The sequence below is a fragment of the Tamandua tetradactyla genome, chromosome 8, assembly GCF_023851605.1.
Source record: "Tamandua tetradactyla isolate mTamTet1 chromosome 8, mTamTet1.pri, whole genome shotgun sequence".
Classification (NCBI taxonomy): Eukaryota; Metazoa; Chordata; class Mammalia; order Pilosa; family Myrmecophagidae; genus Tamandua; species Tamandua tetradactyla.
Window position 1 is genome coordinate 24,572,396 of NC_135334.1, and position 72,089 is coordinate 24,644,484.

Genomic DNA, 72,089 nt, shown 5'->3' on the forward strand with positions numbered 1-72,089 from the left:
GATATGGAGCCATACAGAAGGCTCAGTGCTGGTCTCTGTTTCTAGCAGGTGAGTCAGTCAACAGCAGTAATAGGCAAGTCAGCCTTGGTGAGGAGAAGTTTATCTTGTTAGTGCCAAGAATAACTTCCACCCATGCCACCATGACCACAGTATTCACAGACCCATTGAGCAAGTACAAGCAGCATGCCTCTAAGCCCCCGGGTATCAGACATCCTCCCCCTTATTCTCCTTGTGCAGCTCTAACTCGTCATGGTAATCAGAGTGTGCTTCCCCTGCTGTGAAATGGATGCCTCTCTCTTAGTAGCAGGTGATATGAAGTACAACAACTTGTCCTTTGTCATAGAGAGCATATCTCAGCCTGCCCCAAACCACCTGCATTCTAAAAACTTCACCCATGTGGCAGAACCCTGAATTGTCATGGAGTTTTTTTCTTTTTTATTACATCTTATTTATTAAAACACTGATGCTGACTTGTGAGCCATTTGTTACTGCTCTGTGATGAGATAAATGTAGAAATTGAAAGATAAGTCTTTAGAAACTTTTATAGCAATTTGACATTGCTGTGACATCTAAGTCTATGATTAGTGTATTTATCCTATTTAACAAGTTTAGACCAGTTTAGGTGTGGCTGTGCTCACCTAATGAGTTGCATGTAGTGTAAGCTGCGTATTAGACATATGTTATACCATGTGATATTTTAACATCGGTTTATTATTAAAGTGAATAGCCTGAGGTTGCTTGAAATAGCTCTAAAATCCCTTCTTCCATTCCTGACCACATACTTCTGTAAGATTGGTTTCTCTACTATGAGTGTTGTGTAATTAAAATAAATCATGGAAATGGTTGAGCTGTCTATTATTCATTGTAGGTGGGGTTATCATTAATGCAACCTAATCTAGATAATTTTACAATACAGTGTGTTTAAAGGTATTTAATATGGGAGAATCAACATCTCACTCACAACTTTTTACTTAGTTACAAATGAAGAATGACAAAACTTATGAGTGTATAATAGTGATTTTTATATTAATCTTATGCATACCTTTAATAAACAGTCTAACAGTTTATGTAATTCCCTTTTCCATTTACATTTGTTCTAATTACATTGAAATGTAATTTTATCTGTTGAGTCTAGTAATTTATATTGTTTTGTATGTTTTTGTTTTTAATTTCAGTTTTCTAATAATTCATCTTTACTGAATTTTACAAAAGAATCAGCTTGTGATGGACTGAAAAAAAAAAAAAACCTTGGTCCTTTACAGATTGTTTGAAAATCACTCATTAAAGTACTTGCCATTTCAACTCACCAGTCCAGTTAGCATATATCATCAACATAGTGGAGACCACACAACACTCTGCAGATGGACAAGGTTCTTTGGGTTCGTATTATGACAAGGAGGTAACATACCCCCTGGGATAGATGGTACCTGTGTACTGTTGTCCTCACCATGTAAATGTAAACTCAAACAAATCTTTTCCACTGATGGGGATCAAGAATATCTTTGCAACATCACTAGCTATAGCCCTGTATAGATACCACATCTACCACATCTGCTGCAATTGCTTCTACCACCTGATTCAGTTTGCATTAGTATAGCATCAACTGCTATAATCAATCAGGTGTTTGCAGGGCCCAGAAAGGTCAATTGAAAAGGGAAATGATATGAATTTTCAACCCTGTTCCTTATACATTCTGGATGTTGATAAAGCAACTTCTACAAGTGTAGCATTGTTTCTGATATACTATCATGCCCAGCACTGAGGGTGGGGAGTATCAGGGGCTTCCAAGTGACCTTTTTGCCTCCCTTTATCCCACAGGCCAGGATATCAACATAAGAGTTCTGCAGGTTGTTAAAAATAACCATAAGATGGCTCAACAGTCTCAATGGACTCACTGTGGAGGGGCTTGGGCCCAAACTCCATTTATCATTTGGCCTCCACAAACTCCTACTCTGTCTAGAGGATCATGATGGTTTTTTGAGTTCCCTAGTATCAGAGTCAACTCAGCTTCTGTATCTAATAGTCCTTGAAAAGTCTGGATATTTTCTTTTGACCAGCGCACAGTAATCATGGCAAATGTTCTCATGTCCCTTTGGGGAATGATCAGAGTAGTATATATATCTGCAGTGATATTGTAGGGTCTTTCCACACAGTGGTCTTGTTTCCACTTTACCCTTGGGTTCTGGTTCTGCTTTAGATATGAAAACTGGGATAGGCCATGTAAAATTTTATAGTAGCAGATAATGACAGCCTTCTGCTTATCACCTCTTGATTTAAAAAAAAAAAACTACACAAATTGCACAACACTATACTTAGCTTTCTATTTCTACATGATCAATTACCCATTACCTCAGATCCCTGAAGGTCAAGCCCCCTGATTGCCACTCAGACCTTGAAACTATTATGGTAATTACAACCCATTTTGCATTGATGGTTAAGTGCTACCACCTGGCCTCTGCCATTTAAAATCTCATAATCCCCAATTATATCAGTCAGTGTTCAACCAGAGAAACAGAACTAGTAAGAGATATATGCTAAAATATTTACACAAGGAATTGACTTATGTGAATGTGAGGACTGGTTAGGTTAACCCAAAATCCATGCGGGAGGGAGGGCATCTTTAAGGGCAGGTTGGAACTCTCAAGCATGGGTAGAATTTATTCTGCTCTCAGGAAAGCCTTAATACTGCTTTTAAGGCCTTTCGATTGATTGAATCAAGGTTACCCATGTTTCCTAGGATAATCTCCCTTACTTAAAGTCAATTGTTTATGAACTTTAATTACCTCTACAAAATGCCTTCACAGTAATACCGATATTAGTTTTTGATTGGATAGCTAGGGACTGTATCCTAGCCAAGACAGCACATCCAAAATACCAGCCAGTCCACTCCTTGTCAACTTGGCACCCTATACATCTCCTGAAAGCATATTTAATCTCCAAATAAAGACAATAGCAAAATTATATTTTTTTCCTAACATGATATAACTATTCTGAGTACCACCCAAAACTCTTCATCTCTTTCTCCAGAAAAGTATGCAATCTTCTCCTTTGGTATTCTGAACTTTAATACTTAGATATAGTTAATTATTTTAATACATTTTATGTTTGATGATAAGAGAATAAGAGAATGGAAAAACTAAAATATTTGGCATATATATGTGAAATATATTAAAATATTCATAACAAAATAAGAAAGAAATATTCAAAACTATTACAGTTTTTTATTTCTACCACTTGCTATGTGATGTGGTCATAGCTCGTATTTATAACTATCTTCTTAATACTACCCGTTACATATTCCCTTTGCCTTCAGCAAGCACCTCAGCTGGTTGTAATTTTTTTTTTGTGAGGTGACCTAAACTTTCATTCCCGAAGGGTAGGGCCTCTTAGAAGTCCTGACTAAATTGGTGGTTATGGTTTTCCATTGACTTTCCATAGAACATGGGAGCACTTGGAGACACCCTAAGGAATCTCCTAGATCCCAGACACACTTTTACTTATTTACATTGTGTAGTAGTAACCCACTTTCTCCTAGTTAATCAGGATCCACCACCCCAGCCAGTACAGTAGACCCTTCTTTGCCTGTTGATTCAGAGTCATGAGGAACCCAGAGAGAGAGTAGCAGTCTTAACTTCTAATTCCATGGGACCATTGTTGTGTTTCCTGGTGGAAGCATTCCCCCATTTGTAACTAAGACCTCCAGACCAGCAGAGTTCGAATAAAAGGAATACAAACCCACTATTTACTAGTGGATCACTAGGAGTAATAATGGAGCCACACCAATTTCCACCCTTTGATTCCCGGGCCCATTAATCCTGGTTATGGAAGAAGCAGAACCATTTATTGGATGTTGGTTTAGATCATATACCACACTCTGGGGACACCTCAGGGTATTGCCACCTGGCTGGCACCAAAATTGAGTCTTCAAAGACAATTCCACTGTACTCTCAAGCCAGCTGCATCAGGATGATGGCGAACATAGTGGGAACAGTGAATTCCATGAGAATGGGCTCATTTCTGTACTTCTTTGATGTAAAATGAGTTCGTTGATCTGAAGCAATGCTGTATGGAATACCATGATGGTAGATAAGACATTTTGTAAATGAACAGATGGTATTTTTAGCAGAAGCATCTTGGGCAGGGAAAACAAATTTATATCCAGAGTAAGTGTCTATTTCAATAAGAACAAAGTGCTGCCTCTTCTATGATGGAAATAATCCTGTGTAATCAACTTGTCACCAGGTAGCTGGTTCATCATCCTCATGGATGGTGCCATATTAGGGACTCAGTGTTAGTCTCTGCTACTGGTGGACTTGGCATTTACAGCAGCTGCTCTTGGGTTGGCCTTGGTGGATGGGAGTCCATGTTGCTGAGCCCATATGTCCTCCATCCCTGTCACCATGGCCACTTCTGTTTATGAGCCCATTGGGCAATGACAAGAGTGCTATGGAAAGAAGCTGACTGGTATTTATGGAACAGAGTATCTTATCTACTTGATTATTAAAATCTTCCTCTATTGAAGTCACCATTTGGTGAGCATTTACATAGGACACAAATATCTTCACATTCCTTGCCCACTCATAGAAGTTTAGAAGCAAAGAGGGTTGATAGGGGGAAGTCATGAGAAGAAACAGTGGTGCTTTATAAGGCCATTACAGCTTCTTCCACCAAAGGAGGACTAAACTCCTCTAGTAGGGGTGGAATAATTGCTTCGACAGGCAAAGAAGACTTGGCAGAATTTAGGGGTTCTCACCTTCACTGGGATCTGCTCATAAGATTCCATTCCAATTTTGGAATGCCATTCTTCCCAACCAATGCGCTAACTATAACAGAAGACACGCTATGAGGTTGGGAATTCAATTTGTGTTGTGATTCATTCACTCATAGGAATTTTAGCCCTATAACTACAAGAGATAAGGGTTTCTTTCAGGGAAGATATGGAAGTTTTTAGGGTTTTGTGCTAAGCTCAGTGAGAACCGTGGAGAGTTTCAGGCAGGGTGGTGTCATGTAATGATTTACAAATAAAGAATATTTCTTTATCCCCTGTGTTAAGAATGACTTTTAGGGGAAAGTTAAAATGTTGTTGTTGTCTCCCCACGAAATGATAGTGGCTGGGACCAGGGTGGTAGAAGTAGAAATGAAAAGCAATGGACTGATGTAGAATATACTTTGATTGTAAAGTCTACAGGAATTGCTTATAGATACCTATAGGGGTACCAGAAAGAGAGAAATCAAGGGCATCTTCTAAGTGTTTCATTTGAGCAATTGAGTAGTTGGTGATGACACTGACTCACATGGGAAATGTTATGATGTTTACAAGTTTGTGGGTGGGAAGAATCTAGAATTAAGTATGACAAGTCTTTTAAACGTCCTCTCATTCACTCATCTACCCACTTCAAACAGGCTTCTGCTCTTATACAATCATATTCCAGTTTCACCAAATTATCCCCAAAATCTCCTTTACAGCCATTTTTTCTAATATAGGATCAAATCCTATAACACACATTACATTCAATTGTCATATCTCTTTAGCGTCCTTTAATCTGAAACATTTCCTCAGCTTTTCTTTATCTTTCATGTCACTGATAACTTTAGAGAGTACAGGTCAGTCGTTATGTAGAATATCTCCCAGTCTGGATACCTGTGATGGTTTCCTCATGATCAGTTACAGATTAAGTATCTTTGGCAGGATTACCGCATAAATCCTTTTCCATGTACCACATCAGGAAGCACATGGTATTGACTTGGCTCACTTTCAGTCTTGTTTGCTTTGATCACTTGATTAAATGTTATCTTCCAAGTTGTGAGTTTACCACTTTTCCCTTTGTAGTTAATAATGAAGTAATAATTATGATTACTTAAGTAATAAGTAATCTACGGAGGGACACTCTGAGACTGTAAGTAACCTAGCCCTCATCAAGTTTTCCCTCAATGGTTTGGGCTTCCATTGATAATCCTGGCCTGAATCAATCACTATTTTGATATTTGCAAAATTATGATTTTCTAACTTCTACACTTATTCATTGGCATTGTACTTAAGGAAGAGCCACTATGCAATATTGAAATGATAGATACCATCTTTCTCATCAGACTATGAACTCCTCTGAGAGCAGAGGCTGTGCTTTAACACTGAGGCTATGTGCAAAGTAGATGTTCAATTGATATGTGTTGAAATGAATTAACTAAATAAATCCTTCAAATGGGGAGGTCGTTATTTGCATTCAAAGGTTTCTGTGAGCCTAAACAAGATCCTGTACCTGAGGAAGCACCATAACCTGTAACAGGCTTTACAGATGTGAGCTGTGATCCTTGTTAGGGACCCAAAACCCCATCAAAGTACCCGCAACAGACCGTAACTCCCTGGTGCAGGAGGAGGAGGGAAGTCAGTGGAAATGACTATGAAAATCATCGTGTAAGAAAATGGAGACAGCTGCAGGAGCTCCCTGCAGCCTTTCACCTCCTCTCTTTTTACTTCTTTAAGGAAGAACTGGGTGGGGGCTCAAGCTTTGCTGATTCCCTTTTCTCCTTTCTCTTCCTCCCCCTTCTGCCACACTCTGCCTATCTCTCCCACTCTTTCTCTCCTAAAAAGGCAGAAACTTTCCTGCAGCTGTCAGGCTTCTTTCCCCGAAGAATATCTCTAATTGCCCCGCCTGATTGGGTCTCGTTAGCGGGCTGGTGGCATTGATTGTCCTCAATCAGCATCCTCCTGCCCAGCTGGGAAAATGTCCCATTTGTTCCTCCATCCTATCTACTCTACCATCTACAACTATTTCACAGTTTTTGTAGGATTTTCAAAAGAAAACGCAAGCCCAAATCATAAAGACCAGAGTTAAGGGGGTTGGAAAAAAGCATTCCATCCTGGTGGAAGAGCGGAAAGGAAAAAGTTTAGATTCCAAGGGGATATTCCGCCAGGCGATGAGATCTGAGAGAGGCACAGGAGAACCCAGGAGTCCTTTCCTGCCGCCAGCATCTGGCACAGAAAGCAGCATAATATGATTGACAGGGCAACAGACTGACATCTCAAGACCTGGGTTCATCTTCCAGGATTTTTACACATGGCTCTGTCACAGTCTTCGCCTCAAATAAACGTGGTGTGATGACTGAGCCAAAGACCACCCTAATGTCTCAAAGAAAGATAAATACATAAATGTGAATGAGAAATGCAAAGGACAAGAGATTTAGTATGTGCACAGTGCATACTTCAGAGTTTTAAGTACTCTATGATAATGCAAAAAGCTGCAAAATTTCCATAAAGATTGAAAAGGGAAACTATGAGCACTTCGATATGATTCAACTACTCGTGTTTTAATCTAGGCATTTGTACTCTGATGGCAAACCTGGTTCGCCTTTGTTCGTGCTTACGGTATTTTGTACCACTGTTCGCTCCTTTCCCATTTTCCCAATTCTCCGATGTTTCGGTTGTATCTGATTTTGACTTCTTTCTTGGCCACTGCAATGATTTCAAAATAGTGCCAAAACATACCTTTTTTTCTTTTTCTCCCATTTATGTAAACTCTTTGTGCCTTGCAACTTGAACATCACAGAAAATAGGACTTGTTCTACTCGTGTTTTAATCTAGGCATTTGTACTCTGATGGCAAACCTGGTTCGCCTTTGTTCGTGCTTACGGTATTTTGTACCACTGTTCGCTCCTTTCCCATTTTCCCAATTCTCCGATGTTTCGGTTGTATCTGATTTTGACTTCTTTCTTGGCCACTGCAATGATTTCAAAATAGTGCCAAAACATACCTTTTTTTCTTTTTCTCCCATTTATGTAAACTCTTTGTGCCTTGCAACTTGAACATCACAGAAAATAGGACTTGTTCTACCTCCCACCAACTACAAGCATTTTAATAGTGCTACAAATACCTTGCCTCAGTTTCCTTAAAAGTAAAATAGGAGTGATGATATATTTTATGGGGTTATTACAAGAACTTCATGAGATACTGGGTGCAAAGGTGTTCTTTAAGAATAAAAAGCAGAAAGTTATTTGTTACTTCTATGCACCTTCCACATTTTGTGTTTCATAATTGTTTCTCCTATCACTCTCACCTAACTGAAGGCAACTGGAGGATAGAGGGCTGCCTTATTAATATCAATGTTCTCATGTATCAGATATTACCTGGAACAGAGAAGGTGCTTAATAAATATTGCAAGGATGGATGGATGAATGGATGGTTGAATAAAAGGGTGCTAGAGGATTGGCAGAGAAGATACTTGAGCTATAAAGGTATTACAGACTTTAACACAACGACTACAGGTATAATTTATTTAATCTAAACCTCACTACTATCTGTGAAAAAGGTATTATTATTTTCATTTCACAAATAAGAAATCTGCAGTTCAGAAAAGTTCACAGCTAATAAGTAAGAGAGCTGGAATTCAAGCCAGGTCTGTTTCCACAGCCCAGGCCCTTTTCACCATACCTGTATATCTCCATCATCCCACACATTCGTTCTGTCCTGAAGAATTTTGCTCCTGTTGAACCTGAGTGCTGCATTACCAGTTTCCTGCCATGATTTGATGATGTCCAGAGCTGAACTTATCTTGGGGTCTGAATTGTCTGTGCTCATGGGGCTTCAGGGAAAAAACATGTGGGAACCTGGGGTCCGTCATCCTGCTGGGCTTCCGCGTCTGCAATCCCAGTGGCAGCTGTTTCCCTTAGCTCTTCCTCAATGGATCCAGCATTCTAATCCACTCTGCGGTCAGGTGGGTCCTTAAAGGACCAGAGCCTTTATCCCCCACCCATCACAGCATCAAAACCTTTCGATTGCTGGATTTGCATGGGAAGCTGAGCCCTAGAGCTGCATACCTCTTTAAGTCTACGTTTCTCTCCACTGGACTTGGAGCTCCCTAAGGGCCATATCTTCTTCATTTCTACATTCCCAGTGGCAACCAGAAAAGGTCCTGTCACCTAGATGGCCCTCCGTAAATGTATGGATTCTTAAAACAATTGCAATATACAACTCATTTATACTTGGGGATTTGTCTTGATTTTTCCTGGTCCTTATCAAGTACCTTTTATGTGCCTAGAACTGCGCTGGGCGATCTCACAGAGATATCACACTCTCTTGGCTTTACCTCTCATAGCTCTCTTGGAACGGGCAATATTTCATCATCTGCCACTATAATTTCCTTTTTCCTCCTTTGGAAAGTACAGAGTGTCCCCCTCAAGCCACTCAGCAAACCCGTGGTCCAGATATGATGAATGATCTTTGAATCTTTGTTTTAAAACCTTGTTAAATTTTCTTTTTAAAAATGTTTTGTTCGTTTGGTGATAGGAAGGCTTTTAGAAATCAGTTCTGAGGCGCACTCTTCCCAAGGTGGCCTGTATTCAAAGTAGCTTGGGAAGAGAGCTGGTTGCTACGGGCAACCCTAACTTCTAAGGGGGGAATCTCTGCAAGTGGATAGAAAACAAATGCTCTGGGGACCCTGCAGGAGTGGGGTCCTCTCACTAAAGCTTAAATAGAATGGGGCATGGCTGAGAATCCCCAGACCTTGTGATTGCCCTCTTTGGGATACCACCAGGCTGTTTGAGTCACTCCAGGGAGCATGAGGCCAGGGCCCCTCCTATTCTTCAGACAAAGCTGCCCGGAAGGTCTCAGGTGGACTCCGTCACCTTCCCTGGGGGTCCCAGTCCATGGAGGCGTGTGGTCCAGATCGGACGGGTAGTGGTGGTCGCATCTCTTTGCATCTCTGGTTACTCATTATTGCAGCATTTATTATTTTATTTTTTAAATGATCATCCACTAAATAACAACTTTTCCTTTCAGCGCACATTTTATGAATTCTAACATGTGCAGACTTGTGTGAGTGCCACCACAATCGGGATATAGAACCCTTTCTTTCACCAAAGAATCCCTTGTGCTGTCCCTTTATTACAGTCACAACATCCCCCACTCCTATCCCCTGGCAACCACTGATCAATTTTCCATCACTGTAGTTTTGTGTTTTCAAGAATGTCAAATAAATGGAATTGTACGGTATGTAACCTTTGAGAATGGTTTCTTAAATCGGCGCAATGGCTTTGAGATTCATGTAGGTTGTGGCGTGTATCAATAGGTAGTTCCTTTCTCCTGCTGAGTTGTGCTCCACTGTGTGGATGTAATCCCAGCATGTGTTCAACTGAGCTCTGGGTGAATTACAGGGAGTCTCAAGCAGCTGCCCCTGACCGCACGGGGCTTCCCCGGAGGTTGTGTGCACGGCTCCTTCAGAGCTGTGTAGCTTGAGGGGAAGTGTATCTTCTTAGCTTTTTGAAGGAGAGATGTTGAGACCCCAGGGACCCTAGTATTGGAGAAACTGTTCTTTGCTGACAAGGGAAGAGTTAGCTTGGTTTTCAGAAGGAGGACAGAAGCAAAGGGCGAGAGAGAGCCAGTGAGAGCACAGAAGATTCTGCCAGCCACCATGAACCCTCTCCAGATATTGCACATTTCCAGGGACATTTCTAGACTGAAGCAATGCTTGGTGCCCACGTACCTTTTGTGGACTCTCCATGGAGGGCTTAAGCTTTGTGCCCTGGGGGATGCAGAGCAGAAGGCAAATAGCAGCAGATAAGGTGCCAGAGCAGAGGCAATGGACACCAAGAGACGACTAATGTGCGGAATGCATGGAAACTGGGGAAGGCTCTGGATATTCTCAGGCTAAAAATTGGCAATTTTTGGTCATTTACTTGCATTTACGGGAGGGAGACTTCAGCTGACATCTGGGCTGTACATAAAACAGTGGCCAACACTGGATGATCTGTATCATCAATCGCTAGATTGTGCAGAATGCTTGGGGGTTCTGAGTCACATGTTTGCTGGTAACCCTTTAATCCATCCAGGCCCAGCTCCAAAATAATGATGATAGTAGTAAATAGCTAACACACAAATATCACTTTTCAGTTTATGGGATATTTTGCATGTATCATTTCAATGATTCTTCACCTTTTCTTTCTAAGACATATGATTTAAACTTACATATGTTAATGAGCCACCCATATATAGTACATCGGGTGTCTTTAAACAGAAACACACATAAAGCAGGCCATGCATTGATGGGTTGACAAAAATGTAGGCAGGAATGCAACCCTGTATTTCCCCTAGAGCAATGGTCCAGCATTTGTTAATTCAGTGTTCATGGCCACTTTATATAGAACTCCCATGAATAATGAGAATCAACTGTGCGTATATAACCTTAAACTTTTGATTTTGCTACTAACAAATCTGCGACTGGTGATGAGATGAGGCCTCTACACTATTTCATGATTTTCATAGCTTTGTGATATAATTACCCACTCTAGGTTAGAGGTTGTCTGATGACCAGACCACTGAAGGGCTCATTATCTGCAGAGGACAGATGGCCCTGTCCTCTGACTCTCTGAGCAGTCTGGAGGTGCCCTGGGTTCTGGAGGAAGGGCTGAGCCCCATGAGAAGGGGGTCAAGTGGACAGTGCTATAGCCCTCCCCCCTCTGTTGGAGGGAACGCTTCTTTCACGTTCACTCCTGATACTTCCTCCCATGCGGAGGGAGCTCTGTTAGTGCATCTCCTGGCTTCTCTCTGTCTGTTTCCAACCTTGCTCCAGGAAGGGGAGCAGATTTGTCTGACTGGTGACCTGGGGAGAATGCACTGGGTGTGCTTAGCTCGGCTCCTCTAAGTTCCTTTCCTCAGTGGAAGATCAGGCTGCTGGCAGAGAGCCTGTGACCTTCTGCCCGAAGGTGACCCTGTCATGCCATGGCCTGCCCTCCACCACCACCATGACTGCAGGACCAGGGGAGCCTGACTCTGGGTTCAGTAGATCCTTTACTCTCACTCCCAGCCACACCCCCAACTTAGCCTTTGTTAATAGTAAAGACGCTATCTCTGGTTCTCATCTGTTACCGCTTGTCTTTGTGCTTAGTCGGTTCAGCACCTGGAGGGTAAGGAGGGACAAGTACTGGGCACTCCCTTGAGACCCCAGCACTTTCCTCAGATGGAGAGAACAAAGGACTCTTTTCTGCCTTTCCACCAACCAGGCCTGTTTCTCCTTTTCAAACCTGACTCTAAGCTTATCCATGCTAGGTAGTCTCTCTGAACTTGCTGCAAAAGTCTTAGCCATGGCTTCCTAGAATGGTAAAAATTAGTACTGAAAGGAACCTTAAGAGATGATTTGGTGCAACCTTGCACTAGAGAACTCCCCACTCTGGTAGAGCAGAAGTGTAGTTGGCTTCCAGTTAGAAGACCTGCTGTACGATTCTGAAAAGTGTCTTGACCTCTCTGAACATAAGTTTCCTCACTGATAAAATGGAGTTATACAATCTGCCTTCCGGGGTCATGTTGGGGATTGAATGGGATGAGACAGGATGATGCTTTGTTCATGTTAAAGTTCTAGGCACATGGAGTGGACTGTCAATAGTTGTGCAGTTGGGGAGAGAATTCAGGTTTTCCTGGAATAGGGGGAACCAGAGGGCTCAGCTCTGGGTAGACTGGGCCCAGAGGCATGCGGTTAGATAGTGGAAAGTCTCATACAGATGGCTGATGACATCCACACTGGGGTGACCGGCTGAGGTCTCTGGAGGCCACCGCTAGATGCTTGCCCTGGGGGACAGGCAGAGGAGGGTGTCCAGGGTAAGGAAGTTTCAGGCCTGGAGAAGGACGTCAGGGAAGGCTGTGGCCCCTGAGCCAGAGGACCTCAACACCCCATCCTCAGGGGTTCAGGGAAACCTTCACCTTCACCACTGGCAGAAGTCAGGGTAGGCTTGACCTCATAACCCCACCTTAGTCTCTCTTTGCACAGACTCATTCTCCCCACACCCCGGAATCTGCTGGAACTGATGTGAAGCCCGATACTCTCTCAATCCCTTTACCTAGCCAGTCATCCCTCCACCTTTCCTACTTCTCCACCATCTCCTCGTGACCCCAGAGCGCTGGACGTTCTCATCAAAGTCCCGAGATGATCTTCTCCACAGGCATGAATGACAGCAGTTTCCCCTCCTTCTAAGCGGAAACAACACTCACATATAATCCTTGCTACTTCAGTTCATCAGAAAGGTTTGTTAAGACTAATTTTGCCTGGCACCAAACCAGGCGTGGTGGCTTCCACTCTCCAAGAGCATGTGTGCCTGTGTGTGTGTGAACATGCGGGTTTTGCTCACATCCAAACAAACTTGTTATCTGTAAACCTGGGCTTACACTAATGATAAATTAGGGGGTGATTATTCACTTTATAAAAGGATTCATGTTAGGATTCCCCTAGTGTGTTTATAATGTGATTCAATTTACACCATATCCAACAACCGTCTATTGTGTGAGGGGAGGCCCTCCCTGCATAAACAAGAGCTTGTGTAGGCAGTATTTTGAGCGTTAGGGAAGGAGAGAATTAGAGATACTGAAGAGGTTTTCACTGCTGATGACAATGAGGAATGCTGGTGCCTGGGAACAAAGGTGACGGTGGATCGCAGTTTCTTCAGTCTCGGGAGTACTCCACGATGCTACCTGCAGCTGGGGACATCCAGCTCTCTGCTCCCATGTCTGACTTTGGTGCAGGGGCTGTATGTGGGGCTGGGAAAGCCAGGAGACCCAGAGACCAGGAGCTCTGGCTTTGGTGTCAGGTGTAACAAAGGAGAGATAAAGATGTGACTATCGGTTTATCTTCTTTTAGATCAACTAGGTTTGGAGTAGCTGAGGCCAATGGGGAGATTCTTAAGGAGGATGGGGTTCCCAAGATAGCTTGGGGTGCTGGCAAATTCCTGGCACATTACAGATATCCTTTCTCCAAACTCCCCCTGCCCCCCTCCCCCCATTCCTTTTCCCAGTGTCATGGACTTGGACTGGATTCTGAGTTTCTCTGATCAATTTCTTTGTCTCTTGCAGGATTTCCCTGGGCCACCTGAGCAGATGAGAATCTCCTGTTTTGAAAGGTCCCCCCAAAGGTGGGCTATACCCTCTCCCTCAAATATATTTTCCAGTTTCATAGTTTTCATTGTCAGTAGACGAAGACAACGAATTCCAGGTTACGGAGCCAGGTTTTCCTCGACAAGCAACGGAGGGGTGTTACAAGTTTGAAAGTAGGAGGGCGACATGATCAGAGCTGGGTTTTATAAAGATCATTTGGATGTGGTGGGGGGAATGGGGTGGGCTATTTCTGCGTGAGAGACATGGGATGGTTGGAGAACTACTGCAGCGGGCAGAGGTGCTGGGGAAGAGAAGACCATACAGGGCATGGCTGTGAGAACTTGTGCAGACACACCTGGCAGGTAACCGGAGCCTAACAAGGTGACGGGCCTTCAGTTACCTCAAGACTATACTTGACCCATTGTGTTGCCAAGAAAAGCTTCTCTCTTCCCTTTGCTTGGCTCCATAGGCAGCCAGCATCTTTCTTTCTCTGGCTTCTGGTCTTCCACATCGTGCCCCAGCAAGTTTTGATTTGCCACCATGAGATTATAACTCCCAATGATATGCCACTGCTTGGAGCAGAAAATGCCCACGTCCACCCTGGAGTTTGCTGGGGCAGCTGCTTCTCTGCCCTTGCCATGACTTCTGCCTGGCATCAAGGGTACTGTGAAGGGAGGGACAGCTGGCTCAGGACTGGAAACACCCACCACTGAGCGCCCCCATTGGGCATCTTCAAAGGAGTCTTTGGTGTCGCCTACCAAGTCAGCAGGGGCTGGGAGGGAGCCTGGAGCTTTATTAACTAATCTCTGGTACTTGAGTAATTTATTATGTTTAAGCTGGTGCCATCAAGTCTCTCAGCAGTGCCTGTGTGCGCTGGGAAATAAATTAAAGGCTGTCCAGAGATACTTGGATCATCTGTGTGATTGCTGGGCTGGTGAGATGGAGGTTTAAGCCTCTCTCTTCTTGCAAATTGGAAATTAGGAATTAATAAGATAGCGGGCCAAAGAGCTGCGGTGGTGGTGGTGGTGTCTTGGCTGCAAGGCCAGGCTGGGGCTTGGGGAGGGAAGTCGCTGCTGGGGAGGAAGGGGGAAGAGCGGATCCCAGCCAGGGCTTCCATTGTGCTGGACAACCTGAGAGAGTCTTATGGGGCTGGACGAGGGGCTTTTCCTTGCCTGTGCCATAGGTGACCCTGCAGGGATTTTTTATCTTTTGAAAAAAAGGTTAAATGGGAGCAATAGAAAGAGTCTTAGCCTTGGAGTCAGAAGATGCTATGGGATGTTGGGCAGGTCTCTTTCCCTTCCTGGGTCTCAGTTTCCACATCTGCAATATGAGGAGGCAGGACTTCGGGTCAGCTTATTCACCTGGCATGGTAGGAACACACAAAATTTTACTTTCTTTTGAAACCAGAAGGAAAAAAAATGAACATGTAAGTTGGAGAAAATGTTTTAGGATATTATACTAATATATTCATCTTTATACCAAGGCAGTCATAAAAAATATATTTTAATATATATTATTTTGCATGTGGAACCCATAAAGACAAACCTGCCTGAGGGTCCACAAAACTCATGATGCCACCTCTACTGGGCTGGGTGAACTCACAGGTCCTTCCTGCCCGAATGGCCTCTGATTTCGGAGCACACTTGTCAGCTCTTATCTCGGGGTCCGTCTCGGTTCCAGGCTGCAGCTTCTCATGAGCGGGGACCATTTCCTGCCCTATCTGCCTGTCCCTGCTCAGGCAGCAGGAGCTCTGTGCTGACGGAAGGAACCATCGCTGGCCCACGTGGTGGGGCCGGGGGTGGGATTCTGACCTTCAGCCTCTCCTCCGCCCCATCATCCTGCAGCCTCATCAACAGAAACATGAAATATCTTCTTTCAGAAGCTCCTCCCCTGCCCCCCCGCCCCCGGTTCAGGCCTTGCCCATGAGCCCTCTGAGTTAACCTTTGGACCTGATCCCATCTCTGTCTTCTGTTTTTCTGCTCCATCAACTCTCTCAAAGGGACCCAGGAGGACTCTGGGCCAGGTGCCCTGCAGCCTCAGCGCAGCCATGCTGCCTTCCAGGGCCAGCACGGGGGCAGCGCCGGACAGAGCCACCCTCAACAGCCCCAGCCTGTAGTTGGGTGGCCTTACCACCAGGTGGCAGGCGTGCTCTACCCAGATGCCTTGGCCAGAGCATTTACCTGGCAATGGCTGGAGGGGTCGTAGAAGCCAACTCAGCTCGTGGTGACGTTGAAGCTGGCATGTGTGGTTTCAGGAGTAGGGATGAGCCTCCCGCCTTGGTACTCAGCTCCTGCTGGAACTCTGTCCCCAAGGGCACCTTGGTCTCCTGGAAGTGTCTCCAGGCTGATGACGGGTATCAGGGCAGGCAGCGCCCCCTGGAGTAAGGAAGGCTGAGTTGCCTCCCTGGGGCTTTCTGTGTGTGTGTGTGTGTGTGTGTGTGTGTGTTTGTGAAGTGTGTATGTGGTGTGTGTGTATGGTGTTTGTGTGTGTGAGTGTGTGCGGGTGTTAGTTAGGTTGGGTGAAGGGCAGGGGCAACAGAAATGGACATTCCAAAGTCCTTAGCTCTGAGGAGAAAGGTCACCCCAGCCAGCTGGCCCTGGCCCCTGGCTTGGTGGGTGCTTGCTTGTGGAGTTGCCCGGCCCATCCCCTCCCACCAAGGACTCCCCTGCCCTGGGGAGGGGCTGCTGGGAGGCCCCCAACACCAGGCAGCTGAGGTTCGCCCACCCCTCTCACCAGCACCGGCCCACACACTGCTCTCCCCAGGGTGCCCCAGGAGGCGGGAGTCGGGCTCCACCTGAATGCAGGACCCCTGTGTTCTCCTGGAGGAGAGCAGGGGAAGACCCAAGTCCTGGTCAATCTGAGTGCCAAAGAGGGTAGAGGAAAGTGGGAAACAAAAGGACGAGGTGGCGCTGGAAGCAGGGGAAACTGTGCTCCCCGTCCCAATGGCAAGGACTTGGCAAGCTCATCTTTGCGCCCCACAGCAGACCTCGTTCTCGCCTGTCCCCTGGCCTCTCCTTGGGGCGGCAGGAAGCGAGCCAGAGAGAGGGCTCAAGGACACGGGTGAGGACGGGTGCACAGTGCTCCCTGTGGTTTTCTAGCCTTGTCATCCCTCAGGGACACATCTGAGCTAACATCTGAGAGAGACCCCGAGGAAGAAAAACAGAGAGGCAGAGGAAGGAGGGGGGCATGGGAAGACTATGACAGGGAAAAGGAAATTTGGGGGGATGTAGGGAAAGTGAAAAAAGACTGAGGCAGAAGAGGAGAGAGAGAGACAGAAAGAGAAGAGAATGGGGGAAAAGGCAATAGAAGAACAGAAAAAAAGAGGAAAGGATGGAAAAGGATAAACTGAAGATCTAGGAAGGAGGAAAACAAAAGGAAAAAAGGAGACAACCAAAAAGATAGGAAAGGAAAAGTGCATACACGCACAAGGATGGGCGTGCACGAGCGGCCACTTGCACCCGGGAGTTCTGGTCACTCTCCTGGCCCTTTGCTGCCCCTGCCTATCTGTATGACCCGCCTTGGATCCCTGAGAAGGGTGTGGCTTCCGGGGACTGTCTCTTCCGTGGTCACCTCCTACCCGCCCCCAAAGACTCCATCTTGGCCAAAATATTTATGCCTTACGTTTGTCACCCCAAATCAGATCTAGCTGCCTCCCTCCCTCGTAGTTTCCCTAGTAACTGAGAGTCCCCGGTGACTGCCAGACCCCGGGTGACAGCCTGCTGTCACTCTCCCAGAGCTTTCTCTCTCTTTCCTAAGTGCCCCCTCCAGCCCCCAACCCACCGAGACTCACGGACCGGGGCGGGTGGTGTGAGGACGCCTGGCTAGGCTCAGGGGTAATTAAAACATGTACCATTTACTCCATAACAGGGAGCAGAACTTTAATTATTCACTCCGAGGGTGAGGGCGTGAGTGAGGAAGTGGCGAAGGAGGGCTGGGGAGGGGGACTCGGAACGTGTCTGCTTTTCTCCTTTCCTTTCCATTTGCCCAACTTGGGTTGGAGGGCTGGGAGGCGGGTCTGAGGAAATGAGGGGGTGCTGAGTGTGTGGGTGTGCTGGCATTGGGGGGAGAAGCAGAGGGTGAAACCTGATTGTGTTCATTAAGGCAACACAAAACTGGGAGCCGTAATAATAATTAAATTAATTATAAAAGCAATTTGCTTTTGAAAATTTGATCTGACAGCTTACTAGAGGCTGCCCTGATCTAGCAGCTCTGGCTTAAAATAGTCAGAACAAAAACCAACTAGAAGAACCATCAGCTAATTTTAATTAGATGCCAGGACTGGTAAACAAAATTCCGCACCACCCTTTCATTGTGGCTGACTTCGATTTAAGGAGATGTCGGGATTGATTTTGGGAAAGGCAGGGGAAAGAAAGGTAGGTGCCTTTTGGAGAGGGATGGAGGCTGTGGCGGGTCCGAGCCACGACAGCTCCCCTGGGGAGGAGGCTTCTTCCTCTCCTCCCCCGCTGTCTTGGGAGAATCTGCTCAAAGAGCCTTAGCTGCTCGTCATTGACTCTGGAGAGCGACTTGCTGTGTGACCTTGGCAAAAATGACTGTGCCTTTCTGAGCTTGCTGCACTCAAGCTGTGTGACTGTGACCGAGCGTGTGTGCGTGTGCGTGTGTGTTCGAGAGGGGGTCATCTCACTGGAACCAGCATTCACTGAGCCAGGAGAAACTCCTCCAAGAAGGAAAAATGTTGGTGAAACTCTTTTTTTCTCCTGCCTGGGCATAGAAGGCCTAGAGACTTAAGAAGTGGACAATTCTGGAAGTTCTGATTGAAACTGAAGGAAGACTGGATCTAGGGGAGGCTACCGTATCCCTATGGTACCAAAGTCCATGTACCCTGAGCTCCTGGGGCCTGTCCTAACATCTATAGTCCCCTGTCTTGTCTCCCCAGAAGCACACACTCCCCTTATCTCAAATGCCTATTGTCAGCCCCTCCCATAGGCTTGGAAAGCCTTCCCCACCCACTGCCCAGGACAGTATCCAGCGGATGGCAGGCATTCAGTCAATGTTTGTTGAACGAAACAAAACACCATCCTTGACCTTTCTTACTACCTCTTCTAGCTAAGACTTGATTAACCACTGTCCCCCAACCCCCTCTCTTCCCTAAATCCAATATTGCCACTTTCCATCCATTCCCTTCCACCCCCTGCGCACTGAGCTCCTCCTCTTGGCTCCTTAGAACTTGCTCTCAAAGGTCACCCACCGTCTCCTCATCCCTCCGGGGTCTCCTCTTCCATGTTCATTCCCTTTGTTCTCTGCAACTGCCTGCGGGGCCCAGCCCAACCCTCCTGCCACATCCTTGGAGAATCCAACCACCCTGGGGGGTGCAGCAGCATCTTTGCACGGATAACTCTGAGGATCACATCACGTGCATTCACCCAACATGCTTTCAGGGAGGGCTGGGCAGGGAGCTGCAGCTGGGGAGAGAGCAGATGTGGCCCTGCCCCCCTGCAGCTTGGAGGTCAACCTTTTATATCCCCTGCCCTGCAATGCTTCCTCTCACCCTACCACGGACAGTTCCACTTGAAAATCTCTCTTATTTCCTAATCCGTGTTTGAAACGAGTTTTCACCCTCTCCTGCCCCCATCACACGAGCACACACACAGCCTTTTCTCTCAACAACTTCATTTTTATGAGCGTCACTGCCACCTTGTCCATTTGCCAAGTGTTCCCCAGTCCTTGGTGTCATCTCCTACTGCTCCCTCTTCTGGTCTTCCAGGTTATGATCCATCGGAAAGTCCTACAGCTTTTTCTTTTAAACCTCCGTCTCCTCTCCTTTCCCTTGCGTCTCTCTCCGCTCTTCCCTGGGGCAGACCTGCCCTGCCTGCCTTCCTCACCCCCAGCTATCCGGGTCCTGTTCTTTCCTGAACTCTGCCAACATTTTAAGTCCCTTGTTGTTGAGCCCATAGCTGGTACCTTCCTCTGTTTCTCTGTGATTGTTACACGTGCTGTTTGTTGTATGAGCTTCTCGGCAGTCCGTGGACCGGCCCCTCACTCAGGACCCTGCGCTGAGCCTGCTACTGGTCCCTGTAGTTGAGAAGATGCAGGGAAGGAGGGCGGCACCTCCCGGCAAGAAGGGAGGGCTATGAGCCTGGGGAGCCGAGGAAAAGCAATTGGGAAGGAATTGAAATCCCGGGTAGGGGGTGAGCTGAAGGAGACCACCGAGTGTGCAGGAAAGAGTGGAGTCCCCAGGAAAGGGGGATTCTGCTGGAGAGGAGTGAATGAGCAGAAATCTGGGAGAAGCTGAGGGTAGACTAGAGGTAAAAGGCAAGAAGGGAATGAATGAGAAAATTCGGAATTGGAAACATTTTTTCTGGGCCAGCAACTGGGACTTGCGATCTGAAGCTTTGAGCCTGGGAAGGTGCTAGAAAATCAGGGCTGCACTAACCTCAGCAGAGGGAGGAGGGGGCCAGGCTGAGCCTAGAGACTAAAGAGGTTGGGGAGGACTTAGTGCTCCCTGCAAGCATCCGCCACCTGGAGTGGCTGGACTTCGGGGCAGCATACCATGTGTGTGTTTGTGTGCATGCGTGTGTGTACATAGTGAGTGGGGTGGGGTGGGGGGAGGTGAGGGAGAGAAGCCAGGCAGTTCTAACATTCCTAATACAAACTCTTTGACCTCAGACAATTGTTTAATTCTCTGAGCCCCAGTTGCAACATTTATAAAATGAAGGTAATTATAGTATCTCAAAGATTGTTGTGAGGATCAGAAGAAAGAATATGTGTGAAGTCGCTAGCTGGGTTCCTAGAGTGCAGTAAGTATTTAAGGAATGTTACGTATTAGGACTGCTACTCAAGCCCACCTCTTCCTGGCTCTAAAGTTTTTATTCCTGTCATTCACTTCTTCCTAAAACTACAAAGCCTATCAGGGCAGAACTGGATGGGACCTCTGAGGTTATCTAGCCTGACCCCCTCATGGGCAGGCTCACAGATGCCCAGAGGTGCCTGGGGGTTGGTTCGGAGCTGAGGGTGCAACCCAGACCTCTGGACTCCCAATCCAGTGCTCTCTGAATGGATGTCTCAGAGTGTTGAGTTTAAGTGAATCATACGGTAGGAACCCAAGAAATAGAGGCTGCAATGGGGACCTCAAACTCCAGCCTAGCTTGTAGGGCAGAAGCCGTGGCATCTCTTCCTCCACCTAGCCCCTCACACCCTGCGTTTAGGGTAGGCTCTGCCCGGAGAGGGGGCGAGGTTCACCACCACGGAGCATTTTCAGGCACTCGCACAATCTTCTTCTTGCTGAAAATCCTTCACACATCTCTACTGATGCCTGTGAGAAAGAGAGAGAGGAGAGTGCAAAGTTGCCTCTCCCTCAGAAATCCTACCATATGCTCCAATCTGACTGGCAAGAAAATGCCATCCATCCTCCCCTGCCCTGGGCCCTGCTAGGAAAAAGGGGCAGGAATGGGCCTTGCCCTGCCAGGCATGAGCTCACGATCTAGGACCTGAATCCAGCTAGAGGGCGGGTTCTAGCCCATTCTTACTGTGTGACCTTGGACAAGTTACTTCACCCCTCTGATCCCACATCCTTTATGTGTAACATAAGAAGATAATACAGAAAAACTTTTCACCTTCTACAATTCTGAACCTTTGGGAAATCGAACTTCCTTTTCTAAAGGGTGTTTTGCAATGTTAGCCTTTCGGTAGCTATTCAGTGCTTTCAGTTGATGGTATAGATAAGTCTGGCAGGGTCCTGTGGTCTGGCTGCTGGTATCATGTGAGGCCAGGTCACGACTGGTGGAAAGAAGCTGGGGGTCAAGAGAGTTGGAGTTCTGGCTTTAGGTCTGCCCTGAGCCTTGTGTGACTGTGGCCCTTCATACCTTTGACCTCTTGTTCCTGTCTATAAAGTGGGAACTTTGTATCTATCTGCCCTAACCCACCATGAGAGCCAATGAAAACAGTGTTTGTGAAAAGCTGGAAATCATTTAAGTGATTTTATTCATAATGAGTGGAAGACACTGTTCCTTTGATTATAGGTGGAAAGGGGGAGCACAAGCAAAAAAGTGGGGTGGCCCAGGGTCCTGGATTTTCCCTGCTTGAGGAGGCCCTCCAGGGGATCTTGCCCTGTACCTAAGCCAGCATCTGCCACTTCTCACCCAAGCAAGGCCCTGCGGCCAGAGAGTAGTTGGGATCTGTCCAACATGATGCGTCCTGGGCACTGCCACCTTCCCACCCTCCGGGCACATTTCAATGGGCAGCCGGGAGCTCTCATTTATCCATCCCTTGGCTGACCTAGGGCTCAAGCGGCTCAATGCTCGGACATCATGGTCTCCACCTCCTCGTTCTCTCACCAGGGATTGGAGTTGGGCGGGGTGAGGGCCTGGCAAATCAGGAGATCCTTTCCTAGTAGCAGCCTCCCCCAGCCCACCCATTTCAAAGGGGAAGGAGGCTGGAGTGGGACTGGATTCTTACAACCGCTCCACCTTCCATCCCCTTCCCCTTCTCTACCACTATCAGCCCCTCTCCAGGTGCGGATGGGAGAGGACAGGGGCTGGGATGACTGTGGCCGTGGTCATTCATGGGCAGGGCAGCTGCTCAGAGGGTCTCTTTCCCTCAGAACCATGCAATCTTCTCCATCACCCTGGGGCATACCGATACCAAAGCTCTGCTTTCATTCCCCTGCAGAGTGCTTGGTTTAGAATGAGGCTGTAAGTGTCAGGAAGAAACTGAGAGCCAGAATCTAAAGGAAGAGAGGAAAGAAAAGTCAGGAAAACAGGCGTCCAAGTGAGTCCCCTTTAACCAAATGGAGTGCACAGTGATACGGCCTGAGGTGGGATGGACAGAGCCGCCCTGCCTTCCCTTAGGGCCCAGCTTCGGGATGGTGCAGTGTCCCAGCAAGGACAGGGCCTCGGGTCACTGAAGCTCTGCAGCATGGCGAGGGAATCTCGTCTCCTTTGTGGAGGACAGAAGCCAAGGCATGGGTACAGGAGAGACTCAGAGACAACACCAGAAGGAACTTTCTATGACAAACGGACATGGACCCAAGGAAAGCCCCTCCTCTTACAGTTTTTGAGAAAATAAAGTTAAATGTCCTCCTCCCCCCTCTTATATTTCAAAATCTGCAGACAGGATGCATGTCTGATGCAAACAATTCAAACAATAAAGACAATATCATGACTTGTGGGCCTCTACCATTGGAACCGACCCCATCCTCCCACCTCCAGAGGTCACCACTGTTGACACTTAGTGTGTCTCTACCCTCACCTTTAGAAAATAGGTTTAAAAATAATAGCAACACTTACATAGAATTTACCATATACCAGACACTGTGCTGAATCTTTACATAAATCATCCGACTTGGAATTGTCTACTGTTCCTACACCCGCATACAGGTTTTCAATTGTTTTTTATATAAGACTATACCAAGCCTCTTGTTTTGTGACTGGCTTCTTTACTGAACGTGTCCCGGAGGTCTTTTGTCAGTAGCTATTGGTCTACTTCTCTCTTTTGAACAGCCACACGATATTCCATGGTGTAGAAGCACCGTAGTGCAATTACAGGCTCCCTCACTCATAGGTATTCGTGAGATTTCATTTTTTGCTTTTTTAAACAATGCTGAGTTGAACATCCTTGTGCGTATGTGTCTGGGCAGATGGGCAAGGCTTTCATATATTAATTCCTTAAATGAAATCTCTGGATCAAAAAGCATGCACTGTTTTAGTTAGTGAGATCATTGGGTGTTTGCCCTAAGCTTGGAAGTTGGAACATTCTTTGTTTGGGGGTTTCCTTCTGCCTGAAATGGGAGAGGGAGAGTTTAGCCAAGCTCTGACCTTCCATTCTGCCCTTGCACTGGATGACCCATGGATACAAAGCAAAGGGGTGAAGCAGTCACGCAAGTCAAGGGTGCCTGTCACAGGGCTGGAGAAGGCACTGGGTCCTCTCACCCTGATGAGCTCCAGGGACCAGGGACAGGGAGCCATGGAAGCTCCTTTCATGGAAGAGCTGTTGACAAACGCATTTGGAGGGCAGGGGGACCTCAGGCCAAAGGATAATGCATACTTAATTTTTTCTTTGTTTGGAATTCATGAAACGATTAGATTCTCAAAAGAGATTGACCTATCCTTAGATGCTGGAATTTGACTGAGATTACAAAGGGTTTATTTGCATCCCCTGCATACATTCCTGAAGTAGCTGCACTCCGTAAAACAGGAGTGAGGTGTGGAAGGACCCCATATCACTGAGCCCTGTAGGTTCCGCCAAGGCAGAGTTGCATTTACTTGTTGGAGTTTGAGTTTATTCTGCATCTCCACGGCCTGGAACAGAGTCTGGCACCTACAGTGGGTGCGCAGCACATACTTGTTGAATGAATACAAAGGCTTTGGAGGCGAAATAAAGCCACTGAGAGCCTGAGCTCTTCATTCAGACACAGACTCCATGGATGGGCTGGTGATTCTGAGCTATTTACCCTCTTCAAGCCTCAGTTTCCTCCTCTCTAAAATGGAAATAGTAACAGTATCGCCAAAAACTACCACTCAACAATACCACCCTCGTATGATTGTTGTGAGGTCTACATAATAAAAACCATTAATACCGTTAATTATTTTCAAGACAGAAAGTAGCCCAAAGTCTCAGAATTTTCTCCTCAAGTTCTTTCTAATTTGTGTCCTGACCCATCTCATTTCCCTTGTACACTGTAGTGATCCTAGGAGGTTCTACAAGCTATTCTTTTTTTCTATCTGTTAGAAAGTTCACAGCATTGTGCCCTTTAGACAGTGGAGTCCAGAGACAGGGGCAGGGGTGGAGGGACGGGGTGGCCAAGCCACGGTCTGCCCTCTGCAGAGGGTCCCTTGAGCTGCCGCCCTTGCTTCCTGCTGCCCCCTGCCCTGCGGCTCTAACTGCGACTGCCTTGGCTCACGTGCCCTCTTTAGTTGACTCCTCACTTGGCTAGGCCCTGGGACCTAGAATGTTCTAGTATTCGCGCATTGGAGACCCCAGGTGGCGCTGATGGGGCTCCTGTGAGCAGGACAGGATGACCCCTCCCAACTTAGCTAGGGAAAAGGGAGGAAAGAGTGCCCATTGCTGAGCGCCTACTATGTGCAGGCACTGAACTAGGCCGTTTCCTTGTGACTGTTTCCTGACTCATCATCCCAGGTGTCAAGATGATGAGAAGTGGGAATCTCTGAGAATCTAGGGCGCTAGCCCAAGGTTACAGTCAGGAGGTGTCTGGGTGGGGCTTGAACTGGGGTTCAGGGAGTGACTTATTTAGAAAAGCAGAGTTTTGCTCCCTGGGCAAGGTACCTCCTCTTTTAACCACACACCTCCTCTTTCAGCCCTGGCAGTGTCTCTCTCTGGCAGCCTCATCTTCCAGGCTCTGCATGGCCCAGGAAGAACAGAGGCTGGAATCTTATATAATTACCCAAATCATGGCTCCTAAATGGCCTCTGATTACAGCACTAAAACCCATTTCTGCAGTGTAGCCCCGGCTCTCCTGAATAGAGCTATGGCTACTTTGTGCAGGATTTTTTTTTTAAAGCAAAGGAGATGGCTTATCCGCATGCAAAGTAGGTCAGAACCTTAGCAAAGATCTTTTCAAACACTTGGCTTTTTTGAAGTCCTGCTACGAAACTCCTTTTGTTTCTCCTGCCTTTGCCTCTTCCCTCCCGCCCTTCCCCTTTTTCCAAAGGCTCAACGACATCAAATGGCTGTAACCGACAGCGAAAGGAGAGCTGCACACGATAAGCTCAATTGCAAATGATGCCCGGCCAGCCCAGCTGGGTGAAGGCTACCTACACCTAACCCTTCCCAGCCCAAGCCACCCTTATAGCCCCTTGGGCACCTGCTCCAAAAATGTCCTTGGCCTTGGTCCTACCAGCCCAGCTGAAAGACGGGTGGACTGGAATGCACCCATGCTTGCAGGCATTGGCCTGGGTTTGTGGTGTTCATTATTAATTCAAACTTGCAAAAGGCAATTGCTCCAAAGGGAAATCAACCCAGCTGGAACTGTTTGGTGCCTAATGGCCTGTTATCTTGGGTACTATTTCTCTTCCTTTTGCTCTTGCTTCTCTATCTCCTGACCCCAGTCCCACCCTCACTAATGTAAGCAGAAATCAGCAAGATGTGTGTAAAGGCTTGAAGGATGCTTTTCAGTTAGATGAGATTCACAAAGGTGAAGTGTTCACATCCGATTCCCAGTGAGGTTCAGTCCAATTCTGAGAGCTAGCATAAGAAGGGACTTCTGTTCCCATTTTACAGATGAGGACACCAGCCCTAGTGAGCTGAGGTGATAACTGCTGGCACTGGGGACTGCAGGGCGGTGGCTCAGGGATTGGAACCCAGGCCTGCTGACTCCAGGACTTCTTCTGAAACCTTGGTGACTAGGGGAGAAAACCGATGGCTCTGTGCCTGTGTTTGTGTGTGTGTGTGTGTGTGTGTGTGTGGTCTCACAAGGGAGGAACAAGTAATCTAGATGCAGGTGCTCTTGGTGTATGGCGATGGTGCCATCCAGGACTTTGAATGTGGCAGGCGAAAACTCCTGTTCTCTTATGCCCAGTGGTCTTTTACCTGCTAGTCTCACCTTGAGTCCAAAGGCCGAGGGACCTCCCTGAAAGGATGGTGTATCGAGAGGCCTCTGAAAGGGGCATTGCTTCAGGCACTTCAGGGTTGGTGAGGGGAGCAGGCCTGGGGACGTGTCCTTCACTCAATGAATAGTTATGAGCTCCTGCCATCTGCTAAGGTGCTTCAGGTGCTGAGGACAAGACCAGTCAAAAACCATTCCTTCACGGATTTCATCCTCCAGTGAGGGAAACAGCATTAATATAGACAAATCAGTAAATGTAGATAGGTGATAAAAGCTAAGAAAAAATAAAACAAAGAAGAGAGGTAGGGAGCATTGGAGAGTGATTGCAATTTTAGATAGGGTGACCAGAAAGGCTGATTGAGAAGGTAATGTTGAAATACAGGCTTGAGGGTAGAATGTAGGGAGACATTTGGGGCATTTGTTCCAGGGAGACGAAGCAGCATGTGCAAAGGTCCTGAGGCCTAAGTAAATCTGATGTGTTTGGGTAGGGCGAAGGGAGCACTGAGACTGGAATAGAAAAGATGAGACATAGTGTGTGCCAAGAGGATCTGAAAGGTAATGAGTTGAAGGGGTTAGATGTGGTGCAGATTTTATAGGGCCTTGATGTAAGGACTTTCACTTTTACTATGAATGAGATGGGAGCCATTGCAAGGTTCTGCGTAGAGGACAGTAAGAATCCAATTCACACGTTTAGTAGCAAGAATTCCTCCTACTGTGACTATTCCTGGATATGTCCCCTTCCCCCAGCTTCCCAGCTTACTGCTTTTTGTTCATGAGCTAGATGGGGCTGGGCCAGCCTGGAGTACCAAGTCTGTGGAGAGGAAGCTGGGCCCCTTTTGCCACCTCATTCCAGGAGAAGATAAAGAGAAACAAGGTTCAGACAGACCAGTTGTGTACTCTTGGGGCTTTTGGAGTGATAGTTGTGCAATTCTGTTTGCTACTCCATGGATTCTGGAATTTGGGACTGGGACAACACCAGGCTGGGGGCCGCCCCACCCGAGATGTGTAGGCACATGCATGTCTGTTCATATCCGTACCCATCCCTTCTCTTCATTTTCCAATTCTTCGGGGCGTCCAGCTTTCATCCTTCCTGTGGGTTCTCTCTAATGACTGTCAGATGAGGTATTGCACATAGCAGAGAAGCCAGCAGTGTTGGGCAGGTCTGAAGATGCTGGATTTCTCACCTCTCCTGCTTGCTCCCTCTCTTGGCGGCACCTCCCCCCTCCCCTCTTCTCACCCCTTTGCAGAAGAGAACGACAATACATGTGTGAAGATTGCTTGCTGGTTGGAGACGCTCCCAATCTCCTCCCTTCCAAACTCAGAAGCAACCATCTTTTTTTTCCGCATCCTGTTTCCAGCCCTACCTGTCTCTGGTATCCTGGTCCCTCCATCCCTTCTCTCCTTCTTTCCCCTCTGCCATTCAGAGGTGGGCTCCCAGGGAGCCTTCATTGTCCTTTTCACAGTTAGGATCCCTGGGCTGCTAAATTGGAACTAATGGCCTTGGGATGCTTAATGCACGTTAGAACTCTCCAGTGAGGATGGGGTGCAGGCATCTGGTGTACCCAATTTATGTTATTCATCCCAATATAAAGAATTCAGGCTGCGTGGTCAATGATAGTGGTGGTATACTTTTCAGAACTCCAAAATAAGTAGTACCGATGATCCTGACTTCACATTAAATACACACAGCTCTGCATTTGTCCTTTAGTAGAGGTGGGAGCAAAAGCAAATAACCCCGGTTTTTGCATTGGCCCCTCCATCCCTCTTTTCTCTTGCATGAACTTTCTGCTGCAGATGCCCAGGCACAGGGAAGGATGCCAGCCACCATGGAAGGGCAGGCTTATCAATTTCTTTCCAGGAGCAAGGTGAGGTTTGTGTGCCTGTGTAAATTGCCTCTTCTTTTTGAGTGAGAACAAGGAGATGAGAGAAAATGAAACATTTTGGTCACCTCCCCGTTAGCTCCAAGTCCCAGGTGGGCTGGAGAGCTCACGGCTCCTTTTGTGTGGCTGGCGGCCTGTGTACCGTCTCCATGGTGATGCTCAAGGCTTCTCAGAGCCGGGATGGCCTCCCTCCGAAGCAGTCCCAGAGCTGTAACGTCAGGGGGAGGTAGAGAAGGCAGACCCTGCTGGGTCTGGAGTGGGTGGGCCTGGGCATGGCCACGTTTCTTACCCTTGGTCCTGGAAGACCAGCAAGGGCTTTGGAGCCCGGTATCTAATCCAACCACACACCCACAGTATGACATTCAAGGCCTTCCAGAACCTGGGTTCATGTTCCCTGCCCAGGCTCCTCTCCTCTGACTTCCCTACACATAGCCACGATTTGAGTCTGGCCTCCTCACTCTTCCCCTGAAACAGCTTTTATCCTCCTCTGTGTATGTGCTCCGCCTCTTTTCCCTCCCTTAGTTTTACTCTGACTCAGCTCTGGAGCTGCCTTCTCTGGGAAGCCTCCCCTGATACAGACCTAACCCCCACCCCCACCCCTGGTGCTGCCCTCTTCTAAGTGCATGCAGCACCCACTGTCTCCCGGGGTTCTCCTGGGAACACACAATGGCTCGTGTGGCTAATTCACTTTGCACATGGGATGCAGGGGACATGATGGGACAGGCACTGGCCCAGGGTCAGGGAGTCCTGGGATTAAATCATGGTGCTGCCCCCTGCTCAGAGGCTCACATAGGGTGAGTGCCACTTACTAGCTGTCTCACGGAGGTGTTAAGCAACCTGTGAGTCTCAGCTTCTTTGTCCTATAAGATGGGGATACTAATAACCTCTTAACAATTTGTAAGGATTAAATAAATGATTGTAAGTGTGGGTGAAGGCGCCTGGTAAGGTCTGGCATGCAGCAGAAACAGCCTGTGTCTCCTTCCCCACCACCACCTGCTCCCCCAGCACCCTGCCTTCCCCCTTGCAGCCCTTTGCACACTCACACATTGATAGTCCATTGATTGTACTGATTTATTTAATATTTCTTTTGGGAGTCAGGGCTGGGGGCTGCCAGGGAATCAACTTTCTCTTGTATGTTCATCATGGTCTCACAATACCTGCTGCAGAATTTGGACAAGTAGGTGCTCAAGAAATATTTGCTTTTTTTAAAAAAAAGAGAAAGAAATATTTGTTGGCCGACTATCTGAATATAGACTGAGGCCCCTCCACCACCTAATGACACGCTCCTAGAATGCAGGACTTTGTTTTACTTCTTTGAAACTCTGGAGCCTTCCATACAGTAGGGGCTCTGCAGAGGGCTTGTTAGAGAGCAGTGCTTGGCTGAACATCATGCCATGCAGGAACGAGGGGCTGCAGGTCTCCCCAGTGTGCTCTTGGGAACAACAGAATGGGGCCCTCCTGCTGAATGGCTTAGGGGGCATCCAGAGAGATGTATGGAATAAATCTGTCAGTGTCCCTTCTGAGACTGGGGTTTTTGAACCACAGAAGCAGAAGCACTTTGTTCTAGAATGGATTGGTCAGTCCTAGCAGGATCAAACCCTTGGGCCACATGGAGGGGATCTGGTCTCCCAGGAGAGAGAGTAAACTTGGACCTGGACTAGGACACTGTTGGCTAGAGTTGATTCCCGTGAGCATCACTGAAGTTGGGACAAACTCAATTTTAAGTTAAGTGGAAATATTTTAATTTGAGTTCATGTACATTGGCTCTGGTAAACACACAGAGTATATTATTACGCACTCTGGAAATGTGCAGTCCGATCAGCAAACAGATTAGTTTTAAGTGAAAAGACACTGGCAGACGCTTAAATTCATTGACTTGTTGAAAACGTCTAGATTTGGATACAAATGCACTGGAACGCTAGATCGGTTTGGTGTCTCAGCCCATCCGCACGAAGAAGCTATTGATTTTAGTTGATATGCATTGATTCCCAGAAAACAGGACGGCTTTTGAAAATGAACTTCCAGTAATTTCAGGGAGTAGCGGGTGCGTTTGTCTCCATGCGAGGCTGGCTTGTTTTGTTAAACGTGTCTCTGCGCCTCGGAGGAACGGAGCAGCAGACAAATATCTTCATATGAATTAAAATGCATTGATTCTTGGAGGAAAATGATGGTCTCTGTTAAAAGCTTTTTGGAGATGTTGGCACGTAAAAGTTTGAATAAATCCTTTGTTCTGCGGCCCTTCCTTGCTGCCTTGGGCTCTCCCCCAAAGGGTGGCAATTTAAGCCACTCTGAAGTGGTGTGTGGGTGGGGTCGGGGAGAAGGAGGGAGCCAGTTGCTTTGCCAATTCCCTGCAGTGATTGTGAGCGTGAAACTGCTATTCTCTAGGGAGAAGTCCATCAAAAGGGTTCAATTTGTTGATCTCGTAACAAGGCAGAGACAGATAGAATCAGGCATCCAGGTAGGACTTGAAAGAAGGGGAAACAAAGGTTTCGCTGATAAAGAAAATGAGAATGAAACAGAGGCAGCGATGGTCAGGTGTGGGATTCAGAAATGGGGGGGTAGGAAGTGAGTGCAGTTTTGGTCCTTTGGTCAGTGGCTTCTGTGTGCTCAAGAGGAAATGACTCGATAATCATCAGAATGATGCAGGAGTGAGTTATCTCACTTTCTTACCATCTGAATGAGTTGGACATGAACCAGAAGCGTAATTTAGGCATTTCTCACCCTCGTTAATGAATAGCTCCCATGGGGTATGCAGACAGCAGGGCTGGAAAAATGATTCCAGGAGCCAGGAAGGAACTTATTTTTCATGTGTTGAGGGTCCCTGGTTCTTTCTGGAGTTAGGACAACTTCGAGCATTGATCGTGGAGTTAATTCCTCTTTAGCCACTCCTGGCTCCTCCTCCACCCCCAAATATACCCTGAGTGGGTGATCATATCCTTTTAGGCTGTATTTGTTGGCTGGGGGTGGAGCAGAAATGTGCTGACCAGTTGTCAAGGTAACGCTGCCCTTGGAGGCTAAACCCCGCCATGGGGAGAAAGTTGCTGAAATAGATCTTAGAGGGAGGGTCAATTCTGAAGCCCCTTCTTTTCACTTTTGGCTGCAGCTAAATCAAGGGTAACAGGTCCACATAGATTTACCCCAGACATTGATTTCCTCCCTGTTCACTCCCCTCCACTTGCCTCTTCTCCCTTCCACTCACTTCTACTCAGCTTTGCACTGCCTTAGGAGCATGGAATCAAAGCACTAGAAGGGATATTATGAATTCTTCACATCTAATGCTTCAACTTCTACAATATCCTATGACAAATACAGTTTCTGCTTGAATACCTCTGGTGATGGCCTCTGCACCATCTCCCAGGTGTCCTTTCCAAATAGTTACAGTCAACACAAAGTATCCTGTCCCCAACCTCAACACTATCATCAAATCTAAGTGAGCCTCAATCCGAGGGTTCTGGTACTTTCCTCTGGGACAGCACAGAAGCAGTCTCACATGGCTGTCTGTAAACACCTGAAGATAGAATTTCTCCACTGTCTTCGCTTCTCCAAGGAAAACAACCGAGGATCTTCGGCAGTTTCCCATAGGACATGGTTGCAGGTCCCTCCACCACATGCAGGACCAGTTACATAATTTGTGGGCCCTCCAGTGCAAAATGAAAATGTAGGGTCCATTGTTCAAAGATCATTAAGCATTTCAAGAGGGCAAGAGCAAACATTAAACCAAGCACGGTCACATGCCCACCAAGCCAGTCCCACTATATGGGAGCGCCTCTTCCTGGCTTGAGTCAACAGGGTCCTTCCAAACTGATGCTCCAGGGTTTGCTTCTCCGGGGCAGAGCAGGATGGCTGTCACTGTTTTCTTTCTGGCTCTATCCTTTAGTGTAATTGAGGCAATTGACAATCAGGTGAGCTTTGCTGGAAGGCAGAGCACAGAGATGAGTCACACTCAGTTTAATGTCCACTCAGACCTCAAGGCTGATTTGTCCCTGTAACAGCTTCGCTATTTCTTTCCCATTCTTGAGCAGTAGCAAGAATCCATAGTGAAGAACTTTGCTTTGCCAACAGAATACATCCCAGTGCCTAAGCACCTGCATTGTCCTTTAGGAAATTCATTCATCCATTCATTCAACTCATTGACTACCATTTACTGAGTGTCTTATCATGCAGTGATAAGAGTCAGGATACGAAATTGGATAAAATCTGACTCCTGGCCTTAAAAAAGCTCCTAGTTTAGTAAAGAAAAAATATTTTAAAAATAATTTTAAAAAACAAAGCCAATAAATTCCCACTGTTTAAGCTAAAAAATAAAACATAATTACATGAAAACATACTGATTCTTATAACACACATGTGGGAAAGACAAAAAAACTGCTCTTCCGGAGAAGTCATGGAAGGCCTCAAACAAAAGTAGCGTTAGAGGTGGATCTAGAAGGAAGAATAGTAGTTTGATGCTGAGGAAAGAAGAAGCAGTAGCCCAATTTCTGGTAGTCTGATTCCTTCCTGATGAATTCCCAGCTCTTTCATTTTAGCTATTTTCTGGGGCTGCCCCAAGGATCTTGGCTCTTGCCTTTCCCCACAGATTTCCATTGCCTGTTCCATCTCCAGAGCCTTTTGGGCAGTCTGACTGCCTTGATGAGAAGATGCTGCTGAAGTTTTTGCTGCAGTTTTCATTTCTTGACATCATCTGGGTGCGTTGGGAAAAATGAGATCTAATAATGAATGATTACAACTCTCAAGTTAAGTCCAGTTGGTTGACTAATCAATTTGGTTAAGTGAAAATCCATAGCAAATGAGTCGACCGCAGTATGACATTTCTCCATCCAATTTAAATTAAAATCACCAACCATAATAATTTCACAATTACTCAGGGAGGGCACACTGGAGACTTGACCCCAGAACAGAGAAATTGCAAATGCAGCAAAGAATGGGCTGAGAGTGGGGTGATGAGGGAGTCACTTGAGGTGAACTCTGCTTGAACAGCTCAACCTCGCCAGCTCCCCAGGGGAGGTGGGTGCACCATGTATGCTGAGCTACAGTTTCAGATTCTTGGGTGGAGCCTGCTTTTCTTTCCTGGGGAGGCACGAATTCATCCTCTCTGGGCTAGAAAGCTGGCAGAAGTCTCCGCTGTCAGGAAAGCAGGGTTTCTTCTCCAGATTAGATGCTGGGGAAAGGGGTGAGGGTTACATTTTCCATTTCAAATTCTCCCCAAAAGTTAGACTATAATCTCCTGGAGAGTAGGTATCATATGTATTATTTTGAATTATGAGTGTCAAGCACATGTAACAGCTAGTTAATAATAGGCTTTTGATAATAAGAAGGACGATGACAGAGCAAAGGAAAGGATTACATTTTATCTAATATTCAACTATGTATTTAATGACATCCCCTCTATGCCAGGCATAATATTAGGGACCTGGAAGAGAGGAATTAAACAGTATGGCCCTGCCCTTAAGGAGCGCATAGTCTCTTGAGGTAGGCTGAGAGGTATATACTTAATATTAATACAAGGCAGAATATCATCAACGTGTATTAAGTAACTTTAAGGAGAAGAATGATTTTGACCTGGTAGTTCAATGCAGAAATTTTGTAAGCCAGTTGCCTCATCTATAAAAGGTATTTCATAACAGTACTACCTCATTGAGCTGTTGTGAGATGAATGAAGCAGCTTTTATTTCCAATTGTCTCTCAGTCACTTTTTGTTCTTTCTTCTACAACAACACACCTTACTTAAGACTGCCTAGAATAAAGACTACATTTCCCAGGCTTCCTTGCTAGTGTGGCCATGTGACTACATTCTGGCAATGGAATGTAAGTAGAAGCAGTCTGTGCAGCCCTTAAAGAGAGGAAGCAAGCTCTTCTCCTCCTTTCCATCCTGCTGGAAGGAACTCAGACATAGTGGCCAGAATGGGAACAGTCGTCTTGGAGCATAAAGTGACTTTTGGAAGTGGAGGTCATGCAGAGAGAGCAACAAGACAGAAGGAACCTGGGTTCTGAACAATGTGATGTGCGTACCAGCCTGGTACTGCCCATCTCTGGAACAAAAATAGGCATCTATCTCACTTAAAAACACTGCTTTTTAAAAATTTTCTGGCACTCCAAACTGAGCCTAATTCTAATTAATTCAAATCAGTTTTTGCATATAAATTTGTAGTATATAATAAAGGCTCAAGAAACGTGGCTAGTAATTGTATTTTTAGTCCTTGCTGTAAAGGAAACAGCAGACAAGGACCCTGCCCGCTGAGCAAGATGTGTGCCTTCTTTCTTTCCTTGTGTGTGTGTGTGTGTGTCTGTGTGTGTGTGTGTGTGTGCGCCTTATTTCTTCATGGAAATTTCTAGCTCAATAGCTTGGCGTTTTACTATGTGGCCAAGGCCAGCCCTTCAGTCTCTCTGCCACCTCCTCCTCCTCCTCCATTTCCTCCTCTTCCTCCAGTCCACTCTTCTCATACTCTATCTTACCACCCCCAATACTCCACTCTTTGGTGACCTAAATCCTGCTGTCAGCGGCTTAGCCATTACATGGAGAGAAGTGAGGGCTGCCCAAGAGAAGTATAAGCCTGGAGTCGGGTTCTATGGATCAATTTGTAATTTTTCTTGTGGCAGCAAGAGGAGCATGAGGGATGTGTGCACTAAATCCCCGGCCATGGCAGCAGCACAGAAGCATGGCTTGGCTTGAATTATTTATCTTTGGATTTCTTGGCCAAGGTGAGACTGGGGCTGGAGGAGGGGAAACTGAAGATGTTTTCCCTCACCTGAACCACTATGGGGGTGGGGTCAGTGGAGGGGCAGATGATTTTCCCCTGCTGATCTTTTCCACCACGAAACCCTTTGCTACAGGAGAAGGCAGGGGAGCTCTGATCTTCTAGACAGATGGAGAAACTCTGGGTGTCTGGGCAGATGAGAATCAGAGGAAATGCCAAACTCACTCTTTTTTATTGTTGGGATGCTTATTAGAAAAGTGGTGAAAGCAGTGTTTCAGAAATAATGGGTGGCTCTTCGTCTATTATTGGGTGAATTTACTGAGGATATTAAGTACATATATTGTTTCCTGGTGGTGGAAATAGGAAAAGAGCCCAGGTACTCTCCTGGCTGGGGAGGGCTCACAGTTATTAGAGGGAGGGTCTCTTACCTGAAGATGTGAATCTGATATTGGGAGCTCACCAGAATTTCCAACTCTATTCACATGAAAGTGTTAATCAGGATTATGTGGTTAGTTCTGGCCAGCGGAGTATAACCAGGAATGTCTGAGTATCTAAGAGTTCATGTGCATCCCTCCATGCTTTGTTTTTGTTCTTTTCTGCAGAGAATCTTGAAGCCTCATTTTGAGATGATGTCACCATCTGGTGAAGCTGACATCAGCCTGGGTCCCTGAATGACTGTTTGGAGTGGAGCCCCCATGCCCAACTGCACTGGAGATGTAGCTTAAATGTTTATTGTGTTAAGTCACTGAGATTTGGAATTGCTCATAACTGCAGCATAACTTGACTATCCTGATGAATGATGTAAAAATCAAAGGGACATGTAAATCCTTTAGATTTATCAGGGTGCCGAGGTTAGCAGACCACAAATTGGAATCTGAGTGGGTCATTTGACCCTTGTGTATTGTGCCTGGGTGGACAAAAAGCCAATAAATGCTTGTGTGTAGCTCTGGGGATGCATGCACCAAGAAGTGACCTTAGGAGTAGCAGGAGCAATTGACGAGATCTGGGAATGTATCTGGGGCAGATGCCACTGTCACTGCCATTGTGCTGTGATGTGGATCATGTTTCCAGAGAGCAGGGATGACAATTCCAAAACCCTTCTTAGACCTTGATCTAAGCTTTGGTTTCTAATGTTCTCTTCTGAGCCAGGCTGGGTGAGTCCAGTGTGGACTTCTTTGTATGGAGTCATACAAAGAGGAGAGAGAAAAGAGACGAATAATGAAGATATTAACACCCTCTTGCACTTTCAGGCGAAATGTTTTTTTCTACATTATCAGACTGGATTCCAATTATAGCCCTCTAAAGCAGGGATAATTATCGTAGGTTTATAGATTTATTTATTTGCTCAGCAACATTTTTTGAGTCTCTACTATGTGTTGGGGCATTATGCTAAGAGTCCGTGTGCAGAATCGAATAAGCTAGAGCTCCTGCTCTCACTGGCTAAGTAGAAGCGTCACAAGGATGTATTGCTTCTTCATTCTGATGTAGGAATTCAGTCCTGGCTGTTGGACTCTGTGCCTGAGTTCTTGGCAAAGAAAGAGCAAAGCAGGGACTTAGGCCATAACAAATGCTGACTAACCCTTGCATTCCAGTAAAATCTGTCTTCTTCTCACTGTCCATGGGAAGCTGAGGGTCAGGGTCACTCTTAGACAGCATGTCCAACTTTTGCTTCTCATATCACAGTCAACCCCTAACTTCTTCTTGGCTGGTGGAACGTTTTTTTGGTCAGCTCTCCTGAATTCATGTGCTATAGGGAAATCTGCTTTCTCTCAGGCCCAGAGGGTAAGTCACATAAGGACCCAGCCAATCACACCATGGCGATTCTACTTGCCGTTTTTTACCAATGAAAGACAGTGGAGCCTATGAGGGATTCCTAGATCACTCTAAAATGGGTTCAAAAGAGGGACATCCAATTTTTTGAGGGATATTATTGTATAAGGAAATGATGCTCATACATAATGAGCTGCTGCAGCCACTTTGTGAGCATGAGAGGACAAGACCTAAGGACAAATGCCAACATGCTGAGGATGGCAGAACAGAGAGAGGGAAAGAACGTGGGTCCTTGGTGTTGATCCACCAAATAAACTAGGCTTCTTGTTATAATGAATGATAAACTATTTCATTGCTTAATCCTTTTGTTACTTGCCACTAGAAGCTTCCCAACTGATATAGGAAGAAACGATCAGCCCACAAGCGTGTACTGAGTTCCCACTGCCTCTACCACTAACTCAGTGTGTGACCTCAGGCAAATCGCATTACCTTCTGGCCCTCTGTCTTCTCCTCTGCAAAATGAGCGTCCATTCCAGATCTCACTCTTCACATTTTTACTCTGGACTTAGAATGGTGATAGGTAACCTGGTAGATGCAAAGGATGATGAGTGCTCATCAGAATCAGGAAGAAAGCCATCTACGTGATTACCACTACTGGTGGAGACAAACGGAAGAAGGAGGTCTCCTTTCTCATGTCTGAAGGAAGGAAGGGGGTGTGCTCACAGCACTTTGGGCCTCATAACCTTTCAATTGACCGGACTCTTCCCAGAGGGTTGGGAGTAGAGCAGAATTTGTTCATGTTTGTTAAAGCCGGAGAGAAGAGGAGAGATGGGAGTCCAGGATTGTCACATGATTCTCCACCCAGTCCCAAGGCCACCTGAATCAGATTCTACCCTGAACCCAAGGAATCGGATGTGCCTACACCGGCCGAGTGCTCCGCCTGCATTGCCATTGCCTTGTCATCCATAGTGCAGTCCCACAAGGCAGGTGCTTGTGGTGACCACACTTGACACCGGAGGCAGCCCAGGAGGTTGGAAATCCTGGCCAGGGCCACGCAGCTGATATGCGGGACTGGAGCTTGAGACTCCTCTCTGGTTCCTGGCCTGGCGTGGGAGTGCATCCTTGGATCACCGCGGCTTATTCCAAGATGCCTACATCTATGCTTATGTGGCCCCAGATGCCCCAAACTCCCAGGGCTCCTCCTGCCTATGAAGGGGCCCTTTCCTCAGGCAGTGAATTTCTTTTCCCCTCCTAACCTCTTCCTATGAAATTTTACTTCTACTCTCCAGGGCCACTCAACAGCAACCTTGGTTTTTAGGCCTCCTGTGACACGCAACGTCCTCTGCTTCCCCCAAACCAAATCAAACTCTTTTTACTATACTTACAGGTCTTTGTGTTCATTTATTTATCCACTCAACATTCATCAAATATAATTGAGCACTTAATGTGTACAGATACTGTCAAGTGCTAGAGCTCCAAGAGTGAACTTAAATAGGCACAGTTTCAGCCCTCACAGAGCTCAGGTCAAGTGCACTTTTCATATTGAATCCCACCTCTCTCTGTTTATACACATTATCAGTGCTGTGCTGTTGGTAATATGAAACCACTTCTTAGGGTGCCCAGATGATGCCTACCACATAGTAGGTTTCACGTGGAATGCATAAATTAATGAAATGGGATGAAGGGATGTGATGAGCAAGGTGGGTGTATGAGGCACATTTCAAGGAGGTCAGGCGGCTTGCCTTTTGCTGCATCCTTGGAAGAGGCTAAATTGTCTAATAAATGGTTTTCCAGCCCCGGGCCCTGGAGAAGGCAGCTGACATGCCCCAGGCCTGAGGCCAGCGCCCAGCCCATGCCCATGTCGGGAGGATGCATTATGAATGCAAGGTGTAGGAAATCGAAATTATTAAACTCGCAGTTAGGGACAGAAACGCCTTTGTGTGGCTGCAGAGTTGGGAAATTATGCTGAAGCAATGCATTGCAAATCAGCCCGTGCTAGGCAGAGAGGGGCTTTTATTCTCCAGGTCCCGAAGTTCCTTCAGCAGCTTTTGTGTGCAGCCACGGAGGCCCTTCAGGGAAGAGAGAGAAGCTGGTAATTTCGTGGCTGATTGGCAGACTGTCCAGAGCCAATAAACATATTTGTTTTCTTGCTGAAGTGCTTGCGAACCCAAATCTCGGCTCCTCAATTTTATCTTTCTCTCTCTTCTTGTGATATCCCCTGCTTTTCCTTTATGGAGAGAAATGAAACCTGGGCTCTTTCTCCATTCACATGGCTTAGTGTGAGCCCAGTGGGGATAGTGGTCCTTATCCTGGGGACCCATGAGGACAGAGGACACTGGCCCAGGCTATCTGGCCTTTTCTCCGGGGTTTGATTTGCTTTGGCGCAATCTACATAGGTTAACTCTGCAGCTTTCGTGCCCTGGTGAGCTGGAAATTTGTGCTCCTATGACTCCACCTCACAGACCCAAAAGATTCCATGTTGTTTGCCCCATTGCACATAAGGATTGGTGCCTTGTGCAAGGTGTCAGGGTTTAGTAAAGTGTGGCACTGGGATTTGAAGTTGGGTTTATCTGATTCCGAAGTCTGTGGTCTGGGACTACTTGGGCACTCTATTAGTGACATCCTGGCTGATGAAAAACACCCTCACAGCGACTTTAAAGACGAGTTGTCCAACTGGCCAAGCCTAAGCTACAGGGACCTCTTGAACTTTCTTGTAACAAAAGTATAGAGTTTAGAAATTGAAGAGACCTTGGAGAGGATGTAATTCCTTCCCTTCCTTGCCTGGATTCATTTTACAGATGCTGAAGCTCAGGCCCAGAGAATTTAGAGACTGGCCCAAGGTTACAGCTAATTCCCGAATGGCAGACACAGGACAAGTACCTGCATCCTTTCTCCCAGCCCAGCGTCGTGTCCAGTTTCTCTGCAGTATCAATTAGGATTTGATTTGGCTGTGAGTGACAGAATCCCCCAAATGCGACTTAACAGCACGGAAGAACACTTTGTCATGTAAAATAAATCAGAAGACAAGCAGTTGAGACTGGCATGGCAGCTTCAAAGTGTCAGGACCAAAACTCTTTATTTTGTCACTGGACCATCCCAAGGCCCTTCCCTCTTGTGATGGAATATGGCTCCTGGAGCCCCAACCACTTCCAGCATCTGGGAAGTGGGGGCAGGAAGGTGGGCCCCTCCCTTTAAGGAAACACTTCTGTTGGCCAGAATTGACTCTATGGGCACATTAGTTCAAAGGGAGGCTGGATGCCCAGTTAAAAGTTAGGATTCTGGCTACGATACTGAGAAAAAGTAAGAGGGTGGCTATTGGGAAGCAACCAGCAGCCTTTACCATAGCTAGTTAATCTCTAAACTGGCTGTCAGCACCATGCCACCTGATCCGCAATGCTAGGAATTCCCAACCAAGGGGAAAACTGAACCTACGGCTCTTGACCAACAGGAAAAAAAAAAGTTTTCTTTGTTTTAATTCTTCAGAAAAAGGCAGGGGACTTTAGCGCTGGAAGAATTTGCATCATAGGCCTTTTAAATATATTACCCTCTAACTTTCGGACACTTCAAAGGTACAGCTTTGGTGCCTTCTTGGATCTTTGTAAACTATGAGCGTGGGGATTTAGGATGTAGACAAGGGAGGTGTGCTGTTATGAGTGTGTGAATCTGCAGATACATGTTTTAAAAGGGAGGGGAAACCTCCCCTTCTGCGAGTCCTGGTTCTTTTCCAGGTATATCCCAGGCTGAGAAAGCTCAAAACACTGCTTTAGATCATGTGCTGATTCTTCAAGTCACGTCCAGCCGGGGCTGCTTCTCTGAAATCCTAGAGGCAATTAGGGGTGAGAGAAACAATGTGAGAGCTGGTCCAGTCCAGCCACCTGCTTTCATAAATGAAAACACGGAGGCTCAGGGCTGTTTGCAGAGCTGGGACCGGGAGCCCATCTTTCTGACTCCTAGCCAAGGACATTTTTTGCTTGTAGCTCTTGCCTTTCTGAAATATGTATTGTATTATTATGTAGATAATACAAAATATATTGTTGTATTGTTTATAACCATGGCATGTGTGTTACCTTTATTTCCTCAACAAAAGACTCTGAACTCCTGTTAAGCTCAAAGTGCTATGTGAGGTTTTGGCATGAGGAGGATAAAAGACAATGAGACACAGTTCCTCCTTTAGAGCATATGCAGTTTAGAGAGGAACACAGACCCTGTAACGACCAGCTCTAAGGTGCGGCAGGAAAGGGCTATGCAGACATATGAGTGAGGACGGTTGTGGAAAGAATACCTAGTTTGTCCAGGGTAGGAATAACGTGGAGGCTTCATGGTGGAGGTCTTTGAAGAACAGAGTGATTGAGGGAAAATGGCATCTAGATGAGAAGAAAGGCACATGTAGGTCCTGAAAGCCATAACGTCAGCTCATCCTTCCCCGCCCTGGGCACTGTAATTTGGGAAGGCTCAGCAGCCAGCAAGGAGGGAGAGCCTGGAGGGGTCCTTTCTGCCTCCAAGAGGGAGCTCCCTAATTGTTGAGTCATGTGCTTGGTTGCTTGGATGCTAAAATCGCCTGAAATACACAAAGCGAGGGTCCCAGACCTTCTCTGGGGGTGGCACCCAGGTATCTGCCTGCTGAAGGCTCTCAGGGAGATTCTGGTGTCCAATGAGGACACTTCAGAGTTAAGGAAGGAGGTGGGTGAAACCCCCACAGAGGGGAGTGGAGCAGGGTGTGGGGGAGCCACCAGAGGAGGAGACTGGAGTAGAGAACCAAGCACAAGATCTCACTTTGCAGTCTTGGAGACAGAGACCCCTGGGGAGTGGAGAGCATTGTCCAGGCCTCTGCAGCTGCTTTTGGCAGCACGGGTCCAGAGCTGCCTTCATTTCGGCAAGGCTGCCTCTGTCCACTTATTGCTCAGTCCTTGTGGAAGCCTTTAAGCAGAGAAAAATGAGACAAAGACTGTGCGGCCATGGGCACTTCCCTTCATTTGTGTGCAGGGGTGGTCCTGCTCCTTCCAAGAGTGCTAATTAGGAGATTGCCTGGTTCTCATTTTTGCTTGTTTTTCTTGTTGCTTTGAGGGGTAGCACACAGGGCTGGGGCCTTCAGAGAGAGAAATGGCTCTTTAGGGTGGAGCGGGGGGTGGAGGCTATTACCATGCCATCGGTGTTTGAGGGGTGGAGACAAGATGGGCAGTGCTCAACCACTAATGTGGCAGGGGCTGGCGAGATGGACGGAGGAGGATGTCCAGCTGCTAATTGAGGGCGACACAGGATGACCCCAGGGTGAAGGGATGGCCAGCAGCAAGTCTGCCTCCTACCAGCAGTTGGTTTCTCAGTTGTAGTGAAAGGAATTGTTTGTTTGGCAGTCTTATTTTGGTGGTTGGCAGATTCCAGACTTGTTTTATTTCTCTTCTCATGCAATCCCATGAGACAACATACCTCATCTTGCAAATCTCTTGGTTAGTATTCAATTATCTGCAAACATGAGTTCAATGCCTGTCTTTCCTGAATGGTGGGACCTCCTCTACCCCCAGAGGTCCACCTCTCACCTCTGCATCCTCAGTGCCTAGATCGGGGCCTGGCAGTCAGCAGGCACTGAATAAACACGTGTTGATGGTGCAATGGCTGAGGGACAGGAGGAATCACCAACTGGGCACGTGGAGTCTGGCTGTGATCAGAGCCTGTTCCCAAGGGTGTGTGGGATTGTGAGCAAGGCACCGTTTCTCTCTCTCTGTCTTGTGTCTCCCCAACAACAGCAACAAACAAAAGCAAAGCTGCAAAGCACCTTGGGCAACCTGTTTCTCAGTTCCTCAAGTTCATCATAGGGGACAATTTATTAAGGTTTGTTTTTGGGGGGGTGGTGTCTGCCATTTACTAGGACAAGGAGGCTGGTATCCCTTCCTGCCTCTAGGGAGGCTTTTGGGCATCTATTGGTTCAGCAATGGGAGGCATTTTGAGAAGACTCTGTGGCCATACATTTGGATATTAATTTATTAAAGGACCACCTCCCACCCTTTTTTTTTTTTTAACGAAGGACAAACCAAAAAGTCTGTTTGAGAGAGAGATTCACAACATCGGACAGAATTTACCAGTTCGGTTAGTGAAGAGAGCATAATCTAACTCATTTAAACAACCCAAAGACGTGGATCCCAGAATAGTAATGAGGACTTGTAATCCTGTAAAGTTTAATATAATACCCGGATATTTCCCATAGGATCTGGGGCAGTAATAACAAAGTATTGGCAAAATCCCTTGAGAAACTGGAGAATAAATGCGGAACCATTAAACTTTCCAACCAGGGAAACCCCTGATCCTGTCTCAAGAATTAGGGACTCCAGATCAATAGGTTAAGCTCTTGGTCTTGAGGCTTGCTCTTGTGAAGTTTATTTCTGCAGCAGAAAAGCTAGGTCTACCAACAGTTATGCCTAAGAGTTAGTTCCAGAGGACCTCTTTTGTTGCTCAGATGTGGCATCTCTCACTCTAAGCCCAACTCTGCAAGGAAAAGCATTACCCTCTCCCCTACATGGGACGTGAGATCCAGCGGTGAAAGTCTTCCTGGCAATGTGGGACATGACTCCCAAGATGAACACGGTCCTACTACCATAGGATCGACAGCGCCTTCCTGACCAAAAGGGGAAAAGAAATGTAATAAAATAAGGCATCAGTGGCTAAGAGAGAGATCAAACAGAGTTGAGAAGTTATTCCAGAGGTTACTCTCATGCAAGCTTCAGTTAGATACTGCTAATTACCATGGTTTGCCCAACCCTAATCAAAACCATTCCTGTTAACCCTAAAGAACACTAGGGCTTTATCTGAGAATCTACAAAAGTTCCACATGCTAAGATTACTTTCCAGAAGCCTACAACTTCTAGATGGTTCCTAGGCCAGAGAAGTCCTAAAACCCAGAGGGGCCAGCCTCTCCAGAACATCAACTAATTCCATTCCCCTATCCCAGATTGTCGATACCCCTTTCCAACATGAAAAAATTCTAATGGGCATAGCCCAAATACCCCTAAAGACTGAGAGAAAGATCAAAGGAGAAGGTGGAGTTATAACAGAGAAGTTGGATTTAACAAATGAGTATGACTGCCGAATCATTATATTGCTATTTCTTTTAGTCTCCAGTGTCTTGAGCAGCTGGAAGGAGAAACACAAATTGTGGAATTGTAACCCATACTAAACTCTGAAATCTGTTCTATAACTACTTGAACAATGTACTTAGAAATTTGCTACTTTTTTGTATATATGTTATATTTCACAATAAAAAACGTTGAAAAAAGAAAGGGGTGGTAGTGCAGAGAGACATCAGAATGGGAGGCAAATGGAAAGAAAAAGAACAATTGTGAAGAGGCTGGGTCAGAGCTGGCCTTGTCCAATGGAGGGCCTGGATTCGGGGCCTCAGGAAGACTTGGTCTATCCTCGGGGTCAGTGGATGAACGAATCGGAGACAGAGACTTCTGCTCCTCCTCTAATTTCCCCTAAGCTGCTAGTAATGGTGGTTGCACGGCTGCAGATTTTGAACAAACACCTGCTGGAAGGCTCTGAGTTGGGAAGACGTTCCAGCAAGATCCGGGAGCTTTGGGGGAAAGCCTGCCAGGCTGGCAGCTTGCTGTGTTCCCTCCTGTGGGACCCACAGGGCCTCACCACTGGAGGACTGAGGTCTCTACTGTCTCTTCCGGGCCCCGCCGGCCTGCCAGTCCCCCTCTCCCCTGCACTTTGGGGCTCGTCCTTCCTGGCTCTTGCGTGGCTCGGGAGGGACCCAGCCCCAATCATCTCGGCTCCAAGAGAGAAAAGGAAGAACATCTGTTAACACAAATGCTTTTCTAATTTCTTTTTAAATCTCACTCAGCATCTGCGTTAAACAAGGCTGATCGGCTTGTACAATATTTAATTTTGGAACCATTTCAAAAGGCGCCTGTGAGAGGGTAGCAATGGGGAGAGCAGCAGCCTCCTAAATCTTTAATAGCGTGCCGGTTAGGAGCTTCCACCGGGCTCTGTCCTAATCACACAGAGGAGAATAAGCAGAGACAGAATTTCTTAATAACAAATACCTTTGCAGCACCTCATTAAATCACTGCATTTCAGAGACACAGCAGGACACTTGGGTGAATAAATAGTGCAATCTCCTAGTCTGAAGGATTTTCACATCTGACTTATTTCTTCTGCATATGATCAGTTCCTTTTCTCTGTCTCTCTTTTTTTTTTTTTTTTTAAATTTCCACAAGTGATTTTAGCTGATGAGTTCAATTAGCGAAGACATTAGAGGCAAAGTTGAAAAAGCGCCTCTTTCCTCTCTCCCTTCTCCATCCTGTCCTCAGCCTTATTTTGTGCCTTTTTGCAGCTTAACAAATAGCACTGCCAGATGAGAGAAGAAAGAAGGAGAGGGGGTGGGAAAGGCAATGCTGGTTGATATGAAAACAAAGCATCTCCTGGCTGGGTGTTTATGAGAATGGTGATAAAGGGAACCTGGGGGGAGAGACAGGCAGAGGCAGAGAGGATTCAGGGTCTATCATTACCTGTGGATATGGACCCCTTGCTTCCTGGGGACACACCCGATCTCTAGTGGGACCTGCAATAGGCTGAGCGGAGGGAGGGAAGCCATCTGTTTTCAGCTGTGCTTAATTGTTCATAGAGCCCCTACTGTGTGCCACACCTGGGACTAGATGCTGGGAGTTAAATACCTATGTCAAAAATCTAAGCCAACAACGATATCGTGAATGTAATTAATATCATTGAACTGAATGCTTGAAAGGGGTTAAAATGTAGGAAATTTTGTGTTGTATGTGTTACCATGATAAAGCAAAACAAAACAAAAAAACCTAAGCGAAAGAGGATCTTCCCACATTCTCCCTTATTGCTGTTGAATCAATCAATCCACTAATCAATACATCAAGATTTTAATGAAGGGGCCATAAACTGTAGTTCGTGGACCATGTCCTGTTCAAAGACATTTTTTTGTTTGTCTCAAATACCATTGGTTGCTTTTTATGTTTTTCTTTTTTAAATAGAATCAGTTGCGCTAGTGCAGTGTTTTTAGAACTGTGGGTTACAATCCATTAGTGGATCTCAAAATTAGTTTAGCAGGGACTCCAATTGCTCATTCTTAAATTTTGATTTTGGGAAAATCTGTGTCTAAGTTTTCAAGTGGTATATTTCTTGAGTCTTTCAATGTAGGGGACTACTTTCTCTCGTTCATAAATGAACATCACTTTTTGGGGAAAAAGTAGCAGAATATATAAGCTATGATGGAATGGAATATACAGGATAGAAAAGAAGAGAGAAGAGGGGAGAAGAGAAAATAAAAGAAAAAAATGAAAAGGCTGACAGCACGGGCCACACACAATAAGGCAAGTATTGTTTCAGGTGTGTATGTGACACATTTATACATTGGTCTGTGACAAAATATGCTTTTCTTACCCTGGACCACAAATAGCAAACCTGAAAGCTCCTGGAGACATTTGGACGCCCGGTACTCAAATATCTGACTTATTATGGAGTGTCCCTCATGCACCCACCATGTTGGTGAAGAGCACAGGCTCCAGCCTGGTGACCTGGGTTTGAAGCCCATCAGCCGCACGTTTTCAAGTGACATAGCCAGCAGCAGCCAGTGCTGTGGCCATGGCATGGCCAACTGCGTCCATGCCCACACCAGAGTCCTGGGTTTGGAAACGGCGGGACTGTCTCCCTTGGATCCTGCTCGTTTTCCAGTTCTTTCTCCCTTGGATCCTGCTTGTTTCCCAGGTTTTTCTCCCTTGGATCCTGCTTGTTTCCCAGGTTTTTCTCCCTTGGATCCAGCTTGTTTTCCAAGTATAGCTCTTTAACCTTCTTCTCAATTCTGTGAGCTCATCTAGATGCTTCTAATAAAACATTTTCTGTTCGCGTCAGCCAGAACTGATTTCTCTGCTTGCAATCAAGAACCCGGACTGCTGTACTTTGATGGCAGGAGATTTCACATAGACGTTTGAATTTCTCGTTTCTTTTGGGGAAGACAACTGGAATTTCTAGCACTACATCTGTGTTTCTCCATGGCAGAGCAGGCCTGTAGATAATGTATTAGTTTCTTGTGTCTGCTGCACCAAATTTCTACAAACTGGATGGCTTGAAACAACAGAAATCAATTCTCTCACAGGTCTGAGTGCTTGAAGTCTGAAATCCAGCAATCCAGCAGGGCCATGCTCCTTCTGGGGCATGGAGGGTGGAAGACTTCCTTGCCCCTTCTGGTTCCTGGTGGCTGCTGGCACTCCTGGGCTTGTGGTGGCATCAGTCCACTCTCTGCCTCCATCTTCACATGGTCTGTTCTCTGAGTGTTCCTTGTAAGGACACTTTTTGTTGGATTTAGGGCCTACCAGGATGATCTCTCCATCTCAAGATTGTTAACTTAATTAATCTGCCAAGACTCTCTTTTGCAATCAGTTCACAGTCACGGGATCTGGGGAGGAGGGTGTGGAAATATCTTTTAGAAGCCCCCACTCCAGCTGCTGCTGCTGGACTTCCACAGCTTCATCCAATATGCTGCATTCATTCACCTACCCTCCTGGGCCTGTCGGGGTGAGTTTTGACCTCCCACTTTAACAGCTGCCTGCCCCACACCCAGGCTCACTGGAGATGCCGAAATGCGGAGCACAGTTCCCATCCTCAACAGGCGCTTCTGCCCAAACACGGTCATTCAGAGTAGGCTGGTGTCATAGTAAAGGCTTCATGGAGCTGTGGGCTTTGTATGGGCCATGAAGGATTTAGGCAAGTTTAAGGGGGTAGCAGTGGTGGTGGTGCCTGATGTTCTTCTAGCGTGAACTGTGTTGGGCACTTCTCCAAGTGCTGTATTCAAGTGGGGATACAGCAGTCAACAAAATATCAATGTCTGTGATATAAGGGAGCTTACATTCTAGTTGTGAAAAAGGCAATAAGCAAAATCAGTTAAACATCAGGTAGTACAAGTGTGATTGAGAAAAATCAAGAAGGGAATGGGAAATATGAGTACTGGGAATGAGTGGGTATTGCTATTGAGCAGAGTCATGAAAGAGGGAGAGGGGACAGCAACCCAAGTAGAGGGAATGGCGTGTGCAAAGGCCCTGAGGCAGCTTTATGCTTGGCATGTTCAGGGAGCAGTGAGGGGGCTAATGTAGTTGAAGAGGAGTGATCCAGTGGGTGAGCCATAGGAGAAGAGGATTGGGGAGGAGGCTATGGTGATGGTAAGGACTTCGTAAGGGTTCAGGATAAACTACACACTCTTTAACAAGTCTTTAAAGCAGGAGATCATGCAAATGGAGGAGGAAAATGTCTTCATTTCACTCACCATCTTCTTTAATTATGAATGTAGGCAATACCCATAGCATCCAATCCACAGCAATTTTGGAAGTCCCTATGACTTTGTCACCAATAGAAATCTCAGATATTTTTATATCACATTGCAGTTACTACATTTATCTTGAAATATTGCTTTCTCTCAACATGACTTCAAAATTATGTGGTTATTAGATCTGCCACTACGTCTTGTTATTTAACGCATTAATGAAAAGCATATGTATATATTACTACATCACAAATTGGTTTTTAAAAAGTATTTTCATAACTGCCTTTCAATATAATTTATTTTCTGTGTAATCTTATGTATTATATTTTATGCATTTAAAAACACTGTTCTGGGAAGAGGTCCAAAGGCTTCACCAGACTTCACCAAGGGCTCCATGGGACTGCAAAAGGTTAAGAACCCCTGCCTTAAAGCTGTTGATGTGTAGACCCTGCTGTGCCCTTTAGCCTCATCTCTGGCCATCCCTGCCCCCATCCCTAGTGACCCTATATTTCATCCTTACAGAATAGTAGACAGTTTCTTGAAGCCCCATGCTCTTTTTTGCTTGCAAGCCTTTGCAAATGCTGTTCCTTCTTCCTTGAGCAATGTTGTCCTTTTCCAGCTTCTGTTTAGCTCTCAAGTCTCAGCGTTGCTGTCACTTTCTCCAGGAAATCTTTCCCGATCCCCCTGCTACCTTGTGGAACTTATCAGTGTGTGCAAATGGACTACGTGCTTGTCTGTTTTCCTTACTAGACTCTGAGCTCTCTGAGAGCAAGGACTGGGCCTTGTTCACCGCAGGATCCCTGAAGCTTAGCTCCTTGTGCACGGCAGGTGTTCAACGTGCTCCATCAGTATTTATGGACTTCGTGATGGCGTCATCTCATTGAATCCAGAAACAATCTTGGGAGGTAGTTGATGTTAGTTGCACATTGTAAATGAAGAAAGAGGAGGAGGGATGAGCCAAAAAAAGAGAGAAGTTAGAGGGAGGGACTGGAGACTTGGCGGGACAATGAGACCCCTTTTTGAAGCAAGGGCATTGTGGGAAGCAGTAAGAGATAAGACTGTGGGAAGAGAGTGAGGCTGGGTGGGCTGGGCAGACGGTAGAGTGCAGGTCAGTGAGTTAGGGCTTGACCCAACTGGCAGTGAGGGCGAGGGTAAGCCTGGAGAACTTAAACCATCTCCCCTTTTCCCGTGCTCTGGGGAAGAAAGAAGATCACAACTGGTCACCAGGTTTTGTGACACTTCTAATCATCTCACCCCCTAGTTTCTTTGTGGGGCTCTTTACCTTCTGCTCTTCTTGCCTTTTTCCCATTGGATTGATCTCTTGTTTCTTCAGGTGGTATAAGGATCTTGTCTTGGTTGAGTAAAGAAATCAAAGGAGATGGATTTAGATCTCTTGCTCTAACACTCATTAGCTATGTGACCCAGAGCAAGTTTATTAGAGTCTGAGAATGCCTGATCCATGGGCTTCCCTACCTAGGCATGTGCTCCAGGTGAGTCTCTGGTCGCGGATAGCACCTGGCTCTTTTTTAGCCTCCTTGTCTTTGTTTATCTGACAGAATGTGGGGTCTTCCCAGGCCAGCTTTCTCTCTGTGGAAACCCAATCCATCTTTCAAGACCTAACTCAAATGCCACTCTCTCTGACATCTGTGATGCTGTGTGGCTCCAGGTAAGTTATTCACTCTTTCTAGCCTTGGTTTACTCACCTGCCCACCCCAGACTTGCTGTGAGGTCTGAAGGAGCCAACATGTGAAAAGCACCTTGCACGCAGGAGTCACCCTGTAAGCGTTCATTTCTTCCCTTTCCTGGGTTTTGGGAGCATCTGATGACCCCTGGGCACAGGGGCCCTGCTAGTGTCTCAGTGACCGTGGACAGGTCTGTAGTCACTTCCCTCAGACGCCCTCTCCCAAGCATGTGCACTTTCTAACCTCTCCTGCTTGCCCACCTCTTGCTAAGGCCCACACAGATCTTCTCTGCAAATCTTTCAGCACCTTCTTCATAAACAGTGAGGCCAGGTCGTATCCACATCGAATGGCTTCTCTGGGAGCTGGACCTACTGTCCTTGAAGTAGTTAGGAATCCTCTCCATTTGCCTGTGCCTTTTGAGGACCAGGCCTGGAGCTGCCTGTCTTTATCTAGGCTGGTGTTCTGGGCAATGAGTAACTGTCCCTGAGCGTGTTCTCACAGAGGCGAGGAAATAGGCCTGCCATTTACCAAGGGCTCTGTGGGATGGACATTTTACAGCCTTATTTCCACCCTCCTACTTCTGTGCATCATTAGTTCCCATTTTTCAGACTAGGAAGCTGAAACCCTGAGAGATAAAGGGATTTGCTCTAGGTCATAGGGCTTGGGGGTGGCAGCTAGGAATAAAACCGACATTGGCTGCCTCTTAAGCCTAAGGTCTCTCCTCTGTGCCCCTCTGTCTACATGGCCTTCCCCTGCAGTGAACAGAAAGTCCAGGGAGCTGCTGCTTCCTGGGAAGAAAAATCCAGCCCATGCTCTGGCACGATGCACAGAGATGTCCCAGGACTACCTGTGCTCCAGGCTGCACAGCAAAGAGGGGCCAGGAGTTCACCCCAGCGCTTTCGTGATGGCTTCCACCTTAAAGGATCATGAGTGAGGGGAGCACTGAACACCCAGATTACTGGCTGAGGATTGTGGGAACCTCTTAAGGGTGCTGTGGCATCTGGGGTCTAAGGTACTAACTAGGCCGTCAATGTCCTGTTATCATCTGCCCGCCTGACCCCTGCCCACACTGCTCCTGCTGGCCCGGGAGCCCACAGAGTCTGGGGTGCTGCCAGCAGGCACTGGGAGGGGCTTTTCCATAAGTGGGCTCTGAAACATTTAGCTGAACTTGTGGCTATGTGTTCCAATTGAGGGGTTTGTCAACTTGAGTTTCCCAAATCTTCAACCCCCCAGTTCCTCCTTCTCCATTTCTTTCTCCCATGAAGTGCCAAGACCTCCTGAGTGCCCCACACACCCCTCTTCTTGGTTTTCCTCTCATAGCCACGATCTGAGATCAGGTCCTGTAGGGCTCAGAGTATGGACTCAGGAGCCAGTCCATCTGGTATATTGCAACCCCACTTACTTGCTGTGTGGCTTCTGTAAACTCTCTGAGCCTCAGTTTCTCCATCTCTAAAATGGAAGTAATTCTAGTGCTAGCTTCATAGCCCTTCTCCTGTGCCCTTCATGTGTACATGGTGCTCCAGTCACTCCGGCCCCTGCCTGCTCCTGGTTTTTCTACCTCTGCCTTTGCTTAATCTGTATCCTGCCTGGAAACCCTCCCCTGCCATTCTGCTCAACAGCATTCTTCTCATTCTCAAAAGTGCAGTGCAAGCATCCTGTCCAAGAAGTTCTGTCTCATCCCTGAATCTATGGGTCTTCTGAGCCCCATAGCACCCTTCGGCCATAACAATCCCTTCCTTGGTCTTACATTTCAGTATCTCCCCTCCACACTCGTGTCTTTGATATAGTATTGAATATGAGCCCTCAAAACTCATGTGTTAAATTAAATGGAGGTCCTTTTACAACTTAATCTATTTCTTCTAAGCAAGTGCTCCTTAATGAGAATTCTTTACAATTGATATCACTTCATGGTGACGAAAACTCACTTTTACAGGTGTCGTCTAATCTCATCCTCAGAGCAGCTCTGAGAAGGCAGTTATGATGTTAGTCCCATTTTTCAGATGGGAAAAGTTAGGCATCTTGCCTAAAGTCACATGGTTGATGTGTGGTGGGCCAAGACTTCTGGCTCTAAATCTTAGTTTTTTTAAACTCCCTGTTTTTCCCTCTGCTTCTCTCTTTGTTCAGAAGTAGACAAAGTGAGGATCCCAGGTGGACTCAGAACATTTCAGAGCAATGGCTCTTGCTGTCGATCTTGGTAGAGGAAGCGAAAGGTCCATTGGTCTCTCTTTCCCCACTGCTGACAGCCCCTCTCAGGAACTGCTAGGAGAACTCAATGAGAAAATGCCGCCATGGAAAGTTGGTGGGGGGCTCGGGCTCCCAGACCCAGTGGGTAGAAGTTGAAGTCATAGACTTGGTCGATCCCTGCTCATGTGTGAAATGGAGATAATCTCAGCATACCCTGTGCAGTTGCAGTGAGGATCAAATGACAGAATGTCTGTAAATTCAATTGCACAGTGCCTGGCAAACAATGGATGCTCAATAAATAGTAGCTAGTAATAACAATTAACATCTACTGAGGATTTACCCTGTGCCAGGGACCATGTTAAGTTATTTATATGCTCATCTCATTGACTCCTCACCACAATCCCTGGCAATAAGATCACTACCTCTCCCACAGATGGGGAAACTGAGGCTCAAAACATCATACAGTTTTTTACATAACACCACTAAATAATGCCATGAGGGTGAAGCTGTGTCTGTTTGCTCACGAATGTATCTCCAGCTTTGGACTTTGTACCCATTTAAAGAGTGAGTAGATGGAAACTGTTATTACAGTGCCAGCAACCAAATCAGAATGGAAGTTTTGATATGCTTCACCTGCCAATAGGGGGTTGGAAGTCTGAGCTTGGGAGTATGTTGCTGGAGGTGGGATGTGGAGGGGGAGGAGAGCTGGCATCAGGCTGTGGCTTTTGCAAGACCACTGAGCGGGGAAGAGAAGGAACTGTTTTTCCTCCCTTGGCACTGGGGCTGGAGGCAGAGCCCTGGGCTACGTGTGCCTGATGTGCCCCCCATGACGTCCTGATGGATGGGATCTGACAGAGTACCCTCGTTCTTCTCAACACTGGGTATCCAGTCCCTAGCCAGCTGGGGCTGAGTCCGGGTGAGTTGCAGGCCCCAGGCAATAACAGACAATTTGCGCAAACAATGCCTCCCCCTGGCCGCAGGGGCTCTGCCTCCGTGGGCAGTCTTCTGCAGAGTGGAGCAGGGAGGCAGCGAGACCAACACAGGCTCCAGACTCATGAGGCTCCCAGAAACTCCCTCCCCGCCTCCAATTGCAGAAGGTAACAGAACTATTGGGAGACGAGGACTGCTTGCTGGTCTGGCTAGAACGCTAAAGAGATGGAAGGCTTTTCTGGGTTTGGGTTTGTTTTTTCCAAACCACCCTCCACCCTGAGTTATCCACTTCTTTCAAGGATGTACAGAAGATTAGAGCTGGAGAGGTTTCAGAGATGGCTTCATCTAACACATTCATCAGGTGCCAAGTGGAATCTCTGTATGCATTTGCAATAGAAATAGGTACCCTGTCTGAGTGGACCCAGCCCTGTGGGCTTGCAGGGTAGATGACGCCTTAGGGAAAAGGTGGAAAAGGCACCCTCTTTCAGGATACGTGGCTCTGTGCCAGGATGCACGGCTTGGCCAGTGCAGAGTGGGGAGGAACTCAGGCCCTGCGAGTTGCCTTGGTCAGGTACCCTTGCACATCAGGTACAGGCACAACTGCAGGCAGTCATCCTGGAAAAACTGAGCCTGGAAAGAAGTCCACATCCTTAATGTGCTCTGCCAGGCTCTAAGTGATCTGATAGCTGCCAAGCTCCAGCTCCTGCCACTCTCCCCTCCACCCATCCTTAGGCACACTGGCCTTCTTTGGTGTTCCTTTCTGCCTTTTGCATTAGCAGTGCTTTCTCCCTGGAACGCTGTACTTTTTGGGCTAACTGCTACTCACCCTGCTGGTCTCGATATAAATATTACTTCCTTGGGGTAGCCTTCCCTGATCCTTCAGAGTGGGGCAGGGCCCATCATACACTCATGCTGAATAGTCACTCGTCTGTCTGTGCACTTGTCATCAATTGCTTGCTTGATTAATGCCTGTAAGCACCATGAGGGCTGGGACGGTTTTGTTGACCACCGTATCCCTAGTATCTGGAGCCGTGCCTAGCACATGGTAGGTATTCAATAGATATTTGTTGCATGAATAAAAGGCTTTTCTCTGATTGGTCCTAGGAAGTTTGAAGCAAGCTTGGGCAACAGGGCTTTTGAGAGGGCAAGTATGTCCCAAGGTGCAAGCTCTCACGGCATCAGAAGTCAGCTCTTCTATCCCTTCCTCCCTGCCCAAAAGGGGCCATAGATTCAGATTCCAAGCAGCAGTTTGTAATTCTCTCACTTTCCCAGGGTCTTCTGCTCTTTAAACACTGAACAGTGTTCTGGGAAAGAAGGTTCTTGCTGCCTATGCACTGGGCTCAGGAAAATACGGCATCAGCACTAGCTTAACTTTTATTTTTAACCAACAGTTCATCTTGCTTCCAGCAGATTTATTTTCAGTGCAGGGCCTGTGGGCCATTGCTAATTTGCATGCCAGGATCTGCCCTCAGGGAGCTGAATATCTTAGGTAAATGTCCTGAGACTCAAGGACTTGTCTCCCTGACCCCTTTGTTTCCCTTTTCCCAAAGCAGAGTCAAAATTCGAGGGTTGACCAAAAAAGAGCAGGATCTCCGGTGGAAAGGAGGAGCTTCAGAACTAAGTGTACGGGGAGAGGATGAGGTCAGTCTCTGTGAAATGCAGAGGAGCAGACCTGCAATTCCTACCACTTTCCCTGAGATCTAGACCCGGCTGAAGTTATACTCCTAGCTCTCATACTGTCTAAATACATCGTAGCTCAACTTGCACCTTTTTCTTTTGTACTTTATTCTTCCAACTAACATTTATTGAACATTTACTTGGGTAAGTACATGGTGGTAGAAGCGGAGGTTGGTCATAATATGAGTAGTGATATTCCCTTAGTTGGTCAGTGTTTGCCCTACTTCAAACCCTTAATCTAGGAGAGGGAAAAGATTTGGAAACAAGCAGATATAATAATGTGCTAAGTGTCAAGTAGAGATTTTGCATAAAGGGAGCAGAAGAGCTAGTTAATCCACATAGAGATTTATCAGAAAAGGCTTCAAGAAGGACATGTTATTACACTATGTCTTTGCAAACAGAGACCCTGTAGGGGTAAGGACATTCCAGGCAGAGGTTTCTGGCACGTGCAAAGGTGTGGAGGCAGGCAGGTGGATAATGAATTTGAGAAAGAGCTCCGATGTGGCTAGGACGCAGAGTGCATGAGGGCTGGCACTGACAGATGAGATGGGAAAGTTGAGCATCTCTGCCAAGATTACCTCGGATCCTTTATGGGCCACCTGCCTCTCCAATAGAATGTAAGGGCCTCAGAGAGAGGCACCTTGCTGACACCACCTTCTCTGAACTTTGCAGCGCCATGAGCAGGGGCCGTGGGCAGTAGCCAAGGGAGGAGGCCAGACCGGGCTGGGCTGTGCAGCAGGCCCACCTGGAGCCAGAGAGGATCCTCCCATGTGAAGCTTGAAAGGAAGCATCTTACAGCTCAGTCTAATTACAGGTTAAGTGAGCGGGCCTCCCTCATGGTTAATTTGCTGTGTGCCTTTATTGCCAGCAGAGACAGATGACTCATGGAGGGTATTCCATATAGACCTGCCAGTAATTGTCTTTATGACTTCATGAGCCTTTTATGGTCCCCACTGGGAAGGGATTTTTATTTTTCATCTTTTACTTATCCATTTTTGGTCGGTAAATAGCAACTTTCCGGAAGCAGGAGAATGTCAAGTTCAGGATCCAGGTGGACTGATCCCAATAAGAGACCAGGACCGTCAGCCTTGGGCTGGGCTCAGAGACCAAGGACAGGGAACGAGGAGAAGGTGACTCTCTCAGGAGCGCATGGAGTGGATAATCCCCAACAGTGATTAATATACACATCATCAAAATTCTAAAATGAATAAATGTTTCTTTTCAGCAGATTTACTTTCTCAATGATGCTTGGCTTAGATTAATGATCATGCAAGTTTATGTCTCCCAAATACGCACTGACTGTTCTGCTTGGTGGGTTGAGGGGAAGATGTGAGAGTGGGGGGACAGGGAGGAAATTTGTCATGACCCCAAAGAGTGCTGTGTGGAAGCATAGGCTCAAGTACATTATATTTAATTGCCATCTAGTCTCTATACATGTGAGAGATTTCCACTAGTTGGATCCCTGTTTAAATAGAATGGGATGGAAGATACGGCATTTCCGTGGTGCTCTGGAGCTGGCTGCTACTTGCTTGTTACATTTTCAGGAATTTTGCGAGCTGCTTTTTGTCCTGCTCATACCTCAAAATCAGACAGAGTAGGATTATTTACACCATGATAATTGGCAAACTCTACAAAGTGGGGCTCCACCCTCACCCCTGGGTGGTTGTTAAATATTTACCTGCACATCACTAAAGCATTCAAGCAGGGGTGAAGGCTCACTTGGCAGGATAAAAATAATGAGTGACTATTTATTGATCACTTACTGTGTGGCAGGCCCTGTTTGGAGCACTTTAAATATATTCCCTCATTAATCCTCTCCATAGAGAAGAGAAAGGCTTAGGCAAGGTCACTTGGTCTGGTGCTGGGTCTCTTGACCATTCTCCTCCCATTCCTAACCCCTTACGTTAGTCCTGTCTGGGTCCAGGAGCTGCACCCAAAGGACTGCAGAGACAAAGGAGGCAGCACCCGGGCCTGGCGTTGCTGGGGTAAGCCCCGTGGGATCTGTCTGTGCTCTTCCCGCTGCCTCTGACTTCATGATTGGGACTTCATGATTGGGTTTTGACTGCTCCCTGGTGTTCCCGCCTCTATCCAGAGCTGCCTTCCCTTCCACTCTGCCATTGTTTGAGGATCCCACTGGAAGCAATTCAAACTTCAGTCTCTCAGCAACAACCATCTGGATAACAAGAAAAAAATAAATAAAAACAAAAACCCAAACCGAATCTCTGCCTGTTAGCACGGAGTCCTTAGCTAAGGGGGCAGGGCAGGAGAGAGAGAGAGAGGTGGGCTCAGAGTCTCACGGCCAAATGATCAGCCTGGAGAATTCGCTGCTGACTGCATTGGGCTTCAAGGTAAGCCCAGTTTTGGACCAGGCTTAGGAAAAACAACTGTTCTCAGGAGCTGAGCCTCTGCAGCTTGCTTCGATGATTGTTTTTGGCATGGGAAAGGTGGTCTGCATGGAGAAAAAGAGACTCAAGATGAAAATCCCCTCAATTCTTAAATATATAGGTATATTCTAATGCAGGCTGCACTCTAATATGGTAAACATTCCATTGTAGACTGTGGGATCAGTTAATCCCTGGCTGAAAGGGTCTTCCAGAAAGCTTTCCCTGCCTCCAGGCTTGAGAAACCTACTGTCTGTCTGGGGAAAGGATGAAGGCATGAGTACTTTTCTGCAGAGTAGGACTTCCCAGGTGGGGATATTGGCAAGCTTGCCTGCTTTTGAGGGTGTGGCTGGCACACAGGGTGCTAGTGAAGGAAAGGCCAATGTTTCCAGGTCACATGGCACAAACAAATTTACTTCTGTGAGGCTTAATTTCCTAATCAGTTGAATTAGGAGTTACAGACTTATATGGTCCCTTCCAGCTCTAAAATTCTAGATCCTAAACAAAATGGAACATTTAAAGGTGAAATTAAGCACACGTACACACACACACACACACACACACACACACACACACACACACACACACAGGCGAATTGACAAATAGGGAAAGCTTTAAAAAATCTCATTCAAATTATTGCTGGATCTGTCTATTAGTGAGATTTGTTTCTTTGCATGTGCTAATTGGTCTTGGCATTAATTAATCTGATTTCATTATATTCTCTTTAATTTGTCAAGATATCATTTCGTTATTGGGTGACAGAACACTTCGGAGGATTGTTAGAATTGGAATATATTTCACCCCCCCACCTCCCTTTTAAAGTTCCTGGAGAAAAGTCATTATCAATTAAGTTAATTTGCATACACATTAGGTTAATCGTTTTAGTTTAGCCAAATTTGTGGAAATTTACATAGCAAATTGACCCTCCACATTTCACTTAAACATATGTAGCACACAGAGTAGTGCATTTTGAGTTGCTAATGAAACTGAGGTTATTTTACACGCTTCTTTTAGTAAAAGAGGTCTAATTAGACCAAGTAATTTTTTATTTCATCCGTAATTGCAAAACAAATAAGCTTCTTGGCATTTTTTTTTCTAGCGGCAGCATCACACGGACAGAGACGTTAATAGGGAAGTCATGTTTTCCTAATTAAGCCCGGTTTGATTCCTGCTTACTGTTCCAGCGTCAGCCCTCTCCAGCTTTCTCCTAGGTACTCTTCTGCCTGAGTTGCTAAGCCTCCTGGTATACCTATTAATAGAAGACTCCCCCACATGGAGCCAACTGAATTAAAAAATGTAACTAGGAAGGCAGGGTGGGAATTTTGACAGATTTGTTTTTCTTTTTTTTTTTTTATGCCAGAGAAGAAAAAGTTGAATTCAAAAGGGGGGACTTGGTTTTCGCCATCAAGGGAAGAAAACAGAGAAAAATAGCTTTTGTTCTCCCCCAGAAAGGAAGTTGGCACAACACATTGGTGATGTTTCAAAAGTGATTCAAGGGCTATCTTTTTTGGTGTTGGAAAATTGGCTGCGTCTCCTCCTCCAGGACTGTGGAGCTGTAGAGTGCTCGCAGGAAGGTGAGATAGTTGCAGAAATGGGATCTGGGATCTGAAGCTTTGCTGAGGGAAGAGGAAGGGGAAGTTACTGGTATAGCTGTTTAGAAGCTGCCCTCTTACTGTTTCTCCCCTACCCTACACCAAGGACACAGAAGAACTTAACCTGCTATCTTATGCTGGACTTTTTTTTTTTTTTTTTTTTAATTCTGCAAGACCTGACTTTTCTGAGTTGTAGAGGAGGAGACTGGAATGGACAGTAGGTAAGAGTTGGGCAGACTGGGTCAGAAGGGAACCCTGTACCTTCAGCCTGGAGTCAAGACAATCCTTCACTCCTCCCTGTGTCCCCATCCTTTGCAAAGTGACTTTGCAACTCTTTCCATTTTGGGGTGGAGTCTTTTTCCTTCCTTCTGGACTCTGGGAAATTCCAGATGCCCCAGTCCCATACCTAAGTGCCAAGGGGACTTGCATGTTTCTGTTGGCTCCTTTGGAACCTGCTACCACCCAGACTAGTCTGCTGGGTGATGAGAGGCATGTGGCTCAGTCATCCCCATCACCCCATTTGTCCTTATCATCCAGTTGACAGCCAATCGATGCCCAGAAGCAGGACTGCCTAGCTGACCCGTAAGTGACCACATGAGGGATCCATGCCTGAACCCTGCCTAAATTTCCAATTCTGCAGAACTGTGAGCTAAATACATGGTTGTTATTTTTAGCCACTACATTTTGGGACAATTTGTTAAGCAGGAATAGATAACTGATACAATCATTGACCAGCTGTGGGTCCTTGGAGAAATCCTTTTTCATGCTCAGTCCATAACTTCCTAATCTACAAAATAAGTTGGTATTAAAGGATCTCTAAATTTCCTCTCAGCTTTATGAAGCTCCCAAACACCATCTTTCTGTATCTAAGACAGGCTGACCTTTCACCGAAGGGACTCCAGTTATGGCACCGTAGGCTGTCATTAGGCATTAGCACACCAGGGGAATTTAGTTTATCAGCTCTTCTCTAGATGAGAAGAGGCCATAGCAGGTGTAAAGGAAAGAGAGCACTGTCTTGAGACCAAAAACAGGAGCAGGAGACGGTGCTGGGGCTCTGGAATGTGATGTGGTAAAAAGCTGGGGAGTGTGTGTGTGTGAAGTTTTGTTTTTGTTTTTGTTTTTAGTATGCTGTATGGCAGGGGTCACATTTCATTCTTTTTCCATGTGACTATTCCGTTATTACAACACCATTTGCTTAAGTTTTTTGTTTGCTTATTTTTTGGGGGTAGTGCATGGGCTCTTAATTGAACCCCATCTCCCACATGGCAAATGAGAATTCTACCACTGAACTACTCTTGCACCCCTGCATGTGAGTTTTTGAAGATGAATTTACTGAACCCTCAAAAGTTATAGGTTATGAGCATGCTTTGTATAATCATGAGTCTGTTGGCATCAGTTGTGCAGCCTGGAACCCTAGGTGGCTTAAACAACAGAAATCAATTGTCTTACAGTTACAGAGGTTGGAAATCTGAAATCCAGATGTCAGCAGGGCCAGCCTCTTTCAGAAACCTGTGGGAGAGAATCCTTCCATGTCTCTCCTGGTTTTTAGGGTTTGCTGGCAACCCTTGGCATTCCTTGACTTGTAGATGCATCACTCCAATTTCTGCTTCTATCTCTATATGCCCTTCTTCTCCCTGTGCCACTCTTTTTCTTCTTATAAGGACACCAATCATAATGGTCAAGTAATTCAGTTTGATCTCATCTGAACTTGAATACATCTGCATCTGCAAAGACCCTATTTCCAAATACGGTCATGTTCACACGTACCTCAGAAGTTAGGACTTGAAGACTTTTTTTACGTTGGGGACACAATTCAACCTATAGCAAGCATTCAACCTGTGGCCAGCCCCCATGGTCCTGTTCTCTGGGCTACAGGCCCAGACCTAGCCTAGGCCCCGTAGGTCCGCGGCCAATGGGCAATGTGGACTGATGCTCCAGCTTTTATCCCTTCTTCTTTTTTTTTTAACATGGGCAGGCACCCGGGAATTGAACTCAGGTCTCCAACATGGCAAGCAAGAATTCTGCTGCTGAGCCACCACTGCTACGCCTTGCTCTAGCTTTTGGAATAGAGTTTTTCAACTTTGTTTGACCAACACGTACACGTATCAGACACTTTGGGGGGCATGCCTTAGAAAAGCCCAGTCCCTGGGGTGCTCGCTACCTCTTTTTACACTGTTCAAGAGAATACTTAGGAGTGCAATGATTGAGAATGAACGGAACAGTGCTTAGCGTTCATGATCAGGACTTAATATCTGTAAAATGAATGAATGAACCAATGAATACATGAATGAATAATAGTCTACCAATAAATGAGAATTCACTCAGATTTAATCAAGTTGTTGGCGAACTTTATTTATTATCTGGAGTACATTATTTCCAAAACAGCTCTCAGTTGAGAGAGACCTGTGGTTGGGACACACTTACCTAGAAATCTCTCTATTGTATGGAATTCCTGCCGCTGGGTGGCACATACTGGAGACGGCCAACATGAGACTGTCTGAGCGTTCCCTGTGCTCTTGGACTTCTGAGAACCCAATAACCCTTGAGTTCCTTTTGTCCTGGGCACCCCAGGACTCAGGCTCTTTCTCCTTTCTCACCAACCCTTGCCGCCGAGGCACTTGTTTTCAAGCAGATCTGACTCGGGGCAGAAGCCTGGTAGCTTCTCTCTGAACTTCTCTGATGCTAAGCCAGGGAGGGCAGAGACTCAGCTGAAGACAGTCACTGTGCCCAAGTGCTTGAGCTGCTCAAGGCTGAGCCACCGAGTCTGAACATCAGAAGCCCAGCACATCAGATGGACGGTGACCAGTACGCTGGGTTAGTCAGGATGCAATCATCGTATTTTAACTATGACTGACTCCACGGCTGGAGGGAATGGGCCACATTTCATTCATCTGTTTCCACCCAGTGCCTAACAGATCTCCTTACTTAGCATTTAACAAGTGTTCAAGTCAGTGCCATCCACTGATGAATGGATAAACAAAATGTGGTATACACATATAATGAGATATTACTCAGCAATAAGAAGGAATAAAATCCTGAAGCAGAGGACAACATGGATGAACCTTGAGGACATAATGCTGAGTGAAAGAAGTCAGACATGAAAGGACAAATATTGTATGATTTCACTAATATGAACCAATTATAATATGTCAACTTACAGTCATAAAATTTAAAATATAGATTACCAAGAGACAGTGAAGCTAGAGAATGGGGAGCTTAATATGTGCAGGATGTTTAACTAGGCTGAACTTAAATGTTTGAGAAAGGACAAAGGTGAGGGGAACATGTTGTTGGGTTTATAAGTAACAGAGCTGGACTTCCATGCATGTGCTTGAAAGGGATTGCTTAGAATCGTGTATGTCACCAGAAGGAAAGCCAGAGGTTAAAATATGGTATTGCATAAAGCAGTGAGCCTTGTGGTGGGCGTCGTCTGTGATTAACAGTAGAAATGCAAATAAGTTCTTTCATGGACCAGAATAAATGCATGACATTTTTGCAGAGTTAATGATAGAGTGGTATATGGGGGGAAATGTACCTATTGCAAACTATGGACTATAGTTAACAGTAATTTTTTTAATATTCTTTCATCAACAGTAATAAATGTCCCACCCCAATACTAGGGTCAACAATAGGGGGTGATATTGGATGTTTTAGGTTCTCTTTTTTAGTCTCTTTGTTATTTTTATTTTTCAAGTAATGAAAATGTTCTAAAATTGATTGTGGTGATGACTGCACAAGTATGTGATAATACAGTGAGCCACTGGTTGTATACTTTGAATAGATTATAGGGTGTGTGAATATATCCCAATAAAATTTGCATTTTTTACAAAAGTGAGAGAGTCATTTCTGAGCAAAGGGGGCTTTTTAGCCTCCTGGAGATCACAGTCCCTTCTATATGTGAAAGTAGAGCTGGCCTTAGACAGTGGAAACCACACGTGAGGGGACAGTCCTAGAGCCAAGCAGGGACTGCACAGGTGTCAACTGGTCAGTGTGATACAGCAGGAAGTGGGGTCGGGTAGAAACCCAGATAGTGTGCTCCACCTGAGACACTCAGGTCACACCTTTCAAAAACACTACTGGTTCAAAAAAGCGTGTCTGAGCTCTTGACCATGTGTGACCCCTGCCACAGGGGCAAAGCTTTACCTTTTCCACATGGGGAAAGGTGATATTGTCTGGGGTTTTTCCAGCAGCTGCAGGGTCCTATATCACAAGCATGAACTTTGAGTCAGAAGATACGGGTATTAGTCCTTTTTAAAAAATATTTTTATTGCAGTATCTTCACACACATAATACAGTCCATCCATACAATCAATAGCTCACAACCTCTTCACACGGCTGTATATTCATTACCACGATCATTTTTAAAACATTTGCATCACTCCAGAAAAAGAAATAGTAAGAAAAAACTCATGCATCTCATACCCCTTACCCCTCCTTCTCATTGACCACTAGTATTACCATCTAACCATTTATTTATTTATTTATTTGGGGGTATTAGTCTTGCATCTATCTTCAGCTCTGTGATATCTAGGCAAGGTGCTTTAAATCTTTGTTCCTCTGTGTTCGCATATAGGAAATGGGCATAATGGTGACAGTGTAATGTAGGTGAATATGCTTTGTGAAATGTGAAAGATGCTATGCGAAGGCAAGGTATTACGCTTAGTAATTGTTAAAGTGTGAATAATCCTTGTGGCGCTTCTCCTCTTAGAAACTGCCGGTGCCCCGCACTTGTCATCAGTCAAGGACCAGTCAGGGTTGGTGTGCCACCTCCACCCTCATGGGCCCCTCCCCTTGTCCCCTTGCTGATCCGGGAGGCAAAGTAGAAAATGGCATTTCTGAATGAGGCTGACAGTTCACCAGGCACGGCAACCCACCCAGTTGTGACTCAGAGTTTTGGAGGCGCAGATAGAATTAAGAAAATGTTAATGTATTCCCATCACTTTGCCTCCTGCCTACACAGGCATAAGTAGTAAGGAAGGAGGATGGGGTGGGAGAAGGGACGGGGAAATGGGGAGTTGTGCTGATGGGCTCTGGAGGTGGGGGTGGGTGGGGACTGCAGGGTCCCAAGGCTGCCTGGCTGCTGCAGCTGGGCCTGAGATCCCCAGGGGACAAGGACGGATGTGCTGGCATCTGGTCTCTGCCAAGCGAGTCTGCTGCCTGGAATTCAGTATCAGCTGAGGCACAAGACTAGAGCAGAGGGGCCCTTGGGTGCATGTGTATGCCCAAGTGGAGGGGGTTGGGGGGATGGGGGCTCATGCAAGCTGGGTAACCTGGAGCTGTCTCTTTTAGCCTTTGTGCTGTGCCTTGTCAATGGGAAACAGCCATTTAGAATCAATGTATTTTCCAAATGAGGACCCCAAATGCTGTATGCTTAATAAAATCTGTCTATCTGTGCATTTATGCAGGGAGCTGGCTCCCTAGGGCACAGCAGCCAGTATGCTATCTCAGCATGGAATAATCCCCTGGGAGCCTGCCTGTTTTTCTTCCCTTCTTGTGGGGGGCTCCAAGACTGAGCCCCCATGGGGCTGTGATGAGTGGTTGCCCATCTGATGGGTGAAGGAATCTGGCAGCACTGGCTGTTATTTCATTTTTCTGAATGCAAGTATCTGTTGTACCATTGGCCAAGTGCCCCCTGGATCCCACTGTGGGTACCAAACAGTCCCATCTCCATGACCCCCACAAAATTCCTCTTCTCTAGCACCTAGCACCTGGCTGTTATTGACAGAAAAAGGTGCTTTCATTAAAATCCAGACAGGTGTAGTGATAAACTCTTTAATTCAACTATGGTGCCGCTAGGGGGACCCCTAGTCACCGCTGGGAATGCTTGGAAGCTGGACCTCTGGGCTCCAAGATAGAAGAATGCTTTAGAATTGGTGCAGGTTGGCTTCTATGTAGAGCAAGGGGCATCCGGACATGATGTGGTGTGCTTCTCCTGGGAAGAAGCCGCTTGTCCTTCCCTCTGTCTGATGCCCTCAGCATCATCCAACCCAGGCCCCACAGAAAGGACAGTTAGGCCAGTGACCCCAAGAACGGAGACCCTATGAGGAGCTGGGAAAATCTAAGTGGGGAGCCCCAGCCAGGAGCCTCCGCACAGCCTTTAAACAATCCCAGGTGGGACTCCTCCTTGCTCTGAGAGACTGGGAAGCCTTTCCAATATTACTTGCCAGCAAAAACAATGGTTCTCTTGCTTTCTCTGCCTTCTCCTCCCCTTCTTAGGTCTTGCATGTTTTAAATGATGGTCTTCATGGTTTGATGAAAAATTTTACACTGATGCAGGGTATTACCTAGCTAATTTGACTAGAATAGACTGTGATTTTACACGGTGAGGCTGCTGCCTCTTGAGCTAGCAGTTCCATCACCATGGGCTGGGCAGCCTGCAGTCCCCGAACCTGATGAGCAGCGAGCTGTCTGCAAATGGGCTTCCTGGGAGCTCCCTGAGAGGCTAGGGAACAAGAAGGGGAGCCAGGAGAGCCCTGGGCTTATTCATTCATTCACTCACTCACTCATTTATGAATAATTAACTCATTTGTTATTTCTTAAATTTATTCATTTCATTCCTTTACTCAACGAAGTACCAGACCCAATGCTAGGTCTTGGGAAAACAGAGATGGTAAAGCTCATTTCCTGCCCTTTATGTGCTCACAGTCATGCCAAGGAGGAAGGCAGCAAACACCCAAGGACACTATGATGTGCCAAGAAAGATTCCAAAGCACTGTGGGAGCTCAGAGACGAGGGCAGCTGGCTGTTTGGGGGCTAAAACCAAATCCCTGAAGGGGTGACACCTAATTGACCCTTGAAGGACTTGACCAGGCAAATGTATTAAGATGTTGAATTTGCAAATGGGGTCAACAGTCAGGTCAAAAGAAATGTTAAGAGAGCCACATGCTAAAGAGAGATGTCAACAAGTGGGGCTTCCACAGGGCTTACTGAGAGACAGATCAGGCACTGTCACCAGCCCTCTCACTCTAGTGCCCACCGTCCCAGACTATAGGGGAAGAAGGGGCAAAGCATCAGTTTCATGGAAACAATTGTGGCATTCCCTCCCCAGCCCCAAAGCCAGGAGAGGGGATATCTAAGGGAATTTTTCATGAGACTAGAAATGCTTGTAAGAAGAAAGATTGACATCTTACTCCTAAGTCAAATGGAATACTTCGGTGCTTTGCCTGGAGTTGAGGGTGGTGTAGGGGTTCTTGGGAGAGCTTGATGCGTATCCCGGAGATTTCTCAAGTGGGTATAGGAGGGATGGGAAGTGAAGAGCAGGGTGGTTTGTTGAAACAACCTGTGTCATTGCCAGAAGGAGCTGTAGAGTAGAGCGCCTGAGAAGAAGAAGATAGGGTCTTTCCTCCACCCCAATTCTCCCCAGCTCTCAAAGAACCCGGAAGATCTCTTAGATTTGAGAGAGTAAGGAATAGAGGAGGGGCAGTAGCTGTGGGGCTCTCCAGGTGGTCACTAAATGAGGGATGGCCCTGCTGGGAAGGGGTTGGGGATAATCACAGCAGGGACTGCCCCTTCCTGCAGCGATACTCAGCACCAAGAGAACAGGAGCTAGGCCTCCTGACACAAGCAGGGACAACACCGGGAGATGCGATGAGGCTAAGCCTGTTAGGGATTGGAGCCTTCTGCACGATGCCAGATGACTCCAAGCATTGTCTTCTCTCCCCGCTCCCTGATCCCAGCACCAGAGGAGCCAGACCCAGAAAAGCGCCCAGAATGCTAGAGTCTGTCCACGAGGTTGCCAGGTGGAAAGGGAGAGATTCTAGGGAACACAATGGAAGTTGCAGCTAGGAAAAAAAATGTTGTATTTGTGCCCCACTGAGTATAAAATGTTCAATCAACCAGTTAAACAAAAAGGGGAAAGATTTTCCAGGCAGAGGTGGGAACCAAGCCACAGAGGGGTGAAAGCACATGGCAGAGGAAGTTGAGTGGGCTGGGGGCTGGAGGCAAACGCTGGAGCAGGGGAGGATGAGGGCAGAGGTTCTCGCAGCTGCTCCGGAAGCATCTTGGAAACTCTTCGAGAGGTTCTTGCTCCCTGGGAAGGATCAATTGGCCTCCCATCCAACTCACAAATTCTAGTAACACCCTTATCTGGACAAGAGGAGAATTTTGCCAGGCCCTGGCACTTTAGAAGGTCCTACTTTCCACACCTTGCACACAGGCATGCGTGTGCACACACACTTGTACATTTATTAAAGAGCACATGGGCACCTCTGCTACTTGGGTTCCAGTGCTCAGCCCCAGCTTGGAGGGATCCATACCCCTGAACATGTGCTCTCATGTCTAACACTGCTCAGGCCCCAGGAAAGCCTTCTCCACATCTCTTTCTCTACGTTCTTGAAGCCAAAGGCAGTTGAGCTAGATTGCCCTGGAGATTTGTGATTGTGCTGCTGCCTGTGTCAGAGAGAGTGCTTTGGAGTGGGTGGTGGGAGAAGGGGAATTTAAGCAGGGGAAGTGCTTAGATATAAGACCAATTAATTAACTTGTCAAATCCTTCCTCCCAGATAGCACGGGTGCGATAGATTCTTTCATCGCTAAGTATCCGTAGTGCTGAGCATCCATTCTCTTGTTTTCTTTGTGTTGGAATCTGTGGTTCCGGACATAGTCATTAATTAGCGTGGCATTTGCAATAGTCACACATAGGAACTGAGAAACTTTTTGTGATATAAAACAACTCATATTTCTCCTAAGTTTGCCTACATGTAGATCCACATATAACATACATAAAATGTGATACTGATATTATACCCTATTGTCTGGATCTAGTTATTGCTATAAGAAATAGTGAGGAAAGCAAACCATGGTGTAATATTTTCTGAAATGATAATTTTTCATATGCAACCACATTGCAAACTTTGAAAATATGTAAAAACTCAATGCTCATTTCTGAATACATAGAAGTGGGGCTTTATGAATTTTATCACCATTTCTAATTTCTACTGTCTCAGCAGAGAAGATTCTCCAAGTTGAAATTAATGAATAACTATCTACAAACTATAATGACTCAAGAAATGTTGCCTAGTTTGGCATTACTCTCAACAGAACCTAAATTATGTAAACATCTTGATTATAATAACATAATTAGTGATCCTACTTAAATAAAGGCAAGAAAAATAATTTTGGGGTAAATAGTAATAGTTTTAGATTATTGCATCTTTATTTTATTACTCATCCAAACATCGCCAGCACCCAAACAAGTGCAGTAATAATGAAATTTCAGCTATCTTTGATAATTGCCAACTTGTAGTCATATTTAAAAAAATGCACAGTTTCACACTTATAGTTGGATTTTGCTGACCTGAAGTAATATTTGTCAAGGCAGAAGGAAAAACATATTTTGTCGAACAGTTTGCTGTCTTAATATGTACCTTTAAAATATTTAGACCTATGGTTTGTGGGCCTCCATTTGTACTCTTGCCTTGGGTTCCTCTGGCTTGAATTCTCCCAATTTCAGTGTTTATACGTAGATTGTAGCCCTTGAAGACATAGAGAAAAGATTTGGCAAAAGCCTGACACCGCAGTAGGCAAAGAATTGGGATTAGAGGTGTTCCTTTTCTATGCCCTCATTTTACAGGTAAATGAATTGAGTTGCAGAGAGGGAAAGTGGCTTGTGAAGTTCACACAGCTACGAAAACACTTTGAGGCCTAGGAATAGGGAAGGTCTACCGGGCAGGGCAGGGGATGGGGAGCAGTTTGCTGCCCCTCAGCAGCTCCAAAGGACTTTAGGACCCTGCAGTGCAGAGGGAGGGTGTGTAAAGGGGAGCCGCCCTGTCCCCACCGCCCACAGGGTCACAGTCGCCCACAGGGTCGCAGTCGCTGTGATGCTGAGGGTAACCTGGGATGTGGGTTGCGCCCTTCCACTCACCTTCTCTCTCCAGGCCTCAGTTCCCTCCATTGCAGAATGAGCAGATGGGACAGGAGAATTTCTAAGATACCTCTCAGCCCTGACATCCCATGTCTGAGTGATCCCCCAGAGGCTGCAGCTTGGTGAAACCCTGAGGACTGGATTTGGCCTCAATCCACATTTCTCCTTCACTTCTGAAACCACATTCACTTGCTGGAACACTGACTCCATCTGGTCCTGATTCGCTTCCTCTTGGTTTCACTCGCTGCTGGAAAGCACTGCATCCTGCCTGAGGCACCTTGGGGAGCTGCTCTAGCAAACTCCCTGGTTTTTCTCCCCCGAGGCTTAGCAAGTCAAGCATTGCCAAGAGCTCCCTTCCTTCTGCTCCAGCAGAGAGCAGCAGCCACTGTCTGGGTTTGCAGGCATAACTCTCCCCTTCCCACTTTGGGGTAGCTGGCAAACCTGAGTCACCAGCTTCTCCCATGGGCATCTGGAGACCCCTCCCCTTCCCACTCTCCTGGGCCTGCTGCCCCTCTTTCCAGGAAGTTCAGCCTTTAGAAGTTTTGCTCCTTCTTTACAACTGCATCTCCTGCTTATCCACCCCTACCCCTAGCTCTTACTATACTGTTCTTTTGCAATTCTTCTAATCATTCTTTCTTTTAGACAAGAGGCAGTAGAGTATAGTGGTCAAGAACGTGCCTGAGTCTGATTCCAGCTCTCCTGGCTATGGGCTGGGGCACTTTCCCAGAGATGATTTTCTCATCTATAAATTGGGCACAATAATTTCTACCTCATGAGGGATGTGTTGTGAAGTACAGTCTCTGGCACACGATAATATATAGTGTCTATTAATTTTTGATCCAATGGACATTGGTGAAGCACTTGGTGTTATATTCTTCATTCATTTCCTCAAGCTTCCTCTTGATTTTATTAATAGCTCTATTAGTCAGGATTCTCTGGAGAAATAGAACCAATGGATGGAGATTTTATATACATACATTTAGAGAGAGAGAGAAGAATAGGCTTTAGCTTAATTGATTGCAGGAGCTGGCAAGTCTGAATTTTGTAAGGGAGACTGGAAATTCCAGTAAAGTTGATGTTGAAGTCTTGAATCTAAATTCCTTAGGGGGAGCTGGCTGGAAAATTCCAGGAAGATTTGATATTGATGCTTTGAGGCCGAAATTCCTTTCATCCTTGGAGTCCTCAGTTCTTGCTCTTAAGACCTCCAACAGATTGGATGAGGTCTATGCGCATCATTGAGGGTCTTATCCCTTACTAACATCAACTCACTGGAGCTGCTAATTCCATCTGTGGAACACCTCCACAGTGACAGCGAGGCTAGTGCTTGACCAAACATCTGGACCCAGCAACCTAACCAAGTTGACACATGAAAGTAATTATCATAATAGCCCTCACCTTTCTCTTTTTTCTTTTTTTGTCCCTCCACCTTTTTCTTAATATTTAGATAAAGTAATCTGAATCCTCATCTCACACATCTCTGGGGAGTCAACTTCCCCGGGTGGCTTTGAGGATTCCTTGAGTGCTCTGTGTTCTGCTGGCTATCTGAATTCCTGAACCTGACTCAATTTTGGATCCCCCTCTTGATGTCTTGCTTTCTGCTCTCATTTTCTGTCTGTCTAGGTTTGCCCAGTATGTGATCAAAGGCCCTTCTCCATTCCCAAAGCACCCTAGTACAAAGTGTGCTATAAGTGATGATTTTTTTGCAGTTTTTAAATTAATTTTCTAATTTTTAAAAAAAATACAGCAAACGCAAACATTCTTAACTTTTGATCATTTTATTCTACATATATAATCATTAATTCACAATATCATCACATAGTTGCATATTCATCATTATGATCATTTCTTAGAACATTTGCATCAGTTCAGAAAAAGAAATAAGAAGACAACAGAAAAAAATTCATACATACCATACCCCTTACCCCTCCCTTTCGTTGATCATGAGCATTTCAATGTACTAAATTTATTTGAACATTTGTTCCCCCATTATTTATTTTTATTCCATATGTTTTATTCATCTGTTGATAAGGTAGATAAAAGGAGCATCAGACACAAGGTTTCACAATCATACATTTACATTGTGAAAGCTATATCATTATACAATCATCTTCAAGAAATGTGGCTACTGGAACACAGCTCTATATTTTCAGGCAGTTCCCTCCAGCCTCTCCATTACATCTTTACTAACAAGGTGATATCTATTTAATGCATAAGAATAACCTCCAGGATAACCTCTCGACTCTGTTTGGAATCTCTCAGCCATTGACACTTTATTTTGTCTCATTTCTCTCTCCCCCCTTTTAGTCCAGAAGGTTTTCTCAATCCCTTGATGCTGAGTCTCAGCTTATTCTAGGATTTCTGTCCCAGGTTGCCAGGAAGGTCCACACCCCTGGGAGTCATGTCCTACATAGACAGGGGGAGGGCAGTGAGTTTGCTTGTTGTGTTGGCTGGAGAGAGAGGCCACTTCTGAGCAACAAAAGAGGTCCTCTTGGGGGTGACTCTTAGGCCTAATTTTAAGTAGGCTTGACCTATCCTTTGTGGGGTTAAGTTTCATATGAACAAACCCCAAGATTGGGGGCTCAGCCTATAGCTTTGGTTGTCTGTACTGCTTGTGAGAAGTTCAAAAATTAAACTTGGGGAAGTTGCATTTGAGTGATGATTTTTAAAGGACTTTTGCGAAGGGAGAGATTATATGGCCAAGAAAGGGCAAAAATTAAAATTGAGTATTATATGACTTTGTTCATAAAGTTTTGCATCCATGCTTGCAACAGAACTGGCGCATAGAAAGAGGGGAAGTCAGGCAATACAAGGCATTCCAAGCAGAAGAAATATGGTATGCAAAACTGGCTGCTGGTCCCCCTCAAATCCATGGCCTCTATTCCCATTGGGCACTCAACTCTTCTCCTGGAGTTAGGTGGGGCTGCTTGACTGAGGGCCAGCCATCAGATTGTGAGTGGAAGTCGTGAGCTACTCTCAGTCCTGACCCATGAAACCTTCCATATATACTCCTTCTTGCTCTTTTCCCTTTAGCTGACTGTGATGGAGACCCCCAAGGAAGCCTTGGAGGATATATTCTGAAGATGGCAGAACTACTGCCAGCCTGTCTCTGAAAGAACATGAAGAGAAGATCTGCTCTAACCAACAGGAGCTTTTGTTATGTTCTGTAACATGATTGAGGAAAAAACTTCTTGTCTTTGAGCTATTATACCTCTAAGGGTCTGTTTGTTTCAGCAGTTAGTATTACCTCCATAGCTATTTGGTTTTTCAAATGGAATGGGATAGATGTTTGGGGAAGATACTGCATGGTGCCCTCTGGGGAAAACGTGAAACAGCCATTGGCCAAGCGTCAAGGCTTCGCTGCCCATGGCTCAGTGGTCCCTGTTCCTACTCTCCAGACTCCCATGCTATCCCTAAATCGCAACCTGATTCTGACGTTTGAATTTAACACATGCCCTGAGTCCTGGCTGTCCACTATGGTTGCTTTTGTGTGTGTGTGTGTGTAAATCGCCGTCTCTGATTTCCTGGGCACACATCTGCTCCATCCTATCTCTGCTGGGCTTGGCCAGTTCTGGATAACTATCTTGAGTAACAACACGAGATAATAACTCTTGAACAGCATAGAGAATTAAAAAGCTGGAGTTTGCATCCCTAGGCTCCTCCCATTTACCAGTTGTGTACCCTTAAGACATAATTTACGTCACCTCTCTGTGCCTCAATGTCCTCATCTTAAAAATCGGGATACCAATAGGACCTGAATTGTAGATTATTGTGAGGACTGAATGAGATAATGAGCAAAAA

General features: G+C 46.2%; 1 long non-coding RNA gene across 1 annotated transcript; it reads left to right on the forward strand.

Moving 5' to 3' along the window:
* The first annotated feature begins 20,495 nt into the window (after positions 1-20,495).
* Positions 20,496-35,807, forward strand: LOC143643296 (uncharacterized). The gene is made up of 3 exons (XR_013156195.1): positions 20,496-20,604; positions 34,844-34,945; positions 35,544-35,807. It is a non-coding gene; the product is annotated as an uncharacterized LOC143643296 (long non-coding RNA).
* Positions 35,808-72,089: the final 36,282 nt, after the last annotated feature.